This window comes from Ziziphus jujuba, chromosome 12 (assembly GCF_031755915.1).
Source record: "Ziziphus jujuba cultivar Dongzao chromosome 12, ASM3175591v1".
In the NCBI taxonomy this organism is placed as follows: domain Eukaryota; kingdom Viridiplantae; phylum Streptophyta; class Magnoliopsida; order Rosales; family Rhamnaceae; genus Ziziphus; species Ziziphus jujuba.
Window position 1 is genome coordinate 18,770,027 of NC_083390.1, and position 60,948 is coordinate 18,830,974.

At 33.0% G+C, this 60,948-nt stretch overlaps 4 protein-coding genes across 6 annotated transcripts in view; 1 reads left to right on the forward strand and 3 right to left on the reverse strand.

Moving 5' to 3' along the window:
* Positions 1–4,517, reverse strand: part of LOC107406416 (probable RNA-dependent RNA polymerase 1) — a 7,979-nt gene extending 3,462 nt beyond the window's left edge. The window contains exons 1-3 of one of the 2 annotated variants that reach the window (XM_048463294.2): positions 4,328–4,517; positions 2,823–3,300; positions 1–1,801 (exon numbers count right to left, since the gene is read on the reverse strand). The exon at positions 1–1,801 is cut by the window's left edge and continues 94 nt beyond it. In XM_048463294.2, coding sequence (XP_048319251.2) covers positions 1–1,801; positions 2,823–3,095 — 2,074 coding nt within the window. In that variant the 5' untranslated portion in view covers positions 3,096–3,300; positions 4,328–4,517. Of the gene's footprint in view, positions 1,802–2,822; positions 3,379–4,327 lie in introns of both variants that reach the window. The other variant, XM_048463293.2, reaches the window with a different exon arrangement.
* Positions 4,518–6,662: 2,145 nt separating this feature from the next.
* Positions 6,663–14,493, reverse strand: LOC112493102 (RNA-dependent RNA polymerase 1-like). The gene is made up of 5 exons (XM_048462447.2): positions 14,214–14,493; positions 12,210–12,760; positions 9,266–11,145; positions 7,884–8,034; positions 6,663–7,670 (listed from the first exon to the last, which is right to left on the reverse strand). The coding sequence occupies exons 2-5, from the start codon at positions 12,720–12,722 to the stop codon at positions 6,846–6,848; spliced, it is 3,369 nt and encodes a 1,122-aa protein (XP_048318404.2). The 5' UTR covers positions 12,723–12,760; positions 14,214–14,493; the 3' UTR covers positions 6,663–6,845.
* Positions 14,494–20,746: 6,253 nt separating this feature from the next.
* On the forward strand, positions 20,747–26,806 carry LOC107429223 (probable RNA-dependent RNA polymerase 1). Its single transcript, XM_060813770.1, has 6 exons — positions 20,747–20,907; positions 20,986–21,050; positions 21,646–22,171; positions 23,318–25,182; positions 25,500–25,650; positions 25,774–26,806. The coding sequence occupies exons 3-6, from the start codon at positions 21,647–21,649 to the stop codon at positions 26,542–26,544; spliced, it is 3,312 nt and encodes a 1,103-aa protein (XP_060669753.1). The 5' UTR covers positions 20,747–20,907; positions 20,986–21,050; position 21,646; the 3' UTR covers positions 26,545–26,806.
* Positions 26,807–52,217: 25,411 nt separating this feature from the next.
* LOC112490070 (RNA-dependent RNA polymerase 1) lies at positions 52,218–60,637 on the reverse strand. 2 transcript variants are annotated; one of them, XM_060813469.1, is made up of 6 exons: positions 60,417–60,637; positions 59,979–59,987; positions 57,856–58,407; positions 54,902–56,781; positions 53,487–53,637; positions 52,218–53,267 (listed from the first exon to the last, which is right to left on the reverse strand). In XM_060813469.1, exons 3-6 carry the CDS (start codon positions 58,366–58,368, stop codon positions 52,443–52,445), a joined length of 3,369 nt encoding a protein of 1,122 aa, XP_060669452.1. In that variant the 5' UTR covers positions 58,369–58,407; positions 59,979–59,987; positions 60,417–60,637; the 3' UTR covers positions 52,218–52,442. The 2 variants fall into 2 exon arrangements, with proteins under 2 accessions (XP_060669452.1, XP_048318555.2); XM_048462598.2 differs by having other exon boundaries at positions 59,979–60,637.
* Between the last annotated feature and the right edge of the window lie 311 nt (positions 60,638–60,948).

The window sequence follows — 60,948 nt, forward strand, 5'->3', positions numbered from 1 at the left end:
AGCATGGGTTTTTTGCAACAACTACCCTTCCCTTAACAATAGAAGGCTGCTGTTTCCAACTGCTTCCTAGCATGGAGGAATCTTGAAAGAATTGCTTATATCTAGAGGCAGAAAATTGCACAAACACCTGCCCATATTCCAAGGTTCCAGTTTCATCTAAACATCCCATCAGTGCTCGTCCATTTGGGATATATATCCTTGTCTTCATCCGTAATTCCAGCAACTTTGATGCTCGAAATGTTTGCAGCATCATTGAAAGGTATGGCTCAGCATCAGGCTTATAACCGCATAGAAGCAACTCCTTTAGGATGTTGGTATTCTCTCCAGGAGGCATCAAGTCCAGAGCATCCTGTGCTCGTAATGGATCAATCAGAATGGCATCAAGCTGCTGTACCACTTGCCTTTGCTTTTTCTGGAAAGCTTGATCCTCCACTCCAAGGGTAGACAAAAGATTAATCAACTGGCGATTCAGAAAACAAGACCGAAATTTACTCCATGCTAAAACATCGAGCTTTATATTATCTGATTCATACTTGCACATACTCGTCCTCAGCGATAATTTGAATGATGAGGTTGGATCAACAGCCACAACACCTTTGTACCCACCATATCGAATCTGAAAGGCAGATGGTGTGACCCCATGACAGCCACATTTTAAGGCCACTTTCCTAGCAAATTGGGAAGATATTTTTCCAATCCCATCAGAGAAAGCATATTTCACTCCATCATACTCAACCTCTATATCAGGAATTTTTTCAATTTCATGCCTACCAACACTAAGAGTTTCTGTCGAAGAACCAAAGGATTGACCCAGTCTAGCTGCATATTTTGCTACATTTCTTATCTGGCGAAAATCTCCCATCCATGCTCTTATGTCAACGGCAGTAATTCCATTGCTAGGAGCAAACATCCATGTAGAATTTTCCCGTAATTGACTTGACGAAAATGCAAGAAATTCAAATTTCTTCTCACCAATTACAATTCCATTTCTAAGAATAGAAAGAATCCTGCCATAGAGTTCAGTTTTTCTATCCTCATTTGCAGTAGAGTTACATGGAGATAAATCTGTTGAGTACATTTTATCAAGCTCCTCATCAACAAATGAAACACGAAGAAAGTTCTCAATATCATTGGGATAATTGCGTAACACACGATTTGAGATATTTTTCTCTGGACCATAAAAATAGACTTTACATGGAGTTATTTGGACCCTGCGCACATATACCAACCCATCATCCAAGGACATTGCTGATGATTTTGGATTTCTTTTTGATGTCTTGTTCTTTCTGTATTGCTCATTAAGCCAGGTTGAAGGTTCATAGCAGCATTCTTTCAAATTATATAGTTTATCCAGGGCATCTTCTATACATGCAATATTATTTCTACGTGGATCAACCATCCTATAAAAATCAACATCCAGTGTTGGCCCTGTAAGACACCCGTGCTGGAGCAGTGAGTTAATTTTAAATAAGATACCATATGGTAAATCAACACCTAAAGGAGGACCAACAATGGGAACTAGATCCAGGCTGCAAGAAAAGGAGGAACCAGGCTCTAAGCTAAATCTCCCTCCATTCTCTTTGTAATAAGCAAAGTTTTCGCGAAAATTTGGAAGTTGGGGACCACTAGGAAGCTCCAAACATAGCGATGAAGACTGACCAATACAGCATGATGGAGTGAAATCGATTGCCCGAACCCATTGATCATCAAGGGTATCCTTGAAAAAGTTAGAGAAAGGGCCTTCATAAACGTTGCTGGAAGAGCATACATCCTTCTTATAAATTCGGGGGGCACCAAGCAACTAACAATATATAACAAACATGTTAAGACTCCTTTTAAGACCTTAGGTATGTGCAAGCAGAGAAAATTATAAGCATTGTCAAATCACAGAGAAGATAAATTGTTCACCAATTAAAGTTGCAACAGTAAAATGCAGAACTTAAATTCAGGGATTTCAAAAGATTAGTTATCAGAATTATATTGAAGAACAGAATCCCATCTGACCTTTCATAGGATAATTATAACATCATACAATTTGATAACAAAATCTCTCTATAATCTGTAAGCAACTTTTCTCTGGAACAACTACAGGCAATAAGAAAGTAAAAGTTTAAATAATAGAGCAAGCTGTCAAGAAGAGATCATAATTCATAAAAGAGGAACACTTGGCTGCAATGAGGGCTAGGCAACATATGTAATAAATTATTTCTCTTGGATGGTGCAAAGTTTTCTAAACTACCACAACAAAATAAATCGAATATGAAAAAAAAAAAAAAAAAAAAAAACAAATTCAAAACAAATTCACTTTACCAGTTGCAATACTTAATTAAATGTGCTATTCAGTGGAGAAAGCAATCTAGTCTGGTAAAACTCAACCAAGGCATGCTTTAATAATATAATAATCAATTTTCTTTTGCAATGTATTAATGATAAGGATCCATTTTCTATTATAAAAAACACCTCTTTACAGATTATTTGCAAAATTTAAATTTATCAATATTATGGAATCTACTAAATTTTTGGATAGTGTAAATTTTCCAGTAGTTATCAAACTAAAAAATTTAGATTTCTCACACACTGTAGTATAGCATTGAAGAAAAGCAAGCCATGGAAACATCCACAAGAGTCTACAATAATCCTTAGTTTTCTGAAAATACTACCAACCACAAATTTCATATAGCATGAAAAGCAAATTTGACATGGAAAAGATACAAATTATTCAATCCCTGGAGCAGATACCAAAAGGATTTGGTGAATGTCAAAAGTATTAATAGAAGATATTATAGAATTTTCCATCCATAATAAATAAATCAACTAGGAACCTGAATCAAAAGATATTTAACAGCTTCACGACGAGGACGCTGTAGTTGAATCTGCCATAAGTTCTCATAGGAAAGCTGAAGCTTATATTCAATGTGCTGGTGTTTGAAATAAAAATGTAGTTGCCGTAGTCCATTCCCAAACTCTACAGAAACATTCACCTCTTTCCACAGAACAGAAAACTTTTCCCTTGAGACCTGACAGCCAAAATACAGTGTAATGTTTTGCAACCTATGCAAAATGGTTCTTGGCTTTGGTACGATATCAACTTCCATTACTCGAGCCTTGATATAGAACCATCCATACCTTAGGCGTTGTCTTGGCAAGAAAATAATAGATTCAACATCTTTGGCCGAAGTGAATTGAACAGTAGCATAAGATTTTGAAGCCTGATTCCTGTGTTGGCGGACCTTAATAGCATAAACAGTTCCTTCCCCTGTATATCGCTCCAAAAATTCCTTAACAGTATCTGCAGATACACTACCAGGGAATCCAGACAACTGTACAGTCTTAGCCATACGAACAAAGCGAATTTCGCAGCAGTTTTGCTGCTTCACACTGACACCCATTAAACATACCCAAGATTCAGCTTGCATCCATACAATAATTTTCAATGATATGAAATCAAAATCTACATTTGTAAAAACAAATCAAAACTCTTATGCAGAATTCAATAGTGAAACCAATATGGAAAATCTTATGCATTTAGATCAAAAGTCAAATGGCCCCTTTGGAAGCAAGAATGTATGAGAAAAATTAAGAGATACATGAGTAATGTGACACCAAAACTTTGTTCTAGTTTCACCCTTAAAATGTATTAACTTTTAATTTGTCTTCCATTTTTTTCTGTTGAAATAACTTGGAAATAAATAATGCAATGTTCAATATAGGGAAAGGAAATTGGTTTATGTAGTAACTTTCATTTTAAATAAACAGTCAAGGGAACTAGAAAAGGGAGGCCTAATTTTGCTGCTTAGTTCTCCATGATTTCAAATTGATAAGTAGAATTTCACATGCAACGGAAAACATATGTTAAAATGTTAACCAAGAACAAATTTGTAAGCAAGCAATCAAAATCCATCCAAGTCCACAGACCATGCTCTCTTATAGTAAGAAACCATTCAAAAGATAGAAAGATAGAAAAGGAAAGACAAAGAAAAAAGTACATACAAACTTAAGTAATTAAACTTCCAAAAGATTACAATTAGGGGATATAAAGCAAAATTTTAATCAACAAAGTGAAAGGGGAAGCATTGCCAGAAAAAAGAACAAAAATAAAAGCAAAAAAGCATTTGGTAACACTGGGCACACCCATAGATCAAACAAAATCATTCTATCACCGTGAAAAAAAAAAAAAAAAAAGTTGAAAAACATGCTCAGACTCAGAGGAGATCAAAAACCCACAAAAATAATCAAAACCATGAAAGCAAAGGAAACCCACAATGTCACAAAACTGCAAGAAGAAAAAGAAGAAGAAGAAGAAGAAAGAAGTTGATCAGAAACGTACCAAAAAGAGAGTGAATGTTCACACCCAAGAGTGACCAAAAAAAACCTTGCTCACTAAGCAAAAGCCCAAGAACATGAACAAGGCAAAAGAACAAAGAGAATGAGTCTCTTTTTCGTCAACCTTTATGGTCAAATCTTCACTGAAATCGCCATTTGTTTACAGAATTTAAAAAAAAAAAATTTAAAAAAAAAAATAATATATTTCCACACTGACTCTAGTCAAAAAGAGAAAAAGAAAAAGTATATATATATATATATATATATATTTTTTTTTTTTAAAAAAAAGGAAAAAAAAGGAAAGTCATTCCCTCCTTCGCGGATGCGTTTTTCCTCAACAACATATTTGTGCTGACGTGGGAATCCCACGTTTGCATGAGCTATGTCACCCAGTGATCTTCCCTCTTTCTTTTTGAAAAGAAAATTTACTCACACTCATTTGAAACTGACGCGTTTCCATACTTGATTGGTCACTTTGACCTTTGCGTTTGACTTTTTCATTTAAATATCCTACTTTGCTAACACGTTACAACTTTGCTCTGAGCTCGAGCACAGTCGATCATAACTTTTTCAGAGCATTTAAATTTAATTTAATTAATTTAACTCATACACTGCAAAGTGAGTTGAGCTTTACCTTCTATATAATTTTTTTAATAAATTCATTAATTAGTACACAATTTTTTATGTATAATTGTAATTAAAATTTTATATTTTTTAAATATTAACTTTTTTTTATATATGATAATGGAAAAAAAAAAAAGAGAAGGTAAGTTACAATTATTTATAGAAAAATAAAAAATAAAAAGTAACTATTAATGTACCAGTGAAATATACTAAAAAAATTTATTTTTTATTAAAATCTTTAAAAATGCTTTTCATTTAAAAATTATGCTTTACGAAATGAAGAGCATTGACGAAGATGCTCTTGTATGATTGGTTATCTTATTTTTTCCCTTTTTAATTTTGCTTTATAGAATCTTTTTATTTTATTTTTTTTTTCTAGGCTTTTTCGTTTTTCACTCTATAGTTTCAAGCTCTTCATCAACAAAATAATAATATAAACTTGAAAGTTGGAATTAAGAGAAAGAAAATAATAAGAGATGTTGAAAATATAAGATTTTAAAATATATATATATATATATAATCTACCAAAATTTGGTTTGAAACTTTTTTCCAAAATCCTTAAAAATAAAATTTAAAAAAAACAAAACAAAACAAAACAAAATGCATATCTAAGGGAAGAATATATTTCAAAATTTTGAATTAGTTAAAGTTTCCCATATAATTCCATTAAAATTTTCATCATATATTTCCATGGTAATTATTTCAGTTTTTGAACAAAAATTCCATAATATTCACCATTTTTTAAATATTTACCTTTTTCTTGCCACTCTTTTGATTTTTACGGCGGTGTTGTAAAACATACATAATAACAATACTTATACGCTTTTAATTTGAAATTTCTAAAGCTACGCTGTATGTCAACATTTTTAAATCGTCAAGTCATGAATATTTTCTCAGATTATCATGTTATGAGTAATCTTCAGTCATTTTTAGAATTATTATCTTCTTATAAGTTTAATAAGAAAAAAATATAAATATAAATAGATATATATATATATATATATATAAAAGATGACATTGAAAATCATTTGAAATAATTTATAAAATTTAAACTCATTTCAATATATATGTATACCCATTTTACTTTATTAAACTAAAATTTATTTTTAATATTGATTGGATTTTTTCAATGAATTTGATTTCATCTTTTAAATAAGAATCAATGATCATTAAATATTATGAATATTGTATATATATATATATATATATTGTGAATATTATATATATAAATATATTGCTACAAATGAGTCGCTATTATAATAGTCATTAATTATTAATCACTAATGTATATTTACCTTTTTAATAAAATAATAAATTTTAAAGAAAATCCCCTAGCTCATTTTCCTTTTTTTCTCTTCTTCTAAATTTCAAATATTTATCTTTTAATTTTTTTTTTTTAAATTCCCGCTAGCAGCCAATGTTTGGTTTAGTAGTAATCAATTTTAATTTTTATTAAAAAATAATGATGCTGAGCAAATCGAAACCATGTATCATTTATTTTAAAGATGCTTATTAGACAGTTTATTCTCTCTTTTAGTACTAGCAGTGGTCTAATTTCAATATATATATATATATATATATATTAATGTGGTCGTCAACATCCTTCAATATGTCGTCCAAGAATGTTTTTTCAACCCACACTATGTTACGGGATGTTAGCTGGATTGATATATTTGCAATAATGTAATGAAAATCAAGAAAAGAAACCAAATATCTCTAGGAAAAAGATTATTACTTGCAAGCTTCAGCACCAGAAAATGGATTTAATTTACAATGGATGATGATATGCATTTCGCAGTCAAATTATTCCAATCCGAAAACACATTCACACACTAAGACAAGCCTAAACACAAACTTTTTTTACAGGTCGAAATGATCATTGTTTCAACAGAAATTTCTCAATTCAACCGCAGGCCATAACCAAAATGTTCTTCAAGAGAAGACAGCCCCAGACGCCTTCTTATACTTGCTTTATCCTTCTTGATCTCAACCAGCCTATCATAAACACACCACGCGAAGCTCAGATAATGATCACGGTTCATGCCCTCGTTGTAAGAACCCCAATAGCTATGGTGATATGTGACATGGTACCAAGCAGAAGCCTTTGCATACAAGTCATCAGATTCACTTCTCTTCTCATTGAACCAGTTCCTGGCTTCCTTCCTCAAAGCCCTCACGGCCATGTTAATAGACTCTGCATCCCGTCTCTTCGTAAAAGATTTCGACATTCTCAGGATGCTCCCGCTGAGTATTTCAGCTTCGGTTTTGATCCCATAATAGTCTAACAGATTCCCCAACTTGTAGTCATAACTGTTTTTGTAATAGCAAGCATCATCGAGGTAATCCTCGAAGCCATCAACTTCCATGTCAGGGTCATATGACTTCCTCGCAACTTCACTAGTGAAGGACCTGATAGAGCTGGTATTTGGTGCAATGTCTTTCACCTCGCGGAAAAGCTTTCCGATCACGTTCTGTGATTCGTATGTTTGTTTATCAGGCTTTTCCATGAAATCAGGATACTCTTTGACATGCAGATGAGGTGGTATCACAGCTGGTATGCCTGTTTTTGGAAAATCAACAGCTATCGAAAACAATCTTGCAAGCTCTACACAAGGACTGCTCATGGCTTTGCCGTACTCCTTATCTGCAAAAACAGTGTGAGCATTGGCAATGATCCCCAAGCTGTCATTGACTATATAGTTGGCAAAATATTCTTGGACTTCCTGCATCATAAGAATATATAAATCTAATTAGTATTCTTTGCTCTCTCTCTATATCTCTCTCTATACACACATGCACAAACATAGAAGCAGAATGCCGTCTAAGGGCATGAGGGAAGAGAATTATACGCATAACAGCAAATTATATATGTGCACACATTAAGGAAAAGAAAAAAAGGAAACAAAAAATAAATAAATTCGCATAGCGAGAAGTACCTCAATTGTGACATCATCATCTTTAAGCATACTTGGTGCTGGGGTATAATCCATAGGTTCGATTTGGTGTCGAGGAATTAATTCAGGATCCCAGCAAACAAAGTAGATATCTCCATCCAGATCACTTCCAGAACATTCATTTGGGTGAGGTCTAACACATTTACGATTCAGTATCAGATCAGTCACAAGGTTCATAAGGAAAATGCATAGAAACCAAGTAAAAGCACAGGCAAGCCGGACTGTAATACACTTAAACATTAAAAGTTTTAAGAAAATTCCAGTAATAAATTTCTGTCATTACAAACTAAACCTCGACACATTTAAACAAATAAATATTTGCCCTACACCAAGTAAATTATCAATACTGTTTTTGTTAAAAAAAAAAAATGCATGCAGTGGAAAATAAATTAATAAAGACTGCATCACACAGTGCGAGCAGATTTGATGATTCAGGTGCATGTGAAAGTGAAAATTTAAGTACCACCCGAAATTTTAGAATATAGAACTACAATCAACTACGAAATTTTCAAATTTAGACATTAAGGAAAGCTTCTACAATGTTTCCACCATTTGTATTGAGCCACATATCCCAATCCCATACTCATTCAAAAGTTTTTCCAGACTTTAAGAAATTGTCTGTGTAACATATCGAACGTAACACCACAATGAGAAAGAAGGAGAGAAAAGAAAGAACAAAATAAGGGGAAGGATGCTCTTGGCACTAGGCTTTTTGTGGCTGAAGGGCACTGTGGAAGTTTTCTTAGCTTGTTGGCAATGGAGGTGAAGTTGGGCTATGATGATTCAACATTAATATTATGAGTCAGTCACAGCTTCTTAAAATAGGAATTACGGATGAATAACAAGAAGCGATTGCACAGAGATAGAGATGAAAGGAGGCTGCCAAAATTGAAAAACTCCGATATTTTATGTTTAAACAAACCCAAAATTGGAACCCAATTCCAATAGGGCCTATTTACATATTCATTTAATGACAAACAAAGAAATCCTAAGCAGACATAAATAGTCTCAAAACAAATAAAAAAAATTCTAAATTAACTTAATATGTTTGACATAAAGAAACACTAAAGAGACATTACCAACTATCAACCTCCTGATCCTCAAAAGCATACAATGAACTTCATGAGATTTTCCACAGCAATGATTTTTGTCTACCATGCTCAGTAAACCTACTTAAATTTTTTTCCTTTTTTTATTCATATATTTAACCAGAATATATGGTATTCGTGTATAAAATTCATGAGTCTGTTCCTTAAGTCTAAACAATATAACTAAAATTATAAAAATAAAAAAAATAAAACAGGAATACTGAAGATATGTAATATCGTTTTCAATGTAGCTTAAGTACCAGAAATGTATCTCACCTTGATCCTTTTTGTGGAAATACCACGCAGTCTACCATATGGTGCAATGCTGGCACATTCACAGCCCTCAAAACACGCACATCCCCCGGGTGTAAGCATGGGTTTTTCGCAACAACTACCCTGCCGGTAACAATAAAACGTCGCTGTGTCCCACTGCCACCAACCATGGGGGAATCTCCAAATTGCCTATATCTTGAGCCAGAAAATTGCACAAACACCTGCCCATATTCCAAGGTTCTAGTTTCATCTAAACATCCCATCATAGCTCTTCCATCTGGGATGAATATCCTTGATTTAATACGTAACTCCAGCAACTTTGATGCTCGAAATGTTTGCAGCATCATTGAAAGGTATGGCTCAGCATCAGGCTTATAACCGCATATAAGCAACTCCTTAAGGACGTTAGTATTCTCTCCAGGAGACATCAAGTCCAGAGCCTCCTGTGCTCGTAACGGATCAGTCAAAATGGCATCAAGCTGTTGCACGGCTTCCCTTTGCTTTTTCAGGAAAACTTGATCCTCAACTCCAAGGGTAGACAAGAGACTAATCAACTGGCGATTCAGAAAACAAGGCTGAAACTTACTCCAAGCTAAAACGTCTAGCTTTGTGTTATCTGATTCATACTTCCACATACTCTTCCTCAGCGATAATTTGAATGGTGAGTCTGGATCAACAGCCACAACACCTTTGTACCCACCATATCGAATCTGAAAGGCAGATGGTGTGACCCCTTGACAGCCACATTTTGAGGCCACTTTCCTAGCAAATTGGGAAGATATTTTTCCAATCCCATCAGAGAAAGCATATTTCACTCCACCATACTCAACCTCTATGTCAGGGATTTTTTTAAATTCATGCCTACTAACACTTAGAGTTTCTGTCGAAGAACCAAAGGATTGACCCAGTCTGGCCGCATATTTTGCCACATTTCTTATCTGGCGAAAATCTCCCATCCATTCTCTTATGTCAGCTGCAGTAATTCCATCGCTTGGAGCAAACATCCACGTAGAATTATCCCGTAATTGACTCGATGAAAATGCAAGAAATTCGAACTTCTTATTACCAATTACTATGCCATCTCTAAGAACAGAGAGAACCCTTTTATAAAGTCCAGTTTTTGTAGCAGAATTACGTGGGGATAAATCTGTTGAGAACATTTTATCCAGCTCCTCATCAACAAATGAAACACGAAGAAAGTTATCAATATGATTGGGATAATGGCGTAACACACGATTTGAGACATTAATCTCTGGGCCAAAGAAATAGACTTTACATGGGGTTATCTGGACCCTGCGCACGTATACCAACCCAGCATCCAAGGATATCATCGGTGATTTTGGAGGTCTCTTCGATTTGAAGTACTTTCTATACTGCTCATTAAGCCACGTTGAAGGTTCATAGCAGCATTCTTTCAAATTATATAGTTTATCCAGTGCATGTTCTATACATGCAACATTAATTCTACGTGGATCAACCAACCGATAAAAGGCAGCATCCAATGAAGGCCCTGTAAGACACCCTTGCTGGAGTAGTGCGTTAATTTTAAATATGATATCGTATGGCAAATGCACATCTAAAGGAGGACCAACAATGGGGACCAAATCCAAGTTGCAAGAAAAAGGGAAACCGGTCTCCAAGCTAAATCTCCCTTCACTCTCCTTATAATAAGCAAAGTTTTCCTTAAAATTGGGAAGTCGAGGACCACTGGGAAGCTCCAAACATAGTGCAGAAGACTGACCAATACGACATGACGGAGTGAAATCAGTTGCCCGGACCCATTGATCATCAGGAGTATCCTTAAAGAAGTTAAAGATAGGGTCTTCATATACATTTCCTGAAGAGGGTACATCCTTCTCATAAATCCGGGGAGCGCCATACAACTGCAATATATAATATAAACATGTTAAGAGTCTTTTAAGACTTCAGTAATCTGCAAGCAAAGATAACCATTTTGAAATTACAAAGATTATTAAGCACAAATGGCAGTTGAAAAAGTAAACTGAAGAGCTTAAAATAAGGGATTTCAAATGTTTGGTTGTCAGAATTAAGCTTGAACAACAGCATCCCATGTAATCTTTCATAGGATAATTATGAAACATCATTCAGTGTAATAAGCCAATTTCTTTATAAATGCATTCATAGTAGATGCATTAGTTTCTCAAATAAATATAGATAAAACAGCTGGGCAGAAGGAAGAGAACATACTTCATAAAAGAGGAACAGTTAGCTGGAATGAGGGTTGGCAAGCAGAACACATCTAACCAATCATTTCTCTTGGATGATGCAAAGGAAGATTCAAGCTTTCTAATTCAAAAATTTTGATAAATGAAAGATGATCAAGATAAATAAAACGTCACAAACCAATAATTGAGATATACATCAAAATGTCTACCAAAAACACAAATGCATCAAAACATGATTTTCACTTCGCCAGTTATTATACTCAATTTCTAAATACCCTATTCATGGAGAAAATCCAGCCTGGTATAACTCAACCAAGGCATGCTATGATAACATGGTAATAAATTCTCTATTGCCATTTATTGGCGATGGGGATCCATTTTCTATATGTCTTATAAGTAAATATTCACAGAATATTTGCAAAAATATTCCATTCACCTAATTCTGGAATTCAATAAATTTCTGAAAAAGTGTAAATTCTCCATGGAATTGAGAAAATCAGATTTTCTCACAAACAAAAAAAATAGCATTAACTCATCAGGGAAAGCAAGCCATGACAACACCCACAAACTATTCTTAGTTTTCTTAAAATAATGAAACAATAATTTAACGTGGCATGACAAGCAAATCTGACATAGAAAAGAAACAAACTGTTCAATTCCTGCAGCAGAAAAAAAAAAAAAAAAGGTTTAGGTGAATATCAAATGTATTAATAGAAGATATCATAGAATTTCCATTGATAAAAAACAAATAATCTAAGCACCTGAATCAAAAGATATTTGACAGTTTGACGAGAGGGACGATGTAGCTCAATCTGCCAGATGTTCTCATAGGAAAGCTGAAGTTTAAATTCAGCGTACTGGTACATGAAATGAAAATACATTTTCCGAAGTCCAATTCCAAAATCTACAGAAACATTCTCTCGTTTCCATAGAACGGAAAACTTTTCCTTTGAGATCTGACAGCCAAAATGCAGCGTTATGTTTTCCAACCTATGCAAATAGGTTCTTGGTTTGGCTACAATATCAGTGTCCATTGACCGGGCATTGAGATAGGAAGTCCCATACCATAGGCGTGCTTTAGCCAAGGAAACAATAGTTTCAGCATCTCTGGTGGAAGTGAATTGAACAATAGCATAGTATCTTCCCCCATTCTTAAATTTGCGGAGCTTAATAGCATAAACAGTTCCTTCTCCTGTACGGTTCTCCAGAAATTTCTTAACAAGTTCTGCAGACACAGAAGAAGGGAATCCAGAGACTTGTATTGTCCTACCCATCCAAACAAAGGATTTTCCTGCGGCTTTACTACTATATGCTGCCACTCATTAAAGATATAAAAGACTCAGCTTGATATCATATCTAGCTTTTACTGATATGGAAAAATCTATATTTTGTATAATAAACAAGTCAGAGCTGTTAAGCAGAATTTCAAACCCACATAATACTTCAACATGTTTCTATTTTTCTCCATCTTTTGTTAAAATAACTTGCATATGCAATATGAAATATGGGAAAGTATCAAAATTCAGTAAGCAATTAAGAGGACTAGAAGCAGGAGGTCTGCTATTTCTAGTAAAATCTCAAACTTACAAGTTTAGTTCTCCTTATTTTCAATCTGGTAAGTGCATATAAAATTACCACCTGAAAATGCTAAAAATTATGCTTAAGAGTTGTGATATATTAAGAGAAAGTTGTTAAACTAAATTTGTACGATTATACAAGGAAGGCTTCACCATGATCAGCCACTCATAGGCACCTTTTTGGTGCCATCATTTGCAAAACTTGCAATCATTCTGGTAAAAAGCTTACTATAGAAGGTCAAAAAAATTTTGGTTAGACAGAAGTTTTAAGGGAAAAAAAAAAAAAAAAAAAAAAAAAAAAAAACCGTTTCAAACATAAGTAACAAGAAGAGGTCAAATGCAACAATCATCGATAGATATTTAAAATATTAGGTAGTGTATATCATGTTTTACAGAAGGTAATTTTTTTGCATCTCTTCCATGGATTCAATGAAATTTTAAGAAACAAGCAGAAAATTTTAGATCTTCAATTCATCATATTGGTCCCTGATCTAATTAAAAAAAAAAAAAAAAAAAAAAAAACAAACCAACTGACTGGAAATATAGGTAGCCAAACATGTTCATTCTTTGTTCGTGCCAGAATTTCTAAGAATTGGGTTTTACATGAAATATGAAAATCTTAACTTACAACAAGTAGAAATCTAGAATTTTGAAAGCCGCTATCTAAATAACAACAGAAAATCGCCACACGGGTTTAGAAATTGCAGGTAACAGCCAAAGGCTCAAATTAGAAAGCCAAGCAAAAGTAATTAGAGAATGAAATAATATGTTAAAAACGTTTACCGAGAAACGACTTTTATATCACGTAATCAAAACCCATCAAAGTCCATAAAGCATACTCTTTTATATGAACAAACATAAAACGGTTCAAAAGCTAAAACGATGATAAACAGAAACACATTAGAAAAGTACACCCCAATTTCTAGGCACCCATAAAAACAAGAAAATTCTGCCCAACAAATTGGAACAAGAAAGCGTCCCCCCCCCCCCAAAAAAAAAAAAAAAGAAAAAAAAAAGGAATAGAAAACAAAAGAAAGACACCTATTTGCTAACACTAGGCACCCATATATGAAACTAAATCTTTAAAACAGATCCAAAACCATCAAGGCAAAATGAAAGCCAGAAAGTTCTAAAAATTGCATGAAGAAGAAGAAGAAGACGTTATCAGAAAAGATGAGAGAAGCATACCCAGGAGTGATCAGAAACCTTGCTCTCTAAGCACAAAGGCAAAAGAGCCAAATCCCAAGAACATGAACTAAGCGAAAATAAAAAATAAAAAAAGAAAAAGAAACACAGAGAGATTCTTCGTCGTCAACCTTTAGTCAAGATTCACTAAAATCGCCATTGCAAAGAAACTTCACTCTCTCAAAGTAGTCCCACTCACTCTGCTCCAAAGAAAAAGAAATATAAGAAGAATTAACAAAGAAAAAGACGACGGAAGCTGGTCCATGATTTTCTCCTTCGCGGGTCCATTTTCCTTTTTTCATTATATAATATATATATATATCTATTCATGATGACGTGGCAATATGACGTCGGCATTAGCTATTTCGTTCAATGTTCTTCTTCTGCTTTTCGTTCCTCTAAAAATGCTCGAACCCACTTGAGGCCGACACGTTTAGACGAATCAACGGTCGGTATTGACTTGTATATTGACTTTTCATTGGTAGATGTTCTGTTTTGCTTACACATCTGGACTATGCGGCTGCTTTCGAGCGCAGGAAATCATAACCTTTCCTAAATTTTAACAATTATGAATTGCACTTGGATGCTTTATTTTTTTTTTTAATTTTTTTTTTATTTTATTTCACAAAACCTCCGCATAGCGCATCAAATGCATTTTACATCCCAAAATTGTTAAAAATTATACTACAAACAGTTTAACAGCCATAGTGCACAAAAAACCTAACCATATGGACTAAGGTACCCAAAAAAAATAAAAAATAAAAAATAAAAAAATAAGGATGAAAGTGTGACTTTAGTTATAAATGAAGAGCTCAAAAAGCTACTAACCCTAAAAAATTATTTCCTGCTTTCCACGTTTCCTATAATCATATTATTATTCACCCTCATTAAAACTTTAAATTAATAGAGACAAACTATACCTAATATATTTCTAATATTTTGTTATTTCATGTTTACCTAACTATGAAAAATAATGAAACTACTAAATAGAATACTGCTTAGGGTATAAACCTTTTTATTGTTATCTTTAGATACCAGCTCACATAACAGAAAATCAATGGTTGGTAAAACGATAACATAATATAAATAAATAAATGAAGTTTGAACAAATTAATTAAACAATATCATATTAATTGGTAAAGAAAATATAAATAAATTATCATTTATTAATTATTTACCAATTAATGTGATCAATGATTTTATTTTATTTTATTTATTCCCTATTGAATTTCACTTATTCGTATTTAGTTAATATTATATTCCAATCAATAAAATAAATTGTCAGTAAATGAGCCATCCTAGAATTATTGTTAAATGTTGTAAATATATATATAAGTTTTACATATTATTTTGGACAAATCAAAAACATCTGAAAAGAATCAAACCGTTTATATGAATTTTCTACCACTATACCACAATCATCGTGGTAAATCCTTCCTCTATCCAACAAAACAGTAAATATAGCCAATGAAATGAAGCCATGTCAGCTTGTCAACGGTTACTCACAAGCACGTCTATTGCCAGCTGAATGACATTTCTCCATTCATTACTGATGTGGATAAAGTTTATTGGTTAATGTAAAATTTGGTGTGTGGTAACGATCATACCAATATAAATACTATTTTGTTTTTTTTTTTGGGGTAAATATACAAACTAAATATTAGACACTTTGTTGAAATAGCGAAGCATATGTTTTATGCTTTGGATGGATTAATTTTGTCAAAAAAATGCTTTTACAACCAACTATCAGACCATTCTTCAAGAACAAACAAATGTGTAGAATTTGATTTTGGGTCTTGCACTTTTATAGGTATTACTTTATTAGCTATACCAATGAAATAAAAGAGAAAAAAAAATGTCAAAAATAAAAAGGAAAATTTCTAATTTTTGGTTGGTTCATAGTTAATGAGTTAACCAAAAAAAAAAAAAAAGGAAAAAAATTTTAGTGCCTATCCAGATGAGTACTGAGATGACCTAGCGAAGGGGTGCAAGAAGTACTAACATATTATTTGGTATCCAATTTTATATTATTTGAATGTAAAATGAGAATAGTTTAATTCAAATATAATTATAATTACTTTTACAATTCAAAATTTGAAAAAATTACGAAGTTAAGCGTGTTTAAGCCAAAATTCCATATTAAATGTTGTAGTTAAATTGTCAATAATATCGATAGAAAATAGCAAATCAACCTAATGAAGACAAAATGTTACAAAACTATAATTATTGTATAGTATCCAAAACACATCGACTTGCCTTTAACATTTTCAATTTTGACATTCAATTTCCAAATTAAGTTATTTTTCATTTTGTGCATATTGATCCAATTATTATCAAATTAATCTTTCAATATCAATTGAATGGTCTATTTAACTCAACAAAGTATAAAATATCCACTTCAATTTATACAATTTGCATCCCATACTTTATAATTACAGCAAGAGTTAAAAAACCATAATTATCAAATTTATAGAAAGCATCGTGATAGAATACTCAATATAGTGGATTTTAAAATTTATGATTTAAATTACAATATTCTAAAACTAAAATTTACTTACATGCAATTAATATGTTAATTTGTTAATTAAATATGCACAAATAGTAAAGTTGAATAATAAAGCAATAATACAAATAAATAAAGGACAAATTTTGTTTAGACCTTTTATGGTTTACCTAATTACATTTTTTTTTACCATGGTTTTGGAATTTTATCAATAACCTTCATTTACTTTCATAATTTATCAAAACATACCTTACATACCTATATGTCAATTTTTATCAATTAATTTTAATATTAAAGGTTATGTTAAAAACAGTTTAATATTAAAAAGAAATGTTAAAATCCAGTACTAAACCCTTTTTTCATGGACGGACACATACAGTTCTTTTTTCATTTATTTAGGGAAACATTTGTTTTAGATTCTTTGAATTTTATTTTAATTACATGTCAATCTATATTCTTAAAAAAATCATGGTTAACCATCATTTTTTATTAAATAATTTTAAAAATTAAAAATTATAATTATATTTTCACAAATGATAGTAAATTCTATAATCCTTCCACAGCAAGTAGAGAATGGTGGGGAACATGATCATTGTAACTTTTTTAAACTATTTGACAAAAGTTTGTTAGCATCGTACGACTCACTTTTGCTCAGCCAATGGATACCAAGTTTCTTCACTTTTTTTATTTTCGTGCACGCTGTGCAAAAGTGAGTCGTACGGACTTTTGTCAAATAGTTTAAAAAACTGACATGACCATGTTCCCCACCATTCTATACTTGCTGTGGAAGGATTCTGGGACCTACTAAAATTAAAATATATATATATTTATTTATTTAAATTGAGTTATAAATTATTTTATTATTTCAGGGATATATTGAGTATGCCACGTCAATTATTAAATAAATTGTTAAACAAATTTGGTATAACTTACAGTATATTCTAATCTAAAAGGAATTCAAAATTTGAATATGTTATCTCAATGATTTTAGCACCAGTCAAACCTACTATTATTGCTTAAAAAAAAAAAAAAAACTGCAATGAAATGTGCAACACTATGAATAAATATATATGTAGTTACCACTAAATATATATATATATATATGCACTAAAATTAGCATTACACTCCAGCGTGAAGGTAGAAACAGAAACAAATTAATAGTAAGATTCCTAGTAATAGTTTTGCTCCGGTGCGTGTGAAAGCCCAACAAGGTTCAAAAAGCAAAGAAAATAACAAAACTTTAGCAAAATAATAATAACAATAATAATAAAACCAACTATGAAGGATGAGGACTCTGATACAAAGGAAGGAAACATGGGAAAATAGGGGCAAGCATAAAGCGAAGTGCTTTATTATTCGCCAAAACGCTTCAAAATTGCGAGAGACAAAAAAAAAAAAAAAAAAAAAAAGAACGATATTTTAGAAAAAAATTATATTTACTAAAAAAACTGATATGGATAAAATTTTAATTTTTAAAGAAAAATGAGTGTTTTTTTTTTTTTTCATGTGGACATTACAGAGGACATTTCTCATAAATATCCACATAATCATAAGGAAATCTTTAAATATGGGATAATATGAACCCCACATAATCATTTACATGTGGATCCCAACTCTTCGTAACAGAGGAGGTTGTGCTTTCGTAAGCACAATTAAATTTTTCGTATGAATACTATATTCTAGTCTAAGATTATTATTATTATTATTTTTATTTTTTTGCCAATGTGCAGTCTAAGATCACTTGTTGTGCAAGTTAGTTCGGGCCACTGATAAATTCCCAAGCAACTCAGTGTTTGTTTTTTGGGGTGCATTCCCAGAAACTTAATGGGGTTGTCACTTCATGAGTCCTTTTATGTCAATTTTGTAGTATGCTCTTTTCTTTTTTCTTTCTTTCTTTCTTTTTTTTTTTTTTTTGGTAGTCAAGTCAACACTTCTCCAGCAACGAGTAGACTTGTACTCTCACTGTCACTTCCACTAGTTACACAAATTTCCCATTTTACAATATATATATATATATATATATATTTTTTTTTTCAATTGCACCATGTACGAATTCCCTTCAATATTTCATTCTTTCTTATAATTGATAGTTTTAATTGTAAATGCAAAACAAAGTAAATAAAACAAATTAACCCAAACACCTCCTATCCTGATTTCTGATTTCTTTGAAGGCATAGAATGTGGTCCAATTGATTCACCGAAACAAAAATAAAAAATAAAAAATGTGGTCCCTTTGAGTGTCACAAAAACCACAAACTGATGATGTGGATTTGAAGAGTACACTGTTGGATGGCTATTTTTTCCAATTTTCCATCATGTATCCACGACAATTGTGGGGGTAAATTTCAAAGATTCTATTCTCTTTTATTCTCTTTTAATATACGTGTGGGATCCACACGGATACGATAAAACTCATCCCTGTAGGTCCCACACATACATCGGGTAGATTTTTTCCACAATGTGATATAATTTCCGAATCATCTTCTACCAGCATGAATCAGGGCTGTAAAGGATGGGATTATGACCATTATTCTACTTAGTTTGTAGCCAAAGATAAAGTTTGAGACCAAAGGCTTTGAACCTGACCATCAACTGTATGTCTCTCTCCATTTCATCCAATCCGCTTGTATTTTTATTTTTATTTTTTTTGTTTTCTTTGGTAATAAAAAAAGTTTAGTGTGGTAAAAGTTGATCTACTTATAATCTCAAATGATGAATCTATCTATATTAATTATATATATGGTAAAATTTAAGCTTTTGCTCTTTGTAATTTTTTATCAATTTATCTGTAAAGATATCTAATCCGATGAAAAATGTGAATATATAGATTAGATGAGCTCTAATTTTTGTGCCATTGAAGTTTTTTTTTGGTGAATGTGTCATCGAAACAGTTGTTTTGTTATCTTTTGAGCTCACTCTTTCAGGTGACACTTTTTATCTCTCATACGATGATATAAACAAGTGAAGAAGCTGCGTATGATTGGCTTTGGCAGAAAGCGAGTCATATGATGATGAAAAACAAGAGCTTTTGTCTTATAGTTTAGAAATCTTACGATGACCATGTACTCCACCATTATTGATGATTCTCTACTTGCTGTGGAAGGATTGTGGGACCCGCAACCATAAATTAATATTATATATATTTATTTTATCTTTTGATTGGATATTAAATGCTCCTTCTAGGAAGGTTATTTGAATTTTGAACTAATGACTTTAAAGGTATGATCCAAGTTCTATTGGTGGTCAATTTCTTCACTCATTGCTTCAATTTTCTTCTGATTTTTTTCCGATAAAGCTTACGAAGAAGTTGAATGACCTTAAATATGTATAAAGTAATGCCATTGAACCAACATGGATCCTTACTCAATATATCCGAGAAGCTACCGACGGATAAAATTTCCGAGAATGGGATTCATATGCAGTGCAAATTCAGTCCTTCAGTCCAGTTCAGGATTACTTGTTGTGCAAGTTAGCTACCAACTGATAAAATTTCCGAGAAGCTTTGCTGAAACCTAGCGGGGTTATCATTTTCATCTGTCCTTTATGTCAATTATATCGTATGCCTTTTTTTATTATTATTTTTTATTGTTATTTTTTATTTTTTATTATTATTCTCAAATGAAATTGGCTAGTACTACTGATCCCTCACATTGACACACATGCCCATAAAATAAAATAATGGGGCTTCCAGTCACAAAAACTACAAAATGAAATAAATTTGATCTTTATATAATTGATGACTAAATTAAAAAGAAAAGAAAACACACTTATCTCTACTCTGGTTTTTATTTCATTAAGACCTAGCTTACGTAGTGATTTATTATTAATATTATTAAATTTAAAATTTTTATTTTTTTAATGTAATTTGAGAATCATCTTTTAACTGCAATCATATGTCGCCACGTTCATGTACAGCATGCATGAACTAGTGCTGCGAAGTACGGGATCATGACCATTATTCTACTTTGTTTGGCGCCCGAGAAAGAGAGAGAAAATAGAGGACTTAAAACTTGACCACCAAAGGTACCATACCTCCCTCCATTTAATCTAGTACTCTTGTAAATGAGTGTGTGTGTGTGTGTGTGTGTGTGCGCGCGTGTGTGCGTGCGTGTATATATGCAGATAGATTAGATGAGCTATCTTTTTTGCGCCATTGAAGCCACCGTTTAGTTATCTTTGAGCTTAAACTTACAGGTGACACTCTTTCAATTCTCTCATTATCATTGAATACCCTTTTAAAATCTTTCTTTGACTAGCCGGTTTAATTTTCAGAACGCCCAGTAAAGCAGGAAGCCATTGAAGCCACCGTTTAGTTATCTTTGAGCTTACACTTTCAGGTGACAATCTTTTAATTCTCTCATTATCATTGAATACCCTTTTAAAAATCTTTTAATTCTCTCATTATCATTGAATACCCTTTTAAAATCTTCCTTTGACTAGCCTGTTTATTTTTCAGAACGCCCAGTAAAGCACGTTCTCATTGAACCGCTTCTGAAAAATATTTTTGTTTTTCTGTGTATGTGGGTAGTTGAAAAATAGAAGCATTGCTTTAATATTTTTTGTTTTTTGTTTTTAACTGTGGAAGGAATTGTTTGACATTTTTTTCTTTTTTTTTGGTTTTCACTGAGAAAGTTGCAAGAACCAAATTAATTTTATGTCTCCATTGTTTCTCTGATCTATTAGTGCATAATTGCTATAACTCTCTCTTTTGGTAGTGTTCCATATCGGTGTTCTATATCGGATTCTGTTATATATATATATATATATATATATATGTAGCACTTGATGTTATAGTATGATAGGAAACTCAAATCTATGTTCTGTTCAAATTTGATCAACTTTTGAAAAAAGGTACTAATTTACTGTGAGAAACTCAAATTGAGTTTTAGAGTTACTAAAACTTTGATGTTGTTTACTGAAACATGTATACAGAATGGGAAAGACAATCCGGTTACATGGATTTTCTGGTGTAGAAAATCCAAAAGATGTGGTGGAATTTCTAGAGGAATATACTGGGGAAGGAACTGTTTATACTGTTGAGGTTGGGCAGTACAAAAATCAGCGAAGGGCATTTGCTAAAGTTCAATTCACTAGCGAAGAAAGTGCTGAAATTATCATGGACTTGGCAGCTGATCAAGATGAACGCTTTTGGTATGATGAGGATTCTTACTTACAAGCTCGGGAGTTGGATCTCGACATTGAAAAGAAGCCAAAGGTCTTTGCCTATAGCATGGATGATGTAACACTATACTTTGGAGGTCAGATCTCTGAGGACAACTTTTCTGTGCTATGGAAAAGGACGAATGTATCAGTGAAATTTGGGGCGGGGCTTAGAAATTTCTACTTCTTTTTCACTTATCATTCTGTCGAATACAAGCTTGAGCTCCCCTGTGAGAGCATTTGGAAGATTGAGCTACGTCGTCCACGTCGTCAAGCTACCAAGTTTCTTCTCATCCAGGTTAGCTATCTAGTTTGATCTTGCACTTTTGCTATTTTCCCATATTGTACTATTTCTCATTTGGCATGGTGTTTCTTTACTTTGTGATAACACTATATACATGATGGGAGTAGATCAAATTGACGATTCTGCTTTTAAAAGATGCAAAAATTTTCTTCCAGCTTAAATCTGAAATTTCGTAATCATTCTCAATTGGTTACACTTTGATGAAAGAGGCTACTGTTAGTTTATTGCTTTAGAATGTTTAATAGGCTTGTATATGTGTGTGTGTGTATATATATATATATATATATAAACTCCATGTTTCCATTTGCTATATTATTAGGAAATCCATGACATATTCATTTCTTTTCAATGATGGTAAAACGTTTTAGAATTTCAGATGAACTGGTTTGTTTTGTTTGTTGGAGTAATTATGAGCATAACAACTTGGTTAAAGATGTTCAAAAAGGGTATGAACATACCAGGGTAACTTAGACACTTGGGAATGCTTGAATTTCACCAATGGCTCAGTCCTAACGAGTCTTAATGATCCTTGCAGAGATTATATAAGACATCAAAATCTTGACCAACATTACTTATTTGTTTTGTCACCTTGACCTCACTAGCTTAGCAAAGAATAGATGCTGTCATGTGTAGTAATTCAAAAGTTGATTAGAATTGAAGATAGGGGCTTGAAATGTAGCACTCCGTACCCAACAGAGAAAATATTTTCCATTTGACACTTAAATTGGAATTATTATTTCCAATACACAAGAGGATTTCTTGTACCTTTTAATGTTGATATGAAAAAAATTGAACCTTCTTCTTAACCATATACCATCTTTTAGTCTTTGTCAAGTTCGTAACCCTTGGTCTTCTGCAATTGGTTCCTTGTTTGAGATCTTTGCTTTTTTCTTACCTTAAATTCAAGAATCCCACATAAATCCTCTGCATATTCTTTTAGAATTATCAACCCTGTTACATCCCTTATGTTGTACTAAAATCTCATGCATTCTTCCATTTGCTCAAGATTTGAAGCTGTAAATTAAATTACTTGAAACAGTTAAGGTGATTCAAATCTCACTGCTAAACTTAAATGATTGCTTTTGGATGATATTGACATTCTGATAAACCAGTTAACACTTTCTCTTTTCCTTTCTCTAGTTAATAGGTGCTCCAAGAATTTATGAGAAAGATGTTCCTATTGTGAACTATTTTAAGGAAGCTCCTAACAGGTACTGGGTCCGGGAAGTCGATTTTACTCCATCATCCTCCATCGGGCAATCTTCTGCTATATGTTTGGAGCTCCCATACAGATGCCAGCTTCCAGATTTGCGTGATCATTTCATTTATTACGAAGAAGAAGAAGGGCATTTCGAACTCGAGAAAGGTGACGGTTTCTCACATGATTCGAATCTTGTTCCTCTTGTTGATCCACCACCAGGCATTGACTTGCCATACAAGATCCTGTTCAAGGTAAATTCCTTGGTTCAACATGGATGCCTTCCTGGACAAGCACTTGATATCAATTTTTTCCGGTTAGTCGATCCAACTAGGATAAATATCCATAGTATAGAATGTGCATTGAACAGGTTATATCATCTAAAAGAATGTTGCTATGACCCTGTGAAGTGGCTCAAAGAGCAATACCGAAAGAACCTCTCAAATACACTAATTCCTCAAGTACCTTATATTGTTCTGGATGAAGGATTGGTATATGTATACCGGGTTCAAGTAACACCTTCAAAAGTATATTTCTGTGGCCCTGAGATTAATCTATCAAATCGGGTTTTGCGCAATTATCCTGAAGATATTGATAATTTTCTGCGTGTTTCTTTCGTCGATGAGGACTTGGGTAGCATTTATTCAACAGATTTATCTCCACGCACAACTTCAGCGGATGATGAGGAAAGGCGAACTGGAATTTATGAAAGGATACTAAGTGTACTAAAAGACGGAATAGTTATTGGTGACAAGAAGTTTGAGTTTCTTGCTTTTTCATCAAGTCAACTAAAAGATAATTCTGTTTGGATGTTTGCTTCAAGACCAGGGCTTAATGCAGCAGACATCAGGGAATGGATGGGAGATTTTCGTCACATTAGAAATGTGGCAAAGTATGCTGCTAGGCTGGGACAATCTTTCAGCTCTTCCAGGGAAACACTGAGTGTTTTCCATCACGAAAGAGAAATAATTGCCGACATAGAAGTCCAAAAGGGTGGAGTCAAATATTGTTTCTCTGATGGGATAGGGAAAATATCTGCAGAATTTGCTGAAAGAGTGGCAGGAAAATGCAGCATAAGTTATACTCCATCGGCGTTTCAGATTCGATATGGTGGCTACAAAGGTGTTGTGGCTATCGATCCAACTTCTTCTGCGAATTTGTCATTAAGAAAGAGCATGTGCAAGTACAGTTCAAAAAATATAAAACTGGATGTTTTATCATGGAGTGGCTATCATCGTTGTTTCCTCAATAGACAAATAATAACCCTTTTGTCTACTCTTGGAGTTAAAGATCACGTTTTCGAAAAGAAGCAAAAAGAGGAAATAAATCAACTGAAGGCTATTCTAACTGATCCATTAAGAGCACGGCAAGGACTGGAGTTGATGTTTCCAGGAGAAAACACAAACATTCTAAAGGAAATGCTTGTTTGTGGCTATAAGCCAAATGCAGAACCATTTCTTTCTATGATGCTACAAACTCTTTGTGCATCGAAGTTACTAGAACTCCGGACGAGGACGAGGATATATATTCGAAATGGAAGATCAGTAATTGGATGCCTAGATGAAACTGGGACATTGGAATATGGTCAAGTGTTTGTGAAATGTTCTCGTCGTAAACTCTTGGATGATTCTTCCTTCATGTTCAGCGATTGCAATTCAAGCGAAGACAGTTTCGTTGTTCCTGGAAAGGTGGTTGTTGCTAAAAATCCTTGTTTACATCCGGGAGATGTTCGTGTTCTCAGGGCTGTGGATGTGCCTGCATTGCACCACATTGTGGATTGTGTGGTTTTCCCACAAAAGGGAAAAAGGTAACAAAATTTTCCTATTTTTATCTTCTAAGGCATTCAGTCATACTTCACACTAATAGATATAAATTACATTCGGATTTTATATATTTTGTCCATGAAACATAACAGATTAGGACTGACATGTGCTATTTTGGATATTGCTACTCAATTTCATTTCATTTTTCTTGTTTTACTCTTTCTCAACGAATTTCTTAATTAGTTGATTCAATCAATAATTTTTACTGAGACTGTATTGACTTATTTGAACCTGTTTTTGTCATGGCTATACTTTGTTAACAACATTATTGAATGATATAGCAATTTTTCCATTGAATTAGACCCCATCCTAATGAATGTTCGGGGAGCGATTTGGATGGAGACATCTACTTCGTTTGCTGGGACCCTGATCTCATTCCTCCTCAGCAAATTGATCCTATGGATTATACACCAGCACCGATCACAGAATTGGACCACGATGTTACAATGGAGGTATATATTTATATAGCCAATTATTGAAACATTATAATACCAGCAAAAAGACACATGTTAGTTTAGTTCACTGGTTCTGTATATCCCAAGATTTCTTCTCACACAATCTTGTTGTGCTTACAGGATGTTGAGGAGTATTTTACCAACTTTATGGTAAATGATGTCATGGGAATTATTGCAAATGCTCATACTGTCTTCGCAGATTCGAGCATGAAGAAGGCTATGAGTGACTCATGTCTTGAGTTAGCAGAGCTATTCTCAATTGCCGTTGACTTCTCAAAAACTGGTGTCCCTGCTAAAATACCACGCCATCTGCGTGTCAAAGACTACCCAGATTTCATGGAAAAATCCGACAAGCCTACCTACGAATCGAAACAAGTGATCGGGAAGTTGTTTCGACAGGTAAAGGATGTTGAACTACACTCAAACTCCATAAAATCATTCACTAAGGAAGTAGCTAAGAAGTGCTACGACCCAGATATGAAGGTGGATGAATATTGGGATTATGTAGCAGATGCCTTTATGTATAAGACAGAGTATGACTACAGGTTGGGAAACTTGATGGATTACTATGGATTCAAAACCGAAGCAGAATTACTGACTGGAAACGTTATCGGAGTTTCGAAATATTTTGATAGGAAACGAGACTTAGAATCTGTTAATTATGCTGTGAAATCATTGAGAAAAGAAGCAAGGACTTGGTTCAATGCTGAAGGAAATGAGGAGTCGGTGAATTATGCCAAAGCATCAGCTTGGTATCATGTTACATATCATCCTAGTTACAGGGGCTGTTACAATAAGGGAATGAAAAGAGATTATTTCTTGAGCTTCCCATGGTGTGTTTATGACAAGCTCATCATGATCAAGAAGAGCAAAATGGGCATAAAAACTTGATTGCATATGTCATCACTTGGAAGCCATAGGCTTGGTTTGCTATTACTTTTATTCGAGAATTTTTACATTTTTAAGGTTTTCAAAATACGTTGTGTGTCATAAGGGTGGCTTTCCTAAGCAGCTTATATGTGGTTTTCCTGTGTTTTATATTGAGGCATACGGGGATTTAAACTCGAAATCATATTTTTCTCGAGGGAATATCCCCTTAGCGATTGACCTTTGTTGTGCTCTCTTAATTTGTAATAATATGTTTTTATGTATATTTACACTAGCTAAAAAGGAAAAAAAAAAAAAAAATTTGTTACCATTTGTGTCATGTAGCAATTAAATCAACAATCTAAAAAGATTTACTTTTTTATATTAAATTTTTAGTTTAAGTAGTCAAGATGAAAATAAAATGCATTTAATCAATATCTGTCAAGCAAACTGCAAGTTTCTATAGCCGCAAATGTACCAAGTCCAAAAGTTACGGAATAACAAACTAAAATTTTATTAATAAAACAATTCAAGTAAACGATTGTATTTCGGAATAGAAAACATCAATAATCCTAAAAGGTTTCTTGCATTGCCTAAGAAAAAGGATTTTAATAACTGAGAATAAATATAACAATCAAGAAAACAAATTTAAAAACTAGAGAAATAAAAAAAACTAACAAAAAAATTGAAAGCAAAGCTAGTAACTAAGAACAATGGAATTGCACCCAAAAAAAAAAAAAGAAGTAAACTATATTTGGTATACATAATAACCATTCCTTTAAAAATAGAAATAACCATTCATATAAATAGAAAATATGAAAAAAAACTGATAATTTTTATTTATATGTTTGATAAAATTATTGACTTAAAATCAATATTTAACTTTTATAAATATTATTTGTTTTTCAAAAATATTCAAATTAGATAAAAATTAAAGTTATCGCTACTTAAACAAAAAAACCACTAGCTGGCTTCACTGTTACATTATGACATGTTAGCCCACTGGCCAAGCATATTTGAGGGGTTTTACGATGGGGAATTTGGTCCAATACCCTCATAGGATCGATGTTAATGATTTTTGCCCCCTCACTTGATATTTTTTTTGTTCTATCCCTTCAATCTTTTATAATTCCAAAATACCCTTATGTTTTTTTCTTTCCTTTCTTCATCCGACTTTTCTCCGCCTTATAATCAATATCCAGACCATTAGGAGCCCTCTGTTTCCTTTCGCATCGACCGGATTGTAAGCGTGGAGACTGTGTGTTTTGAAGGAGATGGTGAAGAGGCGACTCAGAGAGAAAACTGCAGGGTTTTAGAGAGCCCTAGGAGCAGAAGCAGAAGCAATAGGTAGGCAACAGCGAAGTAGGAAAGCATGAGGCTCATTTGATCAATCACTGGTAATCTTCTCCTCTCCATTTTCAAATTCTTAAGCTTTTCCCCAGACATTTTCTTACTTGTTTCGCTAATAATGAAATAGTTTTTTTTTTTAAAAATAAATAATATATTTTAGATTGTTATTGGGACAGAGGAACTACGCAAGCAGTGTCTCTAATTTTGATTTTCTTTTAGTGGTTTTGGGATTTTTTTTTTTTGGGAGAAATTGTGAAAGTTGTGTTCTTTTTTTTTTTTTTTTTTTTTTTAATAACGGTGGTGGTAGGCATTTCTTGCTGAGAGATATGTATGATGATATGATGCTGGATGGAGTACAGCCAACTAGGGATACATTCCATTCTGTCATCATTGGAACCATGAAAAGCTTTTGCTTGCAGGACGCTTTCTACTTTTCTGACCAAATGAAATCCATGGGTTTGGTCCCTGATGTATGTATTTGTATATATATGCTTCTTCTTTTTTTTTAGTTTTTGTTTTTTTTCACATGGATCTGCATTAATTCTTATCTGCTGAATATTAGATTCTTTCAGGATTGGAAATTTTGTATAAAGTTACTTTGTGTTTTTTTTTTCCCTAGCTATTACAATGTATTGCTTTGTGTTATAGGTTACTTTATACAACAGTTTAGTTTCTTGATGTAGTGCAGATGAACTCTGTCACTGTTGACTCGAGGCCAAAGTGCTTGGTTGGCATTATTTTTTATGGTTACCCTTCTTATTCTAGAATGTATGCAGAAGAAACAAGTTACTATTTTTTCTCTAGGTGATTGATGAAATAGATGGAGCTCTTGGTGATGGCAAAGGTGCTGTGGAGGTTATTCCAAAGATGGTAATTGTGTGTTTTATATTATTATTATTTTTTTGGGTCTTGTGTGTTTTCCATTATTGAATGCTGCTTATTTATTAAATTTAATTGTCTACACGCTTATTTGTGTTTTAATGTAATTGTAGTTATAGTTATTTTATTACTATAATTGCTGTTGGTGATTAAATATAATTGCTTTCGTTGTTATCAGTTATTGTTGTCATGTATAATTCTTGTTTTCCTTAATGTTTAATGCAAACTGTCAGTTATTGCATTTAGTTCATTATCAACATGAGAATCATAAGGGAAATTTACTGTTTAAACTCCATGGTTGCACATTATATACGTTAACAGAAACCTCCATTTCTATCGAGGGTAATATATTCAGCTATGGTGGTTTTTATTTCCCAGTGCTCATTATATTTTTCACTTTTATTTTATGTTGTTCATATAGGTTTCTGCAGATAAGAAGTCTGATACAGGGAAGGAGAATTTTCCAAATGAAGAAAATCACGAAAGTACATAGAAAGTTTATCATTCATATGGAGTTTCCTTTTCATGATTCCCTGGAAAATGGTACTTAGAAAGTTTATCATTCATATGGAGTTTCCTTTTCATGATTCTTTTCATGTAAACTAGATAGTATTTTTTGCTTATTGACAGCTACTTGCTTTTTGTAGGGTTCATATATTTGTTCAACCAACAATTAATCATGTTGTCAGCAGGTGATCCTTGAATACCATGGCTGATGTTTAATTGCTGTGACAATTTCAAGCCTTTCCATTTCTGATTTCATCTGTTTTATAGACATTTTAGATACTTTGTTGCTTTCATGATTTCTGAAATTTCCTTAGAATTTCTGATGTGAAGTCAGTGAATGGAAATAGGATATTTAGATGGAAGACTTAATTATTTTGATTATCCAATTCAATCTTCGGGACAACATATCCACTTGCATACTTACTACTTACAAGACAGTTTGATAATGACTCGCTTTGTGATATTTTTCTTCCTTTGTTGATGTCTAGACCAATAATTCTACTCTTCACAGTTTGCATATAGCATTTATCGCATATGAGGACAGCTAAGGTCTTCAGTTCTCATTATATTTATTTAAAATTTTTTTGAGGGAATCCCTTATTTTATTAAATCAGAGATGCTTTTTTGTCAAGTATTAAAAAAAGTTAGTCATTTTTTTAGGTTGAGATTTAAAACAAAATGCTTTAGTAATTTTCCTTAATTATTTACAATAATTATTTTCTTTGAAACTTGTATGCTAAATATTGTAACTAACTGCAGATATTTTGTTTGATTTCATCCAGGTATCAAATCTGTCTCCGTTTTAGTGGAGGTGCCCCATATGCTTTTAATGGTGTCACTAAAGTTTGGCATTATACCAATTATGGTGCCAGTTGGTGTTCGAGATTTTGACATTGATGGGGAACATTGGGTCAAGTCGGGATTGATACCAACAGAGGCTTTTGTAGGAGCTGTAATATTCTCTAGGAGCTGTAATATTCTCTAGGAGGTGTAATATTCTCTTGTTTTTATTCATAAAACACTTGTACAATTTCCTCTTGCTAATTCAGATTTTGTTTTTAGTTTTTGTACATGATTCTCGTGTCAATATGATGTGTAAGGATCCAATTTCATTATTAAATTCTCCATATTATTTGATATGTGGAGAAGCAATAAATAAGAAGGATGATAATTTAAATGGATGGTATCAATCACTTTTACATGAACGGCTCCATGGTAGTATGTCCAAATGAGACTTGTTAGGAGGGAATTAATTGTCTGGCTTTTGTAAACTATTTAAATACATGGATATGAAAGTGTAAAATAAAAATAACAGTTTTCCATTTCTCCTCTACCCTCATTTCTCATTGATTGTCTTGAATACAGGTGAAAATATTAAAACAATTTTTTTGACCATCTCTCATTTCTATCTACCCTCATTAACTTCTGTCCCTCTCTCTTACTATCCCTGCTACCACATTAAATGTATACTGTGTCTTCCTCTCTCTCTCTTTTGTTGGTTAGGTACCTTTTAGCCTTTCTTTGCATTGACGAACATTGCAGAAAATCCCAAAATCTCTTCAGTTCAGTTTACTCTCCCTGCATCATCTGAAAATCTTCATTGTGGAGCCCATATACTTCAAAAGGATGTAATTAAATTGTACGTTTCTGCAGATCGGAGTTAACGATTACCTGGTATGTGGATATATATACATATATATATATACATAATTTGGCTTTATGCTATTTCTTTACATAATTTTTTTTATCATTTATAATAATTTTTTTCCATCTTAATGTTTTGAAATCATGAACTCCCAATAGTAAACATAAATGGCTTAATAACTAAGCCAAAAAATAAATACAATATACTTCATATTAATTTTGTTAATTGATTTTACGAAAAAAATTTCCTAAAATATACTTTACGTATAGGTGATAGATAAAGTCAAAATCAAATAATGACTTAGCCTTAGCACAATACTAGCAGTGAGGAAAAAGTATGAATTGGTACGAACAAAGGATGCGTTATAAACTATAAACAAAAAATTAAATATAATATTATAAAAATGAATAAAAAATGTTTTGTTTGAATTCACAGAAAGATGATATCGAGGTCAAATTTAGAGCATTAGACCTTTCAATGGATCGATTTAATTAATAAATATATATATTTATATACTAGCTTAAGAATAAGAATTTAATTAGTCAATATTGTATTAAAAAAATAACATTTACATGGTCAGAAAGGGAAAACATTGACCAACTATGAAAACTCATTTGTCTTCTCCATCTAGCAGCTAGTACCTTCTATCAGCTTTCACAGGGTGTGTTATAAATATAAATATGTGTACATATATGGCAACAATTTTCCCTTAAACAGCATTTGTACTCATTTACATAAAATGCATTTGTATTTTATCTTTACTCATTTACTGAAAATGCATTTGTATTTGTATTTAAAATGCTATTCCATTAGGCGTTAATAACATAATTGTTTGGCTTATTTTCTGTACTCATTTACTAAAAATGTATTTGTATTTTTTCATTACTTTTGCTTCAGGATTATAGTTAAACCTTCCAGCAAAGATTCTACGATTGCAGAAGTAGATACTTAGTATGTTTTGAATTGGTAAACTCTTTGTGCTCAATGTCACAAATTTCAGTTTTACTGTTCTACGATGGAACATGGAGTGTATGTTCTGAAGGTACTTGGAGATACCAACGTCAAAGAACGAAGATTATACGTATCAAAAGGAATTGTACGTTGGCCGAACTTGAAGATGTTGTCTACAACGCTCTCAACTTAGATTCTACACAACATCAATTAATCTTCAAGTTCATATACCATGTGTGTTTGTCATGTGAGCCGTACGTTGTAGAAAATGATGAAGACCTAGTTCACACAGACCTCAAGACAGATCTCCACTTATTGTTGATGTGTTATCCAGGGTTCCAAAGAGTATTAATACTGCTGGATGTGTTGTGAATAGGATACCTACAAGTTCAGGAATTATGACTACTGCCCCACTATCTGTAGTTCCCGAGACAGCTATTTGTACCTCTGATGCCGACATGCAGTCCCCAGCGACCGAACTTCATGTGTCGGAAACTCAACCTGGATTCTCTGAAAATCAAATTTATGAAAACAATGTGCAATCTGTGGAACATGATCATGATAATGAGCACTTCGACATTAATGATATGAATGAATATCGTGGACATGATTATGATCAAGATGAACAATTTGAGGTTGAGATCAACACTGATCGTAGTGAAGATGGGTTACGAGACATTTGTTGGACCCAACATTCGGGACTTTCAGCTGGTGATAGTCGACATGGTGAGTCTCCTTATGGTAGTAGTCCAATTGATAATGTGAATGATGATGTGCTTGCCTCTCCTTGTACCGAAAAGCATTTGGACATTTGACAGGATTCTACCGCAACCATGACTGAACTTAGGGTTAACCATCGGTTCTCATCCGTCAATGCCCATGAAATCATTCGAATCAACCAAATCTTTGCGAGTAAGAATGCGCTACAGAAGAAGATTAGTCTTTATGCACTAAGGAGAAATTTTGAATTCAAGGTCAAGAAGTTGGATAGAGTTCGATATGAGGTTGTATGTGCAAAAGACAATTGCATGTGGCGAATGCGTGCTACCAAACTACATGGTGATAATACAGAGGCCTTCATGATTAGGGCCTTCAAGGATGGGCATATTTGCTCTTTAAATATCATGAAAAGGGATCATCGTCAAGCAACAAGTTCAGTTATCGGAGACATCATCCAGCCAATGTTTGATGGGATTTCAAGGCAATACAAACCTTGAGATATCGTGCATGACATTTGCTCTAATTACGGAGTAAACATAAGCTACAACAAAGCATGGGCCGCTAAGGAAGTTGCACTATCAGGTTTGTGGGGCATGCCAGAAGATTCATATGCAAAACTTCCTTTATGGAGTCACGTTTTGAAGAGCAAAAATCCCGGAACATTTACTCGAATTGAAACTGATGATCAAAACAGATTTTTATATTTTTTCATGGCACTTGGAGCTAGCATTAGAGGGTTCCAGCATATGCAGAGAGTCGTAGCTGTCGATGGAACTACATTGAAGAATAGATATAGAGGTTTGTTATATATTGCATCATGTTTGGATGGGAACAATCAAATTTATCCACTTGCTTATGGAATAGGCCCTGAGGAGACGGATGAGGCTTACACGTGGTTTTTTGAGAGTTTTAAAGAAGCGTTTGGGGATGATCCGAATATAGCTTTTATATCGGATAGACACAAGAGCATTGCAAAAGCAATACCTACAGTTTTCCCTAATAATCACCATGGCCACTGCACATATCATCTTGGTACAAATTTACGTGCTAAGAAGTTTAAAGGTAATGTCAATGCGATTATATCAACTTTTAATGATGCAGCTAGAGCATATATTGTTGAGGATTTTGATAAGGCCTTGCAGCTTTTAGAAGGGGTTAGTATTGAAGCTGTACAATATCTCAAGGATGTAAGTCCTTCAAAATGGGCTAGATCACATTTTCCGGGCAATAGATACAACATAATGACAACTAACATTGCAGAGAGCATGAACTCTGTGCTTATTGATGCTAGGGATAAACCTGTTTTGCCATTACTAGATCACATTCGTGATGTCTTGCAAAGGTGGTGGTATGAACGTCGAACTAACGCTGCTGCAATGCAAACTCCTGTTACTAATTGGTTGGAAAAAATCATGCAGGACCGCTCAAATAATGGCAGAGGCTTACGTGTTATGCTAATGAACTTATATGAGTTTCAAGTTGTTGGCCATGGCATGTTCGTTGGAGTTGTTAACTTAGAAAATAAGACGTGCTCATGCAAGGAATTTGACATTGATGGATTTCCTTGTGTCCATGCAATTGCAGTATGTAAGCATCGACATATTTCTCCATATTTCCTTTGCTCGGCGCATTACTCAGTTGACTCACTCCGTGATGCATATTCGGAAACCATATATCCACTTGGAGATAAATGTCAGTGGCATGCTCCAGATGATGTCATAAACCAGGTTGTACTTCCACCTCAAATTGGCAAACACTCAGGAAGACCGAGAAAGAAGAGGATTCAATCTCAAGGAGAGGAGTGTCATCAATATAGATGCGGGAGGTGCAAACAGGTTGGTCACAGCAGCTGATCATGCTCCGCCGCTGTACCTCTTGATAGCACTAACAACCAATAGCACCACTGAAATGAACGCCCATCAATCGCATGTGCTATATTCAGACAATGGGGCCATGTTATGTGGTATGCGTGTGTATGAAATGTAGTCAGGAATGCAATTAGTTGCTCAACCGCGTAACACGTGTTTTGGCGTAATAGACGTTGGCTTTATGTGTTCTTTTATTGTCAAATTCATCTGTCGTATTGTTTTGATAACATATCATTCCGTCTTCAGTTTTTGGTTCAGTTGTTTGTATGTTTCTTACTATTGCATGGATGATATTACTGCCCAATGGTAATGACCAATGCATCATCGGTAATTGACATTTGTACACCGTCGTAAAAGACTCACAACAATTCCATCCGGCAACTTCAATTATGTGTGTTCCAACCAATAACATGCTAAATGTAGCATTATTAATGATAAATTCTGACAAAGTAAGTGATCAAACGGCATTAAAAAATGACAACGTTCAATTTTTTTTTTATTCAAAAATTACCGAAGGTTTCGTCGGTAATTACCGAAACCCTATGGCAATCACATTTTACCAATTTTTTGGGCTCCACAAGTCCCCTAATGTGTGTTGAATATAAAAAAATGAAAAATATGGATTCTAAAATTATCCTAAGGAGAGAAAATCCCAAAATTGCTTAAAAAGTTCTCAAATTTTCTAAAAAAATACTATGACTGTACACGATCAGTAATTCCCGAGGAAACCATCGGTAACCAACAAATACCCTCTGGAAAAATTACCGACGGTTTCGTCGGTAATTACCGAAAGTGTACAGTCAATCACATTTTACCAATTTTTTGGGCCCCACAAGTCTCCTAATGTGTGTTGAATGCAAAAAAATGAAAAATATGGATTCTAAAATTATCCTAAGGAGAGAAAATCCCAAAATTACTTAAAAAGTTCTCAAATTTTCTAAAAAACTACGATGACTGTACACGATCAGTAATTCCCGAGGAAACCGTCGGTAACCAACAAATGCCCTCTAGAAAAATTACCGACGGTTTCATCGGTAATTATCGAAAGTGTACAGTCAATCACATTTTACCAATTTTTTGGGCCCCACAAGTCCCATAACGTGTGTTGAATGCAAAAAACATGCAAAATAGGGATTCTAAAATTATACTAAGGAGAGAAAATTTCAAAATTTCATAAAAGTGTCTCAAATTTTCCAAAAAAACAAGATGACTGTACCCCCTCGGTAATTCCCGAGGCAATTGTCGGTAACCAACAAATTCCCCCAGGAAAAATTACCGACGGTTTCATCCGTAATTACCGAGGGTGTACAGTCAATCACATTTTACCAATTTTTTGGGCCCCACAAGTCCCATAACGTATGTTGAATGCAAAAACATGCAAAATAGAGATTCTAAAATTATACTAAGGAGATAAAATCCCAAAATTTCATAAAAATGTCTCAAATTTTCCAAAAAAATAGGATGATTGTACCCCCTCGGTAATTCCCGAGGAAACTGTTGGTAACCAACACATACCCTCTGGAAATATTACCGACGGTTTCGTCGGTAATTACCGAGGGTGTACAGTCATCAAATTGTTTTGCAAAATTTGAGACAAGTATATGAAATTTTGGGATTTTCTCTCCTTATTATAATTTTAGAATCCATATTTTGCATGTTTTTGCATTCAACACACGTTATGGGACTTGTGTGGCCCAAAAAATTGGTAAAATGTGATTGACTATACACTTTCGATAATTACCGACGAAACCGTCGGTAATTTTTCCAGGGAGAATTTGTTGGTTACCGACGGTTTCCTCAGGAATTACCGAGGGGGTACAGTCATCCTATTTTTTTGGAAAATTTGAGACATTTTTAAGAAATTTTGGGATTCTATCTCCTTAGTATAATTTTAGAATCCCTATTTTGCATGTTTTTGCATTCAACACACATTATGGGACTTGTGGGGCCCAAAAAATTGGTAAAATGTGATTGACTGTACACCCTCGGTAATTACCGAAGAAACCCTCAGTAATATTTCCAGAGGGTATGTGTTGGTTACCGACGGTTTCCTCGGGAATTACCGAGGGGGTACAGCCATCCTATTTTTTTGGAAAATTTGAGACATTTTTATGAAATTTTGGGATTTTATCTCCTTAGTATAATTTTAGAATCCCTATTTTGCATGTTTTTGCATTCAACACACATTATGGGACTTATAGGGCCCAAAAATTGGTAAAATGTGATTGACTATACACTTTCGGTAATTACCGACGAAACCATTGGTAATTTTTCCAGGGGGAATTTGTTGGTTACCGATGGTTTCCTCGGGAATTACAGAGGGTGTATAGTCATCCAATTTTTTGGCAAAATTTGAGGCACTTTTATGAAATTTTGGGATTTTATCTCCTTAGTATAATTTTAGAATCCCTATTTTGTATGTTTTTGCATTCAACACACGTTATGGGACTTGTGGGGCCCAACAAATTGGAAAAATGTGATAGACTGTACACCCTCAGTAATTACCGACGAAACCGTCGGTAATTTTTCCAAAAGGTATATGTTGGTTACCGACGATTTCCTTGGGAATTATCGAGGGTGAAGAGTCAGCCAATTTTTTTGCAAAATTTGAGACACTTTTAAGAAATTTTGGGATTTTATCTCCTTAGTATAATTTTAGAATCCCTATTTTGCATGTTTTTGCATTCAACACACGTTATGGGACTTGTGGGGCCCAAAAAATTGGAAAAATGTGAGAGACGGTACACCCTCGGTAATTACCGACGAAACCGTCAGTAATTTTTCCAGAGGGTATGTGTTGGTTACCGACGATTTCCTAGGGAATTACCGAGAGTGTACAGCCATCCAATTGTTTTGCAAAATTTGAGACACTTTTAAGAAATTTTGGGATTTTCTCTCCTTAGTATAATTTTAGAATTCCTATTTTGCATGTTTTTGCATTCAACACACGTTATGGGACTTGTGGGGCCCAAACAATTGGTAAAATGTGATTACCATAGGATTTTGGTAATTACCGACGAAATCTTCAGTAATTAAATATTTGTGCCAATAGGAGAATGTTTTCGGAACATTTGGGGGCATTGATGAATGTATAATTTGTATGTTATTGCCGGAAACACTCCATTAGCTGAGTATTTGGAGAAAAAAAAATGTTAATTCATATTACCAAAAGCGTTTCTGTAATTACCGATGGTGAATCGGGAATTATCGATGCACCATCGGTAATCATCTTTGCTTTAATTTTTACCACAACCGAGGGTTTTTTTTTTTTTTTCAACGGTTGTCATTAGTAAAGATAGGTTCAGCATATTAAGATAACATTAGTATAGAGTGTCATAACATTAAACATACGATCTACGTTGAAAGTTTATTAAAGTACAAATCAACAGCATATTTTTTTCTAAAAAACATAATGTCTTGCGGACCAAATGAAGGATTCTCCTCACTAGTCATGTATTCAATAAATTTCAAAGCGTAGACGCCACAATCACCCCTGCAGAATAGCATTAATGATTAGCATTAATGAAAACCAACCACTTGTATTTTCACACGTAACCACAATAGAACAGCAGCAATACAAGTTGTTTGAAATGACAACACATTCATACCCATTATCTTGGCGGGGTGCATCTTTGATCATGGTCATCGTGAATGGATCTAAAGTGGGAGGCACGTCCGGATTCTTCTCGTAATATCCCCCATCCCTCAATAGGTAAGGCGGCATATACGTAAGGCATTCCGCATTCTTCAACTCTCTATTCTGGACATATTTATTTCCCATATTTGGATCGTATAAATCAATATGTCGGGCCTTCAAGTCCACACATGCTGCCAACCAATGTGCGCCTCCATTGTTGACAGGGATGTACACCTGCAAATTAGAACATAACCTCATTATCCATAAAATGGGAAACTTAGTGAGAATTTTTTTTCAATATATGTAGGGACTTACATAATCACATATCCGCCACGACACACTAGGTTTGGGTGACTTCCCACGCACATAGCTACAAAGGGTCGCATCACATGAATATGTGCTACGAGATGCCCTCCATATGGGATAACGCCCTTTGATGGATGACTGCCAAATAATGAAATATATACAATATAAAATATCATCAATATACCATGAAGCAATGCAGTAACATCCCATCATCTTACCCAAAATAACACGTCTAATATGGCACAGGTGTTGGTGAACATCTTCTCATTATCAAACCGCCTTTTTCGTATGAAATACAAAATAATGTCAATATGCTGCAAAACCACATTAAAGGAAATAAGTAACAAGTGCGAGGTGATAAATAAAACATCATTCCAAACGTAGGAACACAATGATTTTACATGAACATAAAGCATATAACTTACATCGGAATTCAACCATCCTTCAGAGGTAAGTAGCTCAGCAAAAAATTTCTTTCCCACCGTCATATAAGATGTACACACGGTTGCTTCCTTCGGTGCCACCCTATACCACTTATCGAACGCCCTCTCCTTTGATGCATCAATAGGTCGATTAAGATTAAATTTGACCTTCTTTTTACACGGGTCGGTGTAAGGAGAGATGACGTGATGTGACTGGTGGTAAACTCGACCGAATCAAATTGTATCACCAGCGTTATGCATCCGATCTTCCACCTCAATCTCAGCTGATTGGTTATGATGTGGACTGTCAGCTGAAGCATCAATATCCCACCCGAAATGCAAAGGCCGATATGGCACCAAAGCCCAGGAATCCTCCACATAGGGTCCTCCAAGTACGATAGGCTCAAACGGTGTAGTACAATCATCATCCTCCTTCCTACCATTGGAACCGTCTATGGGTGCATCAAATTCTTCGGCTTGCTCTCCAAAAGAGGGTGCCACAGGGGATGATGGTCTAACTGAAGATGACGGTGAATGGCTATGCATATGATGCTCGACCTGCAAAACACAATGGTTATTTTTGCAGTTCCCAAACTCTAACAACAAATAATTGTTGAATTACAATATATAATTTAATAATGCTGAAGCACTAAAGTAAAGTATACTAAGTTGTCTAAATGATACCTGATGCTTTTGTTGGTCAATAACAGAACTAAGCATCTTCCTTAACGCTGCCATCTCTTTATTTAATTCATCAAATTTTGCCTCCAAGCAAGCAAGCTAATCAATATCAATATCCAAAACATAAGTCAACATATATTAGTACAACATATGAAATACAAATTTGCGTGCAAGTAACAATTGCATACCCTGATATTTGCATCTGGAGGGCCACTAGAATGCTCCTCAGCTTTGGACGCATCTTTAGCGCTAACATCTTTAGCGCCAACATCTTTAGCGCCAACTATTGGTGCTACAAGTGGAGGTGACGTCTAGCGAACTTCATGTATGTCAACTGCTATTGTTCGCCAGTAATCCATAGTCTTCTCCTCATCGGTAGCATCTAACCTCCAGTGCACAACATACTACATGAAATGAAGAAAGGAAAAAAAAGTAAATTTGGAAACTGACTATGGTAATGTAACTTGAATGTAGTCGTACCATGTAGTCTAAAAAAAATTTGCCTTACATTGCTATTTGAGGAGAACCAATTATGGACAGCAAAATGGTTCGGTTGCCTTGGAGTATGCCATCAAAGGATCCTCGGACAATGAGTTTCCAACCAATCGGCAAATTGGTTACCAAAATCAGGGATTGCTTCAAACCCCCACAGCTACAAAATATAAATTGTAGGTTATTAAATATAATTTTTAAATAAACGCTACATGTATTAAATATATTACCGTACCTAAAACACCAATGGAAAACATTTTAGGTCATAATACTGTGATTTATTCTTTACTGCACGTCCTCGTCCTCGTTGCTGGAATGCATTGTGGAATGAGTTGATCGTCTCCTTGTAGCTCAGAATGCCCAAGGGTAGGAATTAAATACGTCGAGATCAACAACCAAATCAATGAATTTTTTATTTATTTGAACCTTCGGATCCATTCCGAGTACACCATGAACTAAGAAATATAGTAACACAATTCTAACAGCATCCCAATCATCCATAAAAAGTGTATCCTTGAATAGTCGTTCCAGTTCGGGCGGTTTCAAGTCACTCCTGTCATCTAGCAACCTCGTGTGCAGCTCATTTCCTTTGGAAATTTGCATATCATACATCGAAGGGTACCTACAAAACTTTAAGCCACTAATGAGTGCGAATTCCCTCTTCGTAAACCGCACTGCAGATCTACCGAAGTTAAACTCCAGTACTTCTGGATTGTTGGACACAACTTGTCTACAAAGCAGGTGATGCACTACTTGACCAGAGAACTGGAGGTTCTTCATGTCAAGTAAGTGTCCAAAACATGTTTTTCTATACTTTTCCAGCTGCTCACTTGTGAGGACACTTGTAATTACTTTGTTCGCTTCTATTGGATTCCCGAATGAATGTGCCCTAACTTTAATTATATCGGCATCCTGCAAGATCTGTTCCTTTGGAGCATCGATGGGCTGCAAAATGAATTACATAAATGGAACCGACATCATGATTTAATCATACCCTATTTTTCCACCCTAACTTGATAATAATAATTTCCAACTAAATCTTAAGACATATGGGTTCACATTTTTGCACAAGTGGTAATTACCGATGAAACCATCGGTAATCAACCTACAATGAACTAAAAAAAAGCCCGATGGCCTATCGGCAATTACCGATGGCCATCGGGTGAAGTTTTTCTTCAGTTTTCATATTCATAAATAAATACTAACAGATGTCTTATCATTTACTGCACAAAACAACATAAATGAATATAAAACTTACCATATCAGATGGGGGAGAGGAAAGTGGAACGTGGCCTCGAAGTTTGGTGCTTTCCGTCTCAGCTTTGGATTTCTGCCTAGTAGTTCGTCGATGCTTAGAGTCGGGTGCTGCTGTGCTACCACCGCGTCTCTTACTTTCCACCTTCTTAACTCCCTTCTTCGGTTGACATCACAAGTTCCTCTTTGGTGCCATTATAAAGTACAACCTACAAATGTACATTGACAACATTAATAAACTTTTATCTACCTTTAACAACATTGTCAACTATGTATACATACATGTATAAATATTTGCAATCCTCAATTTCATACGCTCTCTTCCTAAGGATATTATGTATGCCATCTACAAAACATTTACTGTATAGCAGTGTGTTTACTTCTAAATCTTTCTATCTTCTTCTTCTTTAATTTTTTATTTTTTTCTTTTTTGGGGATAAAGTGTTTGCGTGTTTGCTTCTAACTAACCATGTACCTAAAATTTTATGCACTGATCTTCTCTCTCTCTCTCTCTCTCTATATATATATATATATATCTATACCTTTAGAAAGTACTAACTCTGGAATTCTCAACTTCAATTCTAATTAATCGTAAAGTATTTTTCTCTTATCTCCATGTACTGATTTTTAGTAATAAATTACCCTAGCAAAAAGGAAGAAGAAAAAACTTAAAATAAAAAAGAAGGTCTGAAAAGCAACTAATATTTCTAATGCAGCTATAGTCTAAAGTCGGGTTTTAATAGAGCAACCCACAATTGTGGCCAATTATGATGCTACATAAGCAGATAAAGTGAAATATTGAAATGACTGGAGAGGAAGTAGTCAATTAATCCAAAATAGAAAAACAAGAAAGTGAAGTATAGAGGTGGAAGACTAGATAGAAGCGACGCAACAGACAGATTGTTATAAGCCAATCAAAAGCAGTCCTTAGACTGTATATATACATATCATATTCATGTTATATTTAATTATTTCTTACCATACAATATATGTCTAAAAAATGTGCACAAAAAGTTGCAGACTATAATCTGAACATATAGGTTAAGCTGGACTGCAACGTGTCCACCACTTATATATGAGTATGTCAACTAATGTAGCTACATCTCTTCCCCATACTGCTTGTGTTTAACCTGATTTGGTTATAAAAGCTCAGACCTACCGACACCTATATATGCTATACAAATCATTCACTTCATATTTATTTTATCTGTATACAAATCCAAAAAGAAATATAATTAGTTTCCTAAGGGTCAAGTACGTTTTTAAAAAAATTCTTCTTTTCAACCCACAAAAGCAGTTTTCTAGACAGAGTTTGAGTATCATGCACTAGTGAGATAACACCTTTAGCTTAAGGATTTAAACTTCGATCAGGGTAAAAATCTTTATATCCCTAAGTTGTAACAAATACATATATATACATATATTATGTTTTTTTGTTACAAACTAACATTATTACAAACTAACATTATTCTTCATCAAATTCATTGATTTCCCTGCCTTCATCCTTTATTTATTTTCCATGCTCAGAGATGTCTGTTGATGGAACTGAAAAAAAAAAATTTTTTATAAAAATTTTAAAAAAAATTTAAAAATATTAAAAATGACGTGTCGTCTGGGTGTCGTTCATCCCAGAAGACATGTCGTTCAATCCATCTTCAACCCTTGTCCGGGTCGACCCAAACCCGCCTAAACCAGTCCCGATCCGATTCTTGACCCGGTTATTTCTTCCACCTCCGGCCACCGTTCAAGGCCAAACCGGTCCAATTTTTTTCCTCTCTTCATTTCCTACTAATACCCAATATCAATCTATCCTAAAACCTAGGTTATAATCACTTCCATACGAAAACCTAAATCTTCAAAAATTCCACATTTTAAACCGGTTCTCAAACACTAAACAGAAATCACAAGTTTCAATGTCTCATTGTACTAAATTTGTAAGTATTTAACGGTAAGGTAAGGCAACAAATAAACGCAAAAAATAAAAATAAAAACGCACACTCCATGGCAACGAAAGAAATAAAAACAAAGACAAATCCACACAAAAACAACCCACACCGGTCCCACGGCAACAAATAAACAAAAATATTCAACCAATTACCTTGGACAGTGCTGAGATGAGATCCTAATGTTTGGCTTTTCCACGGCAACTTTGGTTTTGTTTTTTGTATTTGTGTGTTCATGTAAAGACGTTTAGAAAAAGTTGATTTTTGTTTGGTTTAAAATATAATAGGATATGTAAATAATTTTTTTTTGTTTGAAGGTTACAATGGATATTGAGGGGTAGAACAAAAAAGATATCAAGTGAGGGGGCAAAAATCATTAACCTCGGTCCTATGAGGGTATTGGGCCAAATTCCCCGTTTTACGAGTGTTACCTCTCAAGGCCCTCATGATGAAGACAAAAGCACACCTTGGTTCTGAAGTTTTTATTGTTGCCCGTTTCAACTTTTCAGTACATATGAGATGTCCTTTTAAGCCCTTGGACATGGACATCTCATCAATTCCAAAAATCACTTTGTCTTCAACATTGTATATCCCACTTACTGCTACTTACCACTGAACACCCATTTAAAACCCTATATATGCCACATAAATTGCCATTTTGAGTATTTTTTTGATCTAGAAAACACCACCATTTTACATAAAAAAGTAAAAGCTTCATTTCAACCTCCATTATCGTGCTAAGATAACAAAAGAGTCAAATCCAAGATCTACCATACTTAATAATTTCGCCATCGTACAGATCAAAATCCACATCCAAAAAATAAAAAAAAATAAAGACAAATCAAACCAAAGGCAACTTTGATACTAGCGAATTAAGTTAGCTTGGTTATTTGGATAGAATTTTCTGGATTTGATGAAAAAAAAAATTTAAATAAATAAAACCATTTCAATCTTGCTCTTAGCATATCTTCTAGGGGTTTGTTTATGATCCTTTTCTAGACTTTACGAGTCAAGCATGAGAACCCATAGCTCCACAAATTTGGAGTAAAAGAAAGTAGCAGTCAAGGAATACAACCCATTCTTACCCAAAAGAATTAAAAAAAAAAAAAACCAACCCCATTATTTTGTATGTAGAAGTACTTGTGAAAGTGAAACTATAAAACCCATGGTTAAGTCAATTTAAGAAGCGCCACATCCTTTTAGAATTTTATTTATTATTATTATTATTATTATTTTTGTTTTGGTCAATTGAATTAGGTAGAAAACGATTATCTTCCAGTAGCTTTTTAATCCAAAACAAACTTATTAAATTGTACAGAACTTGGCATTTTAGCCTACAAGATTGCCAGCTTAAGGTCGAAGCTTCTTCATCTATGGCAATCCTTATAGGACAAAAACATGGTTCCGGTTCGAAAAGATTTGATCTTGAGTTTGGAAGATCATCTCCAGCAACGAAGCTTTCCTTCTCGGCCTTGCCTGTGCAAAGATGGTGGAAAATCTTTGACCCTCGCGAAGTGCTTTTCATGGATAAGCAAACAATGCACAACACGAACCGTGCCTTTGATTGCAGGTCCGGTCAAGTGCCGTGTTCAAAATTCAAACCCTTTTTCGATCTACCTATCCATCTGTCATACATATCGTTTAGTCTATACTTAGAAGTGCTCTCAAATTTTGATCGTGTTTTACTGTTTAAAATGGATAAAAAAATGGCTGCTTTTCGTTTTGGCTTTTTTTTTACAATTTCATATAGCCAAATCTACTATTTTTTGTTTCCTTCTAGGATAGTTTGCCAAAAATAAAATAGCTATTTCATTTCTATTAAATACAATATTCCTAACCGATGAATTTGAGATCATATTAACATGGTATGGCTTCTCATGTATTTAGATTTATGGCCTCTCAATAGCACACATGACACAAGACAGCAACTAATTTTTTTTTTTTTCAAACAGGAACTGATAAGTTATATATATATATATATTTTAATCTAAATTTTGGTATTACAATATGATTTTATTATTTTCTCTTTAAATTGATATTTCTCTACTAAAATTGTATTGATTCAAATGAGTTTTTATTTTTGGTAAATTAAAAAAAATTGCTTTCTAATTTTGATTTTATTCCTCTATAATATTAGCAATGTAATTTAACAAACTAAATGTAATGCCAATATGCGTTAATAAATAAATATTTTGAAAACAAAATTTTGATTATCATTTTTAATCCGATATAAAACTTTTAAAATAATCATTTTCATTAGATGTTCATGTGATTTTATATTATTTGTTGAAAATTATGTTGATTAATTAACACTAATAACTAAAAAAAATTTACTTTATCTTATGTAAAGTAATTGTTTTTGAAGGTGTGAATATATATATATATACACACACACATATATAAGACTAACACTATCACACATTAACACATTTGCATGTGCGCCAAACCTAATATATATATATATATATATATATAAGCCATATAGAACGAATAATAATAAAACTATATAATACACAATTATTAAATATAAAACTATTACATAACAAAAATATTGTATTTCAATTTTTTTTTATATTCCATTAAAAAAAATTAAAACACTTAATTTTATAAAATGCATTTAAATTTTTATGGCCAAAATAATAATAATAATAATAATAAGAATACAAATTGAAATAAAACAAATACAAAAATAAATAGAGGGTATCGGAAAAGGTATAATTTGATTTATGGAAAAACAAAGATAAAGAAGCACATTGGCAAAAACTTTATGATTGTGTTGTTTACGAATAAGAGCGGAAGCATACAAACAAAATTATAAATCACGCAGTAATAAAGACGATGAAGAGTTTTTTATTTTTATTTCCTTTAATGAGAGAAATTTTTCCAAACAGTTATTAAATTTTGGTTTTAGGCTAGTTAAATTTTAGTAAAATATATATTTTTTTAACGAATAACTTTTACATAAAATAAGATATAAATATATCTTTGTTAATTAGTTTTTTACTTTTACATATGATGATATTTACTATGCATTATTGTATAGGTTGTCTTAATCATATTCAATAATATTTAATTGCAATGTGGTTTCAAGAATAATAAAAAAAATCTTGTTAATCAATATGGTATATTTTTTTTCCCAGAAAAAAGAAAAAAAATATATATATATATATATATATACATTCATCTAATATTTATATATTTTTTAGATACTCTTATTTTCAAATTTTGTGCTGGCAAAAATAAATTTCTTCTAGAAAACATTTTAAGTAAAAAAAAAAAAAAAATACACATAATATATTATATGGCTATGACTATAGTGCCCTTACGGTCGCATATGTTGCACATTCTCATGGCTGATCCTAGTTGATTGCTCATGAACCATTGTTGCTGGAGCTGCAGAGTAATTGGAAGAGAGGCAAAGCTATTGGCTGTACTCAAACAAAACATCTCGATCATTCTTGATTTAAAATTAGGATGTTTTGCACTCGACATTTGAAATAGAGATTTTCTACTTAAGATTGGGATATTTTGTACAACTTTCTTTTTACCTCTATCTTTAAAGTAGGAATTTTCTATTTAAGATTGCCATGTTTTGTATGACTCTTTTATAATATCACTCTTTAAACTAGGAATTCACTACTTGGAATTGGAATTTTTGAAAGAGAATCATTAACTTTTTTAAAGAAATCCTACCTTTAAATTACGGATTTTCTACTTATAATTGGGATTTCTACTTATAATTGGGAAAAAAAAAAAAATTTGGGAGGAGGAGACGAGACAGAGATTGTGGGATTTTTTTTTTCTGATTTTTGGTCCTCCTAGCAAACCTTTCAATAGCACCTGCAATGTTATCCTTGATCATAATCTTAGTTATCACAAAAAAAAAAAAAAAAAAAACAAATAATAATAATAATAATAATAGAATCTCTGTTTGGTTATCGACCAGATAACATTTTCACCTCAGTGTCACCGAGTCTACCATCAATAGAGCTTTTCAATCCACTGGACAATTCCTTAGCACCTACATTGTTGTCTAGAATACCATTGCCTTGTTTGCTAGATCTTTCATTATTGTAGCTTTTGTCACCTCCATTGTCACTCATAGCTACTTTTTCTCCTTTCAAATTGGAAATTCGTTTTTCACCGGGAACAAAAAAAAAGAAAAAATAAAAAAAGAGGAAATTGAATCACTTACACCTACATAGCCATCGGGAAGGATATAATAGCATCACTGTTACTTTGTTTACGTCTCCGTTTGCGTTTTTTACTTGCCATGTTATCCGTGGCTTTTTTTTTGTTTTTGTTTTTGTTTTTTTTAACGGTTCTCATGGCATCTTTATTAGAAATCTTAGCAGAGAAATTTATTTGGGCATGTTTGGTCTTTTGGTTTGATTTGTTTTTATTTTTATTTTTTAGGCTTTTGGATCTAAATTTTGATCTATGGGATGGCGAAATTAGCTTTGGTAGATCTTGAATTTGATTCTTTTGTTATTATAGCATGATAATGGAGGTTGAAATAAAGCTTTTGTTCTTTTATTTAAATGGTGGCGTTTTCCAAATAGAAAAATACGCAAATGGCGATTTATGTGCCATAGGGCTTTTTAAAAGGGTGTTCAATGGTAAGTAGCAGTATGTGGGGTGTATAAGGTTGAAGACAAAGTTATTTTTGTAATTGATAACATATCCAAGGGTTTAAAGAGAAATTCCATACGTACTAATAGTTGAAATGGCAAAAATAAAAATAAAAAAAATTTCTGGGCTTTTTCGTTTTTCAATCTATAGTTTCAAGCAAGGTTTAAAATATCCGATATTTTCTTAAAAAATTTTCGATATTTTTATTTTTTAAAAAGAGTCGAAATAAAATTTAGGTTCGAAATAGAAATAGATAGAACTTTCATAATATCCATTGAAATTTCTGAAATTTTGCCGAAATTTCTAAAATTTTGCCAAAATTTCCATGAAAACTTTCATAAAATATCCATATCAAATCTTTAACGATTTGGTTAAAAAATTAATAATTTTCATGGAAATTTAAAAAATTTCCATGAAATTTCCACTTAAAATTTGAAAATATTCAGGAAATTTTTTAATTTTTTTAAAAAATTTATAAATATTATTGATATTTAGTAATTTTTTTTTATCAAATTAACTACATTAATAATTTTTTTACCCTTTAATTGCTTTTCAGACATTTAATAATATAAGTAAAATAGAATGAATTGAATTAAATAACATTAATAAGTTCTACTTATTGAATATCGATAAAACAAAAATACAAATGTTGTGTATTATATTTTTGAATCTTACAAATCTTATTGTCGGAAATATCTATTTTACAAATATGTGTAAATAGATGATGAAATATATACATGTAAAATAATAATGTTTGTTTGAAAAAAAAATCCTGACAATTCACAAGTTTTTTTTTTTTTTGGTTACATTTTCGAATAAGTTAGAAAAGGTAGTGGCCAAAGGGAATCACCAAGTCGAGAAGTTGGATTAAGTCTATTTACTGGTGAACAATATTACACACATGCAACACAAGATGAAGATCATGGGTATAGAAATGCAGGTCAAGGATTCGGTACTGTTGGAAAAGACTATATACATAAAGAGAAATCTATAATGGAGGTATCACAACAAGAAGAAAATACGATTTCTATGAATTTTGAATCTATGAGGGTTGAAAGTTATTTTCATAACCCTTATTCAATGGATATTTATAGAATATCATCAAGTAGCAATTCATGAGTACCATCTCAAACTTAACCATTAAAGAGTAGTAGTTATGCACATAGTCAATCAATAATGAAAGATCTATATGGTTGGCATATTAATAATTATATGCAAAATTTTTAGGGAGATACATATTTTTATAACTACTTCTCATATTTCATATCTCAAAATTAAAATGAGAAAGAAATTGATAATTTTTAACCACCAAGAAGTTCTATGTGGTATTAAGATAACATTTATGGGCTATAATGCAATTATAATAATTGTTTTATATATTTTAGTTAATAAATAATTTTATCATATATGTATTTTTTGACATATTTTTATTAATAATAATTTATCTATGGTCATTAATATTTATTATAAATCAATTTACTAAGAAGAATATAACATTTATTCAATATTTTAGAAGTTTTATAATCAATTTGATAATTGATAGATTAAATAAGCTAATTCTAAAGTTTCAATAAAAATTTCCATCATTTTTTATCGATATTCGATATTTTTTGATATTTTTATGCAAATTTTTATATTTTAAACTCTCGATATTTTTATCGATATCAATTTTTTAAACCCTAGTTTCAAGCTTGAAACTTCATCAATAAAATAATAATATAAGCTTGAAAGTTGAAATTAAAAGAAAGAAAATAATAAAAGATGTTGAAAATACAAGATTTTAAAAAAAAAAATATATATATATATATATATATATGTATATATAATCTACGAAATTTTGGTTTGAAATTTGTTTTTCCAAAATTCTTAAAAATAAAATAAAAAAACAAAATGCATATATAAGGAAAGAATATATGTCAAAATTTTGAATTAGTTAAAGTTTCTTATATATTTCTGTTGAAATTTTCATCATATATTCCCTGTTAATTATTTTAGTTTTGAACAAAAATTCAATAATATTCAACTATCTTTTTGAAATATTTGCTTTTTTCTTACCACTCTTTTTGTATTCTACTGGCAGTATTGTAAAACATACATAATAACAACACCTTATACACTTTTAATTTGAAATTTCTAAAGCTACGCTAAATTTCAACATTTTTAAATCATCAAGCCATCAATATTTTCTCAGATATATTATGTTATGAGTAATCTTTAGTCATTTTTAGAATTATTGTCTTCTTATAAGTTTAATAAGAAAAAAATAAAAATATATATAGATATATAAAAGATGACATTGAAAATCATTTGAAATAATTTACAAAATTTTAGGCTCATTTCAATACCAATATATATGTATATCTATTTTATTTTATTAAACTAAAATTTATCTTTGATATTGATTGGATTTTTCAATGAATCTGACTTTATCTTTTAAACGAGAATCAATAATCATTAAAACTTAGTTTAATAAAATATTGTGAATATATATAGATATTGCTACAGAGCAGTAGCTATTATAATAGTCATTAATTATTAATCATTAATCTCTTTAATAAAATAAGGGTTAATTACACTGGATACCTTCGAGATTTTTCTTAATTACAACCAGATATCTTCAATGTTTCCATAATTATATTGCATACCTTTGAAATTTTCCTTAATTACAAACAGATACCTTTATGTTTCCATAATTACATTGTACACCCTCGAGGTTTTTTCTTTAATTATAATCGGATATCTTCATATTTCTATAATTACATCTGCCTCTCTTCTGACAAAACTTTATCTATAAAAATATACTCTCTCTTTTATGTGGCAGTTAAAATTTTATTAATTCTTCCTTGTATATATTAATTAAACGTAGATTTTGATTGATTTGAAAAATAAAGTTTTTTTTTTTAATTTGAAAAGGTTGAAGCCCAACGAATAATAAGTACAAGAATAACTAGGTTACCCTTATAATATTATATATTTTTACAAATTATGTCTTTCCTGGTGATTCTAGTTTGTAGTTGTTTTCTTTTCCTTAATTTTTTTTTCTTCTTAATTTTCTTTTTTTCTTGGTAGAACTGGTTATATATCATATTAAATATCATAACGTGCAAGAAACATTTTTAAAATTCCATAGTCATAGATAGCCTGCGTAACTTTTAACAGTTATATACAGAAAAAAAAAACTATATATATATATATATATGTATAATTAAGGATCTCAGTCCTAAGCTCCCCCATCCATTTATTGCAAAATACATGCCAGTTTTATTTTTTCATATTCGGCTAACTTCCTAAAATTTCTCCATGAAGAACTTCAAAGAACGACCCAAATTTGGCCAAACAGTAATGGCCAAACTTGTTTGGCAATTCATTTTCAAAAACAAATTTTGAAAACAAATTTAAAAAAAAAATAGAAAACATAAAAATTATGTTTTAAACATTCCAAAGGGTGCTGTTAAAAATTAGTAGTTATTTTTTTATTTTTTAAATCAATCAAAATCCATATTTAATTAATATATATAAAGGACGATTAATAAAATTTTAACTGCCACATAAAAAAGAGAATACATTTTTATGGATAAAGTTTTGTCAAAAGAAAGGCAGATATAATTATAGAAACATGAAGGTATCCGGTTGTAATTAAGAAAAAAACTTTGAGGGTGTGCAATGTAATTATAGAAACATAAAAGTATCCGGTTATAATTAAAAAAAAACCTGAAAGGTGTTAAATGTAATTATGGAAACATTGAAGGTATCAGTTGTAATTAAAAAAAACCTTAAAGGTGCCCAGTATAATTAACCCAAAAAATAATAAATTTTAAAAAATACTGTAGCTCTTTTTCCTTTTTGTTCTCTCCTTCTAAATTTCAAATATTTATCTTTTAATTTTGTTTTTAATTCTAGCTAGCAGTCCACTGTTCGGTTTAGTTTTACAGCAATATTACAGGTACCAAATTTTTTTATCAAAATTTTCGTAATTAATTATGTGATAATTTTTTAATAGTGTTAAATTGATATTGTTTTATTTTTATAGTAAGGTAAATTACTTAAATGATACCAAATTATGGATATCAAAATTTTGATTAAAAAATTTGATCACTCTGAATTTATCCTTAATTTTGTCCTTTAGTAGTAATTAATTTTAATTTTAAAAAAAAATCATGATGCTGAGAAAATTGAAACCAGATATCAATTATTTTAAAGATGCTTATGAGACAGTTTATTCTTTAATACTAGCAATAATCTTATTTCTATATATATATATATATATATATAAATTTTACCATCAACATATCTACATATATAGAATTTAATATGGTCATCAACATCACTCAAAATGTGGCCAACAAATTTTTTTCAACCCACAGCATCTTACGGGATGCTAGCCGGATTGATATATTAGCAATAATGTAATAAAAAACAAGAAAGAAACCAAAATATATTTATGAAAACGATTACCATTTCCAAGTTTCAGCATCAGAAAATGGATTTAATTTACAATGGATGATGATATCCATTTCACACTTCCACAATTCACAGTCAAATTATTCCAATCCGAAAACACATTCACACACTAAGACAAGCCTAAACACAAACTTTTTTACAGGTCGAAATGATCATTGTTTCAACAGAAATTTCTCAATTCAACCGCAGGCCATAACCAAAATGTTCTTCAAGAGAAGACAGCCCCAGACGCCTTCTTATACTTGCTTTATCCTTCTTGATCTCAACCAGCCTATCATAAACACACCACGCGAAGCTCAGATAATGATCACGGTTCATGCCCTCGTTGTAAGAACCCCAATAGCTATGGTGATATGTGACATGGTACCAAGCAGAAGCCTTTGCATACAAGTCATCAGATTCACTTCTCTTCTCATTGAACCAGTTCCTGGCTTCCTTCCTCAAAGCCCTCACGGCCATGTTAATAGACTCTGCATCCCGTCTCTTCGTAAAAGATTTCGACATTCTCAGGATGCTCCCGCTGAGTATTTCAGCTTCGGTTTTGATCCCGTAATAGTCTAACAGATTCCCCAACTTGTAGTCATAACTGTTTTTGTAATAGTAAGCATCATCGAGGTAATCCTCGAAGCCATCAACTTCCATGTCAGGGTCATATGACTTCCTCGCAACTTCACTAGTGAAGGACCTGATAGAGCTGGTATTTGGTGCAATGTCTTTCACCTCGCGGAAAAGCTTTCCGATCACGTTCTGTGATTCGTACGTTTGTTTATCAGGCTTTTCCATGAAATCAGGATACTCTTTGACATGCAGATGAGGTGGTATCACAGCTGGTATGCCTGTTTTTGGAAAATCAACAGCTATCGAAAACAATCTTGCAAGCTCTACACAAGGACTGCTCATGGCTTTGCCGTACTCCTTATCTGCAAAAACAGTGTGAGCATTGGCAATGATCCCCAAGCTGTCATTGACTATATAGTTGGCAAAATATTCTTGGACTTCCTGCATCATAAGAATATATAAATCTAATTAGTATTCTTTGCTCTCTCTCTCTCTCTCTCTCTCTCTCTATACACATATGCACAAACATAGAAAGCAGAATGCCGTCTAAGGGCGTGAGGGAAGAGAATTATACGCATAACAGTAATTATATATGTGCACACATTTAAGAAAAGAGAAATAGGAAACAAAAAATAAATAAATTCATATGGAGAGAAGTACCTCAATTGTGACATCATCATCTTTAAGCATACTCGGTGCTGGGGTATAATCCATAGGTTCGATTTGGTGGCAAGGAATTAATTCAGGATCCCAGCAAACAAAGTAGATATCTCCATCAAGATCACTTCCAGAACATTCATTTGGGTGAGGTCTAACACATTTACAATTCAGTATCAGATCAGTTACAAGGTTCAGAAGGAAAATGCATAGAAGCCAAGTAAACGCACAGGCAAGCCGGACTCTAATACACTTAAACATTAAAAGTTTTAGGAAAATTCCAGCGATAAATTTCTACCATTACAAACTGAACCATGACACATTTAAACAAATAAATATCATCCCTAGACCAAGAAATTATCAATACTGTTTTTGTAATAAAAAATGCATGCAGTGGACAATAAATTAATAAAGACTACATCACACGGTGCAAGCAGATTTGATGATTCAGGTGTATGTGAAAGTGAAAATTTAAGTACCACCCGAAATTTTAGATATAGAACTGCAATCAACTACACAATTTTCAAATTTATACCTTAGGGAAAGCTTCTACAATGTTTCCACCATTTGTATTGAGCCACATATCCCAATCCCATACTCATTCAAAAGTTTTTCCAAACAGACTTTAAGAAATTGTCTGTGTAACATATCGAACGTAATACCACAATGAGAAAGAAGGAGAGAAAAGAAAGAACAAAATAAGGGGAAGGATGCTCTTGGCAATAGGCTTTTTGTGGCTGAAGGGCATTGTGGAAGTTTTCTTAGCTTGTTGGCAGTGGAGGTGAAGTTGAGCTATGATGATTCAACATTAATATTATGAATCAGTCACAGCTTCTTAAAATAGGAATTACTGATGAATAACGAGAAGCGATTGCACAGAGATAGAGATGACAGGAGGCTGCCAAAATTGAAAAACTCTGATATTTTATGTTTATACAATCCCAAAATTGGAACCCATTTCCAATAGGGCCTATTTACATATTCATTTAATGACAAACTAAGAAATCCTAAGTAGACATAAATAGTCTCAAACCAAATAAAAAAAATTCCAAATTAACTTATTATGTTTGAAATAAAGAAACACTAAATAAAAATAAAGGATTTGTATTTATGGCCAGAGACATTACCAACCATAAACCTCCTGATCCTCAAAAGCATACAATGAACTTCATGAGATTTTCCACAGCAATGAATTTTGTCTACCATGCTCAGTAAACCTACCTAAATATATATATATATTTTTTTTATATATTTAACCAGAATATATGCTATTCGTGTATAAAATGCGTGAGTCTGTTCCTAAAGTCTACACAGTATAACTAAAATATAAATAATAATAATAATAACAATAAAACAGGAATACTGAAGATATGTAATATCGTTTTCAATGTAGCTTAAGTACCAGAATTGTATCTCACCTTGATCCTTTTTGTGGAAATACCACGCAGTCTACCATATGGTGCAATTCTGACACATTCACAGCCCTCAAAACACGCACATCCCCCGGGTGTAAGCATGGGTTTTTCGCAACAACTACACTGCCGGTAACAATAAAACGTTGCTTTGTCCCATTGCCACCAAGCATGGGGGAATCTCCAAATTGCCTATATCTTGAGCCAGAAAATTGCACAAACACTTGCCCATATTCCAAGGTTCCAGTCTCATCTAAACATCCCATCATTGCTCTTCCATCTGGGATGAATATCCTTGATTTAGTACGTAACTCCAGCAACTTTGATGCTCGAAATGTTTGCAGGATCATTGAAAGGTATGGCTCGGTATCAGGCTTATAACCGCACATAAGCAACTCCTTAAGGACGTTAGTATTCTCTCCAGGAGACATTAAGTCCAGAGCCTCTTGTGCCCGTAACGGATCAGTCAAAATGGCATCAAGCTGCTGCACGGCTTTGCTTTGTTTTTTCAGGAAAACTTGATCCTCAACTCCAAGGGTAGACAAGAGACTAATCAACTGGCGATTCAGAAAACAAGGCTGAAACTTGGAGTAAGCTAAAACGTCTAGCTTTATGTTATCCGATTCATACTTGCACATACTCTTCCTCAGTGATAATTTGAATGATGAGGTTGGATCAACAGCCACAACACCTTTGTACCCACCATATCGAATCTGAAAGGCAGATGGTGTGACCCCGTTACAGCCACATTTTGAGGCCACTTTCCTAGCAAATTCGGAAGATATTTTTCCAATCCCATCAGAGAAAGCATATTTCACTACACCATACACAACCTCTATGTCAGGGATTTTTTCAACTTCATGCCTACTAACACTTAGAGTTTCCGTCGAAGAACCAAAGGATTGACCCAGTCTGGCTGCATATTTTGCCACATTTCTTATCTGGCGAAAATCTCCCATCCATTCTCTTATGTCAGCTGCAGTAATTCCATCGCTTGGAGCAAACATCCACGTAGAATTATCCCGTAATTGACTCGATGAAAATGCAAGAAATTCGAACTTCTTATTACCAATTACTATGCCATCTCTAAGAACAGAGAGAACCCTTTTATAAAGTCCAGTTTTTGTAGCAGAATTACGTGGGGATAAATCTGTTGAGAACATTTTATCCAGCTCCTCATCAACAAATGAAACACGAAGAAAGTTATCAATATGATTGGGATAATGGCGTAACACACGATTTGAGACATTAATCTCTGGGCCAAAGAAATAGACTTTACATGGGGTTATCTGGACCCTGCGCACGTATACCAACCCAGCATCCAAGGATATCATCGGTGATTTTGGAGGTCTCTTCGATTTGAAGTACTTTCTATACTGCTCATTAAGCCACGTTGAAGGTTCATAGCAGCATTCTTTCAAATTATATAGTTTATCCAGTGCATGTTCTATACATGCAACATTAATTCTACGTGGATCAACCAACCGATAAAAGGCAGCATCCAATGAAGGCCCTGTAAGACACCCTTGCTGGAGTAGTGCGTTAATTTTAAATATGATATCGTATGGCAAATGCACATCTAAAGGAGGACCAACAATGGGGACCAAATCCAAGTTGCAAGAAAAAGGGAAACCGGTCTCCAAGCTAAATCTCCCTTCACTCTCCTTATAATAAGCAAAGTTTTCCTTAAAATTGGGAAGTCGAGGACCACTGGGAAGCTCCAAACATAGTGCAGAAGACTGACCAATACGACATGACGGAGTGAAATCAGTTGCCCGGACCCATTGATCATCAGGAGTATCCTTAAAGAAGTTAAAGATAGGGTCTTCATATACATCTCCTGAAGAGGGTACATCCTTCTCATAAATCCGGGGAGCGCCATACAACTGCAATATATCATATAAACATGTTAAGAGTCTTTTTGGACTTCAGGTATCTGCAAGCAAAGATAACCATTTTGAAATTACAAAGATTATTAAGCACAAATGGCAGTTGAAAAAGTAAACTGAAGAGCTTAAAATAAGGGATTTCAAATGTTTAGTTGTCAGAATTAAGCTTGAACAACAGCATCCCATGTAATCTTTCATAGGATAATTATGAAACATCATTCAATGTGATAAGCCAATTTCTTTATAAATGCATTCATAGTAGATGCATTAGATACTTTTTTCTCGAACAAATATAGATAATAGAGCTGGGCAGAAGGAAGAGAACATACTTCATAAAAGAGGAACAGTTAGCTGGAATGAGGGTTTGCAAGCAGAACACATCTAACCAATCATTTCTCTTGGATGATGCAAAGGAAGATTCAAGCTTTCTAATTCAAAAATTTTGATAAATGAAAGATGATCAAGATAAATAAAACGTCACAAACCAATAATTGAGATATACATCAAAATGTCTACCAAAAACACAAATGCATCAAAAGATGATTTTCACTTCGCCAGTTATTATACTCAATTTCTAAATACCCTATTCATGGAGAAAATCCAACCTGGTATAACTCAACCAAGGCATGCTATGATAACATGGTAATAAATTCTCTATTGCCATTTATTGGCGATGGGGATCCATTTTCTAAATGTCTTATAAGTAAATATTCACAGAATTTTTGCAAAAATATTCCATTCACCAAATTCTGGAATTCGATAAATTTCCTAAAAAGTGTAAATTCTCCATGGAATTGAGAAAATCAGATTTTCTCAAAAAACAATAAATATAGCATAAATTCATCAGGGAAAGCAAGCCATGACAACACCACAAGAGCCTATGCTAATTCTTAGTTTTCTTAAAATAATGAAACAATAATTTAACATGGCATGACAATCAAATCTGACATAGAAAAGAAACAAATTGTTCGATTCCTGCAGCAGAAAAAAAAAAGGTTTAGGTGAATATCAAAAGTATGAATAGAAGATATCATAGAATTTCCATTGGTAATGAACAAATAATCTAAGCACCTGAATCAAAAGATATTTGACAGTTTGACCAAGCGGACGATGTAGCTCAATCTGCCAGATGTTCTCATAGGAAAGCTGAAGTTTATATTCAACGTACTGGTACATAAAATGAAAATGCAGTCTCCGAAGTCCAATCCCAAAATCTACAGAAACATTCTCTCGTTTCCATAGAACAGAAAACTTTTCCTTTGAGATCTGACAGCCAAAATGCAGCGTTATGTTTTCCAAGCTGTGCAAATAGGTTCTTGGTTTGGCCACAATATCAGTGTCCATTGACCGGGCAGTGAGATAGGAAGTTCCATACCATAGGCGTGCACCAGCCAAGGAAATAATAAATTCAGCATCTCTGGTGGAAGTGAATTGAACAATAGCATAGTATCTTCCCCCATTCTTAAATTTGCGGAGCTTAATAGCATAAACAGTTCCTTCTCCTGTAAGGTTCTCCAGAAATTTCTTAACAAGTTCTGCAGACACAGAAGAAGGGAATCCAGACACTTGTATTGTCCTACCCATCCAAACACAAGGATTTTCCAGCGGCTTTACTACTATATGCTGACACTCATTAAAGACAGAAAAGACTCAGCATGATATCATAAAATAGCTTTTACTGATATGGAAAAATCTATATTCTGTGTAATAAACAAGTCAGAGCTGTTAAGCAGAATTTCAACAGTGAGGGAAAAAAAAATGACATGTGACACATTTCACCCACATAATATTTCAACATGTTTCTATTTTTCTCCATCTTTTGTTAAAATAACTTGCATATGCAATATGAAATATGGGAAAGTATCAAAATTCAGTAAGCAATTAAGAGGACTAGAAGCAGGAGGTCTGCTATTTCTAGTAAAATCTCAAACTTACAAGTTTAGTTCTCCTTATTTTCAATCTGGTAAGTACATATAAAATTACCAGCTGAAAATTCTAAAAATTATGCTTAAGAGTTGTGATATATTAAGAGCAAGTCGTTAAACTAAATTTGTACGATCATACAAGGAAGGCTTCACCATGATCAGCCACCCATAGGCACCTTTTTGGTGCCATCATTTGCAAAACTTGCAATCATTCTGGCAAAAAGCTTACAATAGAAGGTAAAAAAAAAAATTTGGTTAGACAGAAGTTTTAAGGAAAAAAAACCATTTCAAACATAAGTAACAAGAAGAGGTCAAATGCAACAATTATAGATAGATATGTAAAATATTAGGTAGTGTATATCGTGTTTTGGAGAAGATAATGTTTTGCATCTCTTCATGAATTCAATGAAATTTTAAGAAACAAGCAGAAAATTTTAGATCTTCAATTCATCATATTGGTCCCTGATCTAGTGTAAAAAATAAAAATAAAAATAAAAAGAATAAAAAAAATCAACTGACTGGAAATATAGGTAGCCAAACATGTCCATTTTTTGTTTGTGCCAGAATTACTAAGAACTGGGTTTTACATGAAATATGAAAATCTAACCAGAATACTAAGAATTGGGTTTTACATGAAATATGAAAATCTAAACTTACAACAAGTAGAAATCTTAAATTTAGAATTTTGAAAGCCGCTATCTAAATAATAACAGAAAATCGCCACATGGGTTTAGAAATTGCAGGTAACAGTCAAAGACTCAAATTAGAAAGCAAGCAAAAGTAATTAGAGAATGAAATAATATGTTAAAAACGTTTACTAAGAAACAACTTTTAGATCACGCAATCAAAACCCATCAAAGTCCATAAAGCATAATTTTTTATATGAACAAACATGAAACCGTTCAAAAGCTAAAAAGATGATAAACAGAAACACATTAGAAAAGTACATCCCAATTTCTAGGCACCAATAAAAACAAGAAAATTCTGCCCAGCAAATTGGAACAAGCAAGCGTCCCAAAAAAAAAAAAAAAAAAAAAAAAAGAAAAAGAAACACAGAGAGTCTCTTCGTCGTCAACTTTTAGTCAATATTCACTAAAATCGCCATTGCAAAGAAACTTCACTCTCTCACCTATTTGCTAACACTAGGCACCGATATATGAAACAAAATCTTTGAAACAGATCCAAAACCATCAAGGCAAAATGAAAGCCAGAAAAGTTCTAAAAATTGCATGAAGAAGAAGACGTTATCAGAAAAGGAGAGAAGCATACCCAGGAGTGATCAGTGTGAAGTCCAGCCGCACCAACCAACCTCACCAACCACAGCCGCACCAACCACAGCCACCATTGTTGACAGCCACCATTGTTGATCAACAATTGTGGGCTAAGATGTTGAAAAGTGTGACCTTGTAAGCCTATAAATAGGCTCCTTACCTTTGCATGAAAACCAAGCCAAGAGAGCAATCTCAATCCTCCCAAGTGAGGAGAATTGAGAGAAAACTCCAAGAGAGAGAGTTGTTTAAGTTCCAGAGAAAACTTGAGAGAAGAGTGAGCAATTCCAGAGAGAATTGGAGAGTGCAGAGAGAGGTTCCACGAGAGAATCCTCCATGAGAGAAGTTTTTATTTTTGTATTCTATTTTTAAGAGATTAATAGAATTCTTTTATTTTCTTCTCATATTTCTTCTCTAAAGTGATCAGAGAACCACAACAATCAGACACCCTGCTCTCTAAGCACAAAAGCAAAAGAGCCAAATCCCAAGAACATGAACCAAGCAAAAAAAAAAAAAAAGAAAAAAAGAAAAAGAAACACAGAGAGTCTCTTCGTCGTCAACTTTTAGTCAATATTCACTAAAATCGCCATTGCAAAGAAACTTCACTCTCTCAAAGTCACACCCACTCTGCTCCAAAGAAAAAGAAATATAAGAAGAATTAACAAAGAAAAAGACAACGGAAGGCTGGTCCATGATTTTCTCCTTCGCGGGTCCATTTTCCCTTTTTTTATTTAAAAAAAAATATATATATATATATATATATATTTATTCATGCTGACACGTTTCAACGAATCAATGGTCGGCATTGACCTCGTATCTTGACTTTTTATTGGAATATGCTCCGTTTTGCTTACACACATGAACTTTGCGGCTGAGTTCGAGCGCAGGAAATCATAACTTTCCTAAATTTTAACAATTATGAATTGCACTTAGACGCTTGAATTTTTATTTTTTTTTACTTTTTATTTCCT

Excerpts from the sequence above, each read along its gene's own strand:
- LOC112490070 (XM_060813469.1), bottom strand. The coding sequence starts at position 58,368 with ATGGGTAGGACAATACAAGTGTCTGGATTCCCTTCTTCTGTGTCTGCA. Across the intron at positions 53,638-54,901 it reads TTTCCACAAAAAGGATCAAG|ACCTCACCCAAATGAATGTT; the intron begins GTGAGATACAAT and ends TAAATGTGTTAG. Across the intron at positions 53,268-53,486 it reads ATGATGATGTCACAATTGAG|GAAGTCCAAGAATATTTTGC; the intron begins GTACTTCTCTCC and ends CTTATGATGCAG.
- LOC107429223 (XM_060813770.1), top strand. The coding sequence starts at position 21,647 with ATGGGAAAGACAATCCGGTTACATGGATTTTCTGGTGTAGAAAATCCA. Across the intron at positions 22,172-23,317 it reads CCAAGTTTCTTCTCATCCAG|TTAATAGGTGCTCCAAGAAT; the intron begins GTTAGCTATCTA and ends TCCTTTCTCTAG. Across the intron at positions 25,183-25,499 it reads TTCCCACAAAAGGGAAAAAG|ACCCCATCCTAATGAATGTT; the intron begins GTAACAAAATTT and ends CCATTGAATTAG.
- LOC112493102 (XM_048462447.2), bottom strand. The coding sequence starts at position 12,722 with ATGGGTAGGACAATACAAGTCTCTGGATTCCCTTCTTCTGTGTCTGCA. Across the intron at positions 11,146-12,209 it reads TCAAATATCTTTTGATTCAG|TTGTATGGCGCTCCCCGGAT; the intron begins GTGCTTAGATTA and ends TATATATTGCAG. Across the intron at positions 7,671-7,883 it reads ATGATGATGTCACAATTGAG|GAAGTCCAAGAATATTTTGC; the intron begins GTACTTCTCGCT and ends CTTATGATGCAG.